Below are 72,089 nucleotides of genomic sequence, written 5' to 3'. Positions count from 1 at the left end.
GAGGATAGATAAAGTGCAGCATAAGTGTCACATGTTGCAGTGCAGCAGTCCAGCCCTGCACAGCACACTACTTTATTTCTGTCACACCTGCATTACATTAATGGACGTGAACCCCACGAATCAATAGAAAACAACAGTGATTTCCTTTACTTTTCTCTACCTCAGTGGGAAACAGTTTGGTTCCAAATATTTGAATCTCACCTGCAGAGACAAACACGAGGAACCCCACAGACAGGAAACAGCAGAGAGATGCAGACATTTCCTTGTTAGTGCTGATGATCCGACACTTGGATGGTTGTAAATGTCCCAAGGTGGTGGTATTTACTGTAAATGACTGAACCACAGTGTAAAAACTGACTAATTAATTAGGTACTGAAAGTTATTTACCGTGAAAACAACCACTTCTTTCGCATTAGCGATTGGCGCTTTCAGTGCATTGTCTTTGAAAAGGAAGTACGAAATCTGAACTATCGAATCACAACGCTAGAACAGCCTCTCGTGGCTGATGTCTACCTCCAATCAAACTTCCATCCACCAGCATGCACTAGTGCAATGCGCAGTAGTGAACCTGTGGGACTACCATTTTTGCTTGTACTACCGCTGTTTGCGTCTGTGTCTGGGCCGTCGGAGTCGTGCACCGCCTCCTTCTGTGAACGTGTCGCCGCGGTGTGCATAATGTGCCTACAAAATGCAGGCACAGCGCTGTACTGTTAATGACATCCGAATGAGTTTCCCGTTCTACGGAGCAAACAAAGCCTGTTTTATTGTTTCATTTTTCTGGCCTTCTCACTTACTGCTGCTTAAACTTGGTGAACGTCTCATTTCCGAGGTAAACGGAACTTGATGCCATAGATGTAGTGATCCAGTGAGAAATTCAAGCCATTTATAGGAATATAAAAAGTTATTAAATGCAGTACTGCGCAACAATGTAAAGCATCCTTTCAGAAGAGTGAAGATTATCAGTAACATTTACTCAAGTAAAATTCACTAAAGTTCAACTTAAATATACTTTAATTCTGCTTAACATTCATAGTTAACATATAAAGAGATCAATGGATGCAAACTAAGAAAACAAAACAGTGAACGCTTATCAGGAACCATTTTTGTCATACTTGTGATAAGTATGACAAAAATAAAATGACAGCTAGAACATTTTTTTTATATCAACGTTTTCTTCCCTTCCTGTGCACAATTCCACAAAATGACATTACGTTTACTTCCTTTTTCTGCGCTGGCAGTGATAAACACAAGCAGAGAACGTGTTTGTGTTCATGAGGGGAAATGAAAGAAGAACAGAGTTGGATTCCGGGGATTTCAAACCATATAAAGAGAAGAGACGCTGACGGTGCTTCAGCGCCCACTGGTGGATATTAGAGGCTCAAAGACAAAAAGAAAACAAATGAGTATAAAGAATTGATACAGAGGGTTTTGAATAATTGTGTCTGGAATTTTTTAAAAACATATTATTGATATTTTTGATTTCGTTAATTTTTATTCATAGTAGATCTCAGGTTTCTTATGATCAGTCGGTGTTTGATCCCAGGGTGGACAACAAACCTGTTACAAACACCAACAGCTCAAGAACATGGCATTACAAAAGTGAGTTTTGGATTTCTAGCTGTTAGTTATATAGCAGTAGTTATATAAATGATGTGAATTCTATTATCATCAACACTATCTTTCTTTGCTAAAAAAATAAATAAATCTGTACATAGCTGTTGTATAATGGTTTATGCGCTTTGTGTTTCTGTAAATAAGTGTCTGTGTGTCTTTATTCTCCTCTGTTGTGCAAAGATTCAAAGACCTTACAAAGACAGATGTTGTATTTTATATTTTGTATTTAAGAATATTTCAGAAACAATGTTATTATATTTTTCTTCCACAACCTGTAACAGTGATCAGGACTGAGGTCAACCTGGAACCTTACAGTAGTGCAGAAACACACTGATGTCTGATTAAAATAATATGATTCATATTTTATATTAACAGTATCCTCCCACATATAACTACTAGAGGGAGGCGGATGCTTCCATATTTTGTTATAAAAGAAATAACATGGTGGGCATATTTGGGGTATGGGACATTCCACCTTAAAAGTTTCCCACCTTAAAAGCACAGTCTATAGTGAACTAATAAAGATGAGAGGATGAAAAAATCAGTTTCTCTGAAATAGTTGTGTTTTGCCTAACTGGATTAAAAATTACCTTAAATATGGAGAAACAGGTGTGAGGTGTCAGCTGTCAGGTAGGTGATGAGTGAAGAACAGAACAGAATCCATTTCCTCTTCAAACTGCTGTCAGACATTATCTACTGCACTCTGATCACATCACTCAGACCAGCTGCTTTCTACAAAGTCTCATCAACAACATCTTTAGAAACAAACATCAACAACCAGGAAGCAGCTTCACCTCTGATCACACACACTGTTGTAAAGGCTCACCTTTCAGCACATTCACTTCACCAGATGGACCTTGTTTCTTTTCCTCACCTTTGATTGGGTGTGGTGCTTGCTCTTAATTGCACTCACCTGTCACTTGTTATATAAGGACTGCACTCACCTACCCCTCACTCTTTCTTCACTCCCACATGGGGCGGCAGCTGAGGTGAGTTTCTGTTTGAGTCTCCTGAGTTTGTGTATTATTTGGAGTTACTTAAATCATACTTTGTCCTTTTTAGAGAGAGCAGTCCATGTGTGTCTGTCACACAGTGGAAAATTGTGTTTTTATATTTTGTTTTGAATCAGACTGTGTATTGCTACATAGTGATTTTATTTGCATGTTTTATTGTTATAGTGCTATTGCATGATTGTTTATCGATATTCTTATTGCATGATTTTATCCCCATATTTATACTGTGTTTTGTGTCGCTGTATAGTATTCTTTTTTTTGTTATTCCACTGTGGATTGGACAGACAATTGCGTGCACCTGTGAGGTTGGGGCGTGCCTATTGGCCGCCAAACGGACTTAAGAGAGATGGTGAGCGCAAAGGGAGAAGAGAGGAGAGACACACGGGGACAAAGCGGGGAGCAGGAAACCGAACGTGTGTAGACGGGCACATGTATAGGAGGACCGGCCTGCCTGTGAGGCGTCACGAGACTTCCGGCAAGCGGCCAGCATAACCCGGCGATTCAGAATAGCAACAGTGGGAGGCGACGTGTGAAATTCACAGTAGGGCAGAGGGGACGCCTCTGCCTGCATCCGTGAGTATCGCTTTCCCACTGTTGGGCGCTAGGTGTGGCTTTGCCGGGGAAGGGTAACAGTGGCTGTGCCGACAACGTTGCTGGCCCGTGTTTTATTGTTTCAGGGCCGGGCTACGAGGGAAGCCGTGTGCGGGTGCGGAGAGTGCTGGACCGCCGCGGTCACGCTGCCAGGTGGGGATAGGAGCCTCCTCCTGGCTTTTCGTTGGCGAGATCTCCCCATCCTGGAAGAGGAGCTCCCCTTCGGTCACTTTCAGTTAAGGAACATTTGCCCGAGTGCGTGTGGTTGGACACTGAGAATAGAGGACTTTGGGGGGGAAGTTTTTACCATATAAAAAGGACATTCATTTAGCCTTGACCTTTTTCTTTCTTATTGTATCTTCATCTCTGCTGGCAGGGCTTTTAGCGGGTTGTGAACATTTATTTTTCATTGTATAGTGGGGATTTTAACTCATCCTTGTGATTCTGACTGTTCTTTTAAAAAATAAATTGTGTGGTTAAAGCCGGCCCAGTGTCCGTACTCCGAGCGCTGATTCACTCTCTCCCCGCACGCTTGTGTATATATATAGACGTGGTGACGAAGATTTAGGTCACCAGTTTAGCGGCTACATAATTTTGGCGTTGTCGACAGGGAGCAGTGTTCTGCACCTGGAGTGCAGATATAGACATGATGATGCCAGTGTATCCGGGTGCCCCTTGGGTACCAAAATATAAGAGTTCTGAAGCAGATGTTTCATATGGAGACTGGAAAGAACAAATACAAGGTTTATTGAATGTTCAAGAAATAGCTGAGGCCCGAAAAGTAGAAATTTTAATTGGGGCTTTAGGCGGCGAGGCAAACCGTCAAGTAAGTGTGTTAGAAGAAAAAGATAGAGACCAGATTAGGAAAATATTCACATATCTAGATGCTTTATATGGTGACAATACCTCCCTAGCAGTTCTGAGGTCGCAGTTTTTTAGCTGTATACAAAAACCTAATGAGTCGGTAAAATCTTTTACCTTAAGGTTGAGGGAGTTGTACTGCAGGCTACAACAGCGCAACCCAAATCATGCACCTACTGAAAAGTGTTTACAGGAACAGATGCTGTTGGGCCTGTGGGAGGGCCCATTGTCGCAAACCCTGCGAGCCTACGTGCGTCACCATCCAGAAGAGGACTTTGCAACAGTCCATCAGGAGGCGTTGCTCCTAGAGGAGGAACAGTTGGGACACCAGGGATTGCAAACTACGTGCTTGGTAGTGGGTGAGTCCAGGTGTGTTAAGCCACCTTATGAACCCGACTGGAAAGAGACATTTAAAAAAGAAATTATGGAGGATGTCAAGGGTCAAATGCGAGATCTTGTTAAAGATGTTGTTAATGAGATTAAACCGCTCTTGCCACAGCAAAGCCCAGCCGGCTCAGCTTTTAATAAATCACGGTTTAAGCCAAAGCGTTCGGGGTATGCTAATAACTGGACCCGAGAGGGAGAACCCATTTGCCATCGTTGTAAACAAGCTGGGCATATTGCCAGATTCTGTCCAAGCACCCTAGACCAGCAACCACCTTTAAACTAATAAACCCCACTGCAGAGGCCCAGGCGGTGGGGACAAGGGACATTTCAAACAATCAGGGGGCCAGTACAGCTTTTGTGGGAGAATGTCCACTTATTGAGGTGTGTATGGGAGGAGTTAAAATGACTGGATTATTAGACACAGGCTCTCAGGTTACACTGGTGCAACAGCAGGTAATGGATCTCCATTTCCCTGAAGTGAATAAAACTGACACACCCCTGTTGTTCGCCTTAAAGGCTGCCAATGGACTTGAGATGCCATACTCAGGCTATGCAGTTATGGATTTTGAGGTAGAAGGAGTGGAGATACCAGGAAAAGGGGTTGTGGTTGTGAGAAATGACTGTTCCAGGCACCCTTTAATTATTGGGATGAATGTTATTAGTGCATGCTGGAATGATGTTTTTGCCAAAGGCAAGTCTGCTTTTCACCCTCAAAAGCTGAAGTCCCGCAGAGCATGGAAAGAGGCGTTTGCTGTCTGTCAACAGACTGCTACCACCAAGACTGATGGCTTTCTAGGCTATGTTCGACCTGCTAGCCGCAGAGGAGTCAAGGTGCCCCCGAACTGTGAAGTAATGGTCTGGGGCCGGACGTGTAAAGGTAAGGGTGGGACAGAACATTTGGCACTAGTGGAAGCATTACCTGATGCTGGACCCTGGGGGGTAGCCCGAACCCTGTCAGTAGTCAAAGGAGGGAGGCTCCCCATCCGGGTCTGTAACCCTAATCCATATGAAGTGACTATAGGGCGCTACCAAAAATGGGACAGTTGTATCAGGTGGAGGAGTCGGATGTGGAGGGGACAGTGATCTTAGCCTGACAGTGGGATCCGATGGTGTGATCGAGGTGGGCGTGGTTGAAGCAGCTGGGCCCGAAGAGCCTGTGATCCCTGAAGAGGAGGTGAGTCAACTGATTAACGGCATAGACTTGACCTCCCAGCAGAAGGCCGAGCTCCAGACCCTGCTGCAGAGGTGGCGAAAGGTGTTTGCTGTGAATGAAGAGGATTACGGAAGAACGGTTTGGTCCAACACCAGATCCACACAGGTGATGCACCACCCATTAAACAAAAATATAAGCCCTTACCACCACTGATGTACAAGGAGATTAAGATACTCCTAGCAGATATGCTGAAAAAAGGTGTCATTTGGGAGAGCAGCAGTCCCTGGGCAGCCCCCATTGTGTTGGTGAGGAGAAAGGATGGCAGTTGGCGATTTTGTGTAGACTACAGAAAATTAAACGCAGTAACTCATAAAGATGCGTTCCCACTCCCGAATTGAAGAGACTTTAACATGTCTGACTAGAGCTGAGTGGTTTTCCACACTGGATCTTGCCAGTGGATACTGGCAGGTGGAAATGGATCCTAAGGATCGGGAGAAAACTGCATTTACCACTCCGTTGGGGTTGTTTGAGTTTGATCGCATGCCTTTTGGACTCTGTAATGCCCCTGCCACCTTCCAGCGCCTGATGCAGCGGTGTCTAAGTAGTCACCTCTCTGACTCTGTTTTGGTATATCTGGATGATATAATAATCTACTCACCTGACTTCACTACTCACCTACAGCAGTTGGAGAACGTCCTGCAGAAGCTGTGGCAACATGGACTGAAGCTGAGGCTGGACAAATGTAAGCTGTTTCACCGTCAGGTGAAGTTCCTGGGGCATCTTGTCGACCAACAAGGGTTAAGACCGGACCCTGAGAAAATCCAAGCAGTTCAGAACTGGCCTGTTCCCTCTACCACCCGTCAGGTCAGAGCCTTCCTGGGCCTGGCAGTTTACTACAGGCAGTTCGTCCCAGGGTTTGCTAGGCTGGCTAGACCTGTAAATGCTCTGCTTGTGGGAATTTCTAGCAGGTCGAGCATGCAGGTCCAGTGGTCTGCTGAATGTCAGGAAGCCTTTGACAGTTTGAAACGTGCTCTTACCGGGCCTCCTCTTCTGGCTTATGCGGATTTCCTGGAGCCCTTTGTACTTTATACGGATGCCAGCAATCAAGGCCTAGGTGCTGTGTTAGCTCAGGTGCAAGATGGCAAGGAACGGGTGATTGCATATGCCAGCAGGAGCCTACACCCTACCGAGCGAAATGACAAAAACTATAGTTCCTTCAAATTGGAACTTTTAGCCCTGAAATGGGCCATTACTGAGAAGTTCAAAGATTACTTGACAGGTGCCAAGTTTGTCGTGTATACTGACAACAATCCCGTGGCCCACCTGCAGAATGCTAGACTTGGGGCAACAGAGCAACGCTGGGTGGCGCAGCTGGCATCCTTTGACTTCGAGGTTAAGTACAGGGCCGGAAAAGAGAATGCTGATGCTCTCTCTAGGTTTCCCACAGACTGCCAAACAGCCTATATAAACACAACGAGTGTGCCATGTCAGGATCCACAGGGGCTGGTGCCACAGATGAATGACTGGAAGGAGGCGCAGGAAAAGGACATGGATCTGCGCATCCTGAGGGAGTATGTGGAACGGGGAGTCCCCCCGGATGCACCAACGAGGAGATCCCTGCCTAGCCCTATAGAGAAGTTATTACACCAATGGAGAAGGCTGCAGGTTTGTGAGGGTACGCTGTGCAGAGAGGTAAGGGACTCTAACACTAACGAAATGTACCTGCAGATCCTATGTCCTGCAGAGAGACACAAGGAGGTGTGGGAGAAGTATCATGAGGCAGCGGCGCATGCAGGAGTGGAAAAGACATTGTCCAGGATACGTCGCTTCTTTTATTGGCCCAGCATGGAAGAGGAGGTACGCAAATTCCAGCTAGGGTGCGCTGCGTGTAGCCTGCGAGATAGAAATAGGCCTAGAGCCCCTTTGCGCCCCATTATTGTGTCCTATCCCCTTGAGATTGTGGCCTTGGACTTTCTTACATTGGGGAGGCCCACAGACAGGTACCAGAATATTCTGGTGATGACTGATCTTTTCACACGGTACGCCTGGGCAGTTCCTACCAAAGATCAGACTGCTCAGACTGCGGTGCATGCTCTTTGGGCTCACGTGATTCAGACCTTCGGTTGCCCGACCAGGCTACACTCAGATAGAGGTGGTAGTTTTGAGTCTGCCCTGATGTACCAGCTGTGTAAGTGTTATGGCATTACGAAAAGCAAGACCACCCCATACCATCCGGCTGGAAATGGTGGGGTTGAGAGGATGAACCAGACATTGCTGCACACACTGCGTTCCCTAGAGGCAGAGAGACAACAGAGGTGGCCAGAATATCTCCCAGAGCTCTTACAAGCATACAATAATACTGTCCATAGTGCCACAGGGTATGCGCCGTCGTACCTGATGTTTGGGCGGCATTTGAGACAGCCGGTGGATTTAAACCTAGGTGTTGAGCGAGCATCCCCATGCCACGACCTGGGAGGGTGGGTTAAGGACATCACCAGAAATTATCTTTTGCCTATGAGATGGCTAGGAAGAAGATGAGGGCAGCAGCCACCCAAAACAAGAGGGCTTATGACCGAAGTGCACGGGCCCTGCCATTGGTGCCAGGCGAGCGAGTCTGGATAAGGGATAGGAACAGGCAGGGACAAGGCAAGTTGCACCCAGGTTGGAGCTCAGAGCCGTATGTGGTAGTGGAAGAAGTTGGCAATACAGGTGTAGTGTATAGGGTGCAGCCAGAGAAAGGGGGGAGGGAGAAAGTCCTCCATCGGAATGCACTAAAGTTGTGCATTACCCCTGCAGCAGACTATCACCCAGAGGGGCAGGGAGTCAGCCTTGAGGGAGAGACGCTAGTTGAGCCTCCATTTTATGGTTTTGTGCCCAGCGCTCCAGCCCAGCAGACGGGAGAGTTGTCCGAGGTGCGGCGCTCGACAAGGCCTAATTTTGGTTGGCCACCTGCCCGTTACAGGCCGCTTGAGTAGGGTGACAGGGACTGTCACAGGTAAAATGTGGGGGGATGTCATACAATGGAAAATTGTGTTTTTATATTTTGTTTTGAATCAGACTGTGTATTGCTACATAGTGATTTTATTTGCATGTTTTATTGTTATAGTGCATTGCATGATTGTTTATCGATATTCTTATTGCATGATTTTATCCCCATATTTATACTGTGTTTTGTGTCGCTGTATAGTATTCTTTTTTTTTATTCCACTGTGGATTGGACAGACAATTGCGTGCACCTGTGAGGTTGGGGCGTGCCCCCGAGGTGGCCTATTGGCCGCCAAACTGACTTAAGAGAGATGGTGAGCGCAAAGGGAGAAGAGAGGAGAGACACATGGGGACAAAGCGGGGAGCAGCAAACCGAACGTGTGTAGACGGGCACATGTATAGGAGGACCGGCCTGCCTGTGAGGCGTCACGAGACTTCCGGCGAGCGGCCAGAATAACCCGGCGATTCAGAATAGCAACAGTGGGAGGCGACGTGTGAAATTCACAGTAGGGCAGAGGGGACGCCTCTGCCTGCATCCGTGAGTATCGCTTTCCCACTGTTGGGCGCTAGGTGTGGCTTTGCCGGGGAAGAGTAACGGTGGCTGTGCCGACAACGTTGCTGGCCCGTGTTTTATTGTTTCAGGGCCGGGCTACGAGGGAAGCCGTGTGCGGGTGCGGAGAGTGCTGGACCGCACGGTCACGCGCTGCCAGGTGGGGATAGGAGCCTCCTCCCTGGCTTTTCGTTGGCGAGATCTCCCCATCCTGGAAGAGGAGCTCCCCTTCGGTCACTTTCAGTTAAGGAACATTTGCCCGAGTGCGTGTGGTTGGACACTGAGAATAGAGGACTTTGGGGGAAGTTTTATCATATAAAAAGGACATTCATTTAGCCTTGACCTTTTCTTTCTTATTGTATCTTCATCTCTGCCGGCAGGGCTTTTAGCGGGTTGTGAACATTTATTTTTCATTGTATAGTGGGGATTTTAACTCATCCTTGTGATTCTGACTGTTCTTTTAAAAAATAAATTGTGTGGTTAAAGCCGGCCCAGTGTCCGTACTCCGAGCGCTGATTCACTCTCTCCCCACACGCTTGTGTGTGTGTGTGTATATATATATATATATATATATATATATATATATATATATATATATATATATATATATATATATATATATATATATATATATATATATATATATATATATATATATATATATATATATATATATATATATATATATATATATATATATATATATATATATATATATATATATATATATATATATATATATATATATATATATATATATATATATATATATATATATATATATATATATATATATATATATATGGTGACGAAGATTTAGGTCACCAGTTTAGCGGCTACATGTCTTTCCTTTACTCATTATTCAATAAAAGGACAAAACCTGGAAATGACTGCTTAATCTCATTCTAATCGGATGAGCCCATGATGATGACTACTTAAACCCTGAACCTTCCTTCCTCCAAAACATGGTCCTCCGAGTGAGAGTAGTGTTATCATCATGGATTCACAGCAGCCATTGACTGAAGGTTTGAGACGTTCCAGTCGTGATAGTCGACCTCCTACCCACCTGCAGTATGACGTTCAGTACCCTGGAGGTATAAGTGCTAGATGTGATACAGGGAGTCAAACAGAATGCCAGCATAGTGACACAGACACACATGGGCTGCAGGATCCTGACCGGGAGTCAGAAAGCCAACCAGAGGCATGCCCTGCTCCTTTACCCACCAATCAAGATGAGGTGATGAGGGAACTCCTGATGACGATGAGGGAGATTAGGCAACTCATGATTCAATTATCTCCTTCCCATTCTCGCAGTTCCTCCAGATCTTCAATTCGCACTGTCTCATCTGATGAAAGCAAATCCTCTGTATGCGTTTACAAGCCATTCCCCAAACGCATCAGCAACATGAGCAGTCCCCAGTGATTAATCCAACAACATGTCAGTCACCCTCTCAGCCCCCACAGGTTAGCCGTCACTCTGGTGCAGTTCCGGCTGCTAGCCCTCCTGTCCCTAATTCAACAATATTAGATGCTGCAGTTCCTTCAAGTGGTTTGTCTTGACCAGTTTTTCCTACACCAGATGAGACTCCTTTTAATTTCATGGCCACACCACTGCAAGGTCCCCACCAGATTTCCTGTGTTCAACCTGCTGTTCCTCTAGATGAAGACCCCGCTCAACCTCTCATTTGCATTCCAGAACCAAGGCAGCACCCTCCTGTAAAGCAGCAACCAGCTACATCTGATGTTTTGAGTGCATAAAAACCTTCGGTACCCATTACTGCTAGTTCTAGTCACCCTGTTAGCACTAGAACACATGTGTATAAGCTTGAGGGTCCTTCTTTCCCAGACCTTACCAGTGAAGATGAAATCCAGTATAGGCTGTTACGAATGGCCCTTACTAACCTGCTTGACCCTCATGAGACAGAGCACTTTAAATATCATGTCCTTCTCGATCATCTGAAAGTAGACCAAGCTAAACGGTTAGCTCTTGCCTTTTCCTACGCTCCTGACCCATACACTCAAGCCATCAAAGCCCTTGATGAGCGTTATGGGCAACCAAGACAGCTAGCATTGAAAGAGCTACGGAATATACTGGAGCTTCCTCCTATCAGAGCAGGTGATGGTCGGACTCTGGATAACTTTGCTCTTCGTGTGCAAGCTTTAGTTGGTTTGCTTAGCACTATGGGTGATCAAGGACAGACGGAACTAAATTGTGGCTCCCATGTCGATCGCCTACTTGAAAAGTTGCCTGCAGAGCATTCCAGTCGCTTCAAACGGCACATTTACAGGGAACAAGGAGATATGATGTATGACTTACCTTTGTTCTCGTCCTGGTTGCAAATGGAGTGCAAGTGTCAACCAAGAAAGGACAGTAGTCCTGTCTCATCCTTTAACCAGCCACGACCTACCCATAAGTACACCTCTCCACTCACAACAATATTACATGGGACAAATCCATCTGATCCTGTACAGGCAACACAACCCATCATAATGACTAAAGCAAGATGTGCATATTGCTGCTCACCTGAACACCACATTAGCAAGTGCCCTGAGTTCATTAACAAGACAAAGGATGAGAAAATAAACTGAATAAGGACAAACAAACGGTGTTGGCATTGTGCTAGGACTCATCAGACTGCAAAGTGTGATCTGAGGAAAGCATGTGTCTCCTGCATGGGACGACATCTACAGATCCTGTGTGAGGTGAATCAGAGACCTAGAACTGAAGTTAATCCTGTAGTGAGGACACTGTACTTTGATAAACCTAGTGACTGTCCCAGTGTACTATTAAAAGTTGTGAAAGTGCTCCTGTGAAATGGCAAAAGAACTCTTGAAACATATGCAGTACTTGACGAGGGCTCCCAACGCACCATGCTTCTGACATCTGCAGCTCAGCAACTCCACCTAACTGGGAAAGCTGAAAAATTATCACTCAGAACTGTCCATCAAGAAGTTGAAACCATTCAAGGTTCTTCTGTAAGTTTCCAGATTTCTCCCATCGCACATCCAGAGAAAACTTACACAATTAATAATGCCTTCGCTACAAGTCACTTAGCACTTTCAGACCACACCTACCCCGTATCATCTCTCCAACGAAGATACAAGCATCTTCAAGGTATCCCATTAACCTTTATTAACAAAGCAGCTTAGGGACTAGAAAGCGCTATACAAATACAGGCCATTTACCAATAAAATATTGGCTGTATTGGAAGTTTTTTTTTTTTTTTAGTTTTCATGTTGTTCAAAATTATTAAATGTCTCAAGACTTTTAGAATTCGGGTTGTATAAAGAACATTATTAAGACAACTACATTGCAGACTTGCATGAAACGATACTCTACAAGCTAATACAAAATCTTTATCCTAATACTGTGTCACAGAATACACAGAAGTCATGAAGGTGATTAAAACATTTTTTTTTCTTATAGTAAAGAAATTCTATGAAAACTGTGACGATGAAGAATTGCTGTAGTTCAGTCTCTGACAGACAGCACAGAAACACACTAACACAGTCTGAACAGGTTTGATGATAATCAGAGAAATTTAATATCAATCCAAACTCTGGACATGTTTGGTGTTCATCATCAAAGTTCAAGTGGAAAAAGTTCTGAGAGGTTTCAGACCTGTCATAGTTCAGCAGGAGGCTGATATCCTGTCTCTGTTATTCTCTAAAATCCAAAAGCAACAGCAAAAAGCAGACCTAAAACTGACAGGTCGACTTTCAGTCCAACAGATCCTCCTGTCTGACCTGCAGGTGAGAAACAGGTGTGAGGTGTCAGCTGTCAGGTAGGTGATGAGTGAAGAACAGAACAGAATCCATTTCCTCTTCAAACTGCTGTCAGACATTATCTACTGCACTCTGATCACATCACTCAGACCAGCTGCTTTCTACAAAGTCTCATCAACAACATCTTTAGAAACAAACATCAACAACCAGGAAGCAGCTTCACCTCTGATCACACACACACTCAACTCTACTCACTCACCTGGAGGATCAACAACACTCAGGGTGATGTTTGTGATGGACTGCAAGGAACGTGTTTCTTCCAGGAAGACATGACACTCGTATGTTCCAGTGTCAAGACTCGTCACATTCTTCAAAATCAAAGATACGTCTCCATCCTTCATCTGTCTGTCCTGCAGATCCACCCGGTTCACAAAAGATGGATGCTGGTTTTCTGGATCAATGTGTCTATTCCGAAATAAAAGGACATATTTTGGCTGCAGGTCAGGTCCGTGCCACTCTACAGTTATGATCTTTTTGTCGTTTGGAGCTCGACATGTCAGAGTGACGTTCTGTCCAGACTCAGCTGTGATGCTTTTTTGGTCTGAAAGAGGAAACAACACATAGTAGAGAGGTTAAAGGTCAATGTTCCCCTGAGTGTGTTTGTGAGTGCAAACATTTACAAACTTTAACATTGTGGATGAAAAAACAAAACAAAATGTGCAAAATGTTGTCATAAAAAACAGAAACAAAAAATAGTTTTCTAAGCTTTGGTAGCAACCTTTTCTGATTTCTTGTGCAGCATCATACAGTTTGTTCTTGTGTTTGTCCACATCTGCAAATCTCCACACAGGAGAGGAAGTGACCCTGCCTCCTGCTTTTCTCAGATCAACAGCAATTGCTTGGACTCTCAGAAGTAAGTGAAAGTGAGCTTTGTTACATTGTGGACTGCAGGCTCTACCTGTGAATCATGCAGTGAGTGACAGTCATGTGGAAGCTGTTGTTTTCAGACAGGACGGCGGCTGCTGTCCTCTCTCAGTTCTGCATATTCAGTTTCAAAGCCAACTAATTACGCAGATCCTTTTTTCAGAGACCCCTTTCACAGCAAAACGTTCTGACTGCAGGTCACCTATAGCCTGATTAACTTTAAACTACAGCTTTGACACCCAACTGCAAAGTGATTGATGTGGATGGCACTGTGCAGTGGGTAAATACTGATTGTTTTAAAAAAAAAAATGGGTCCAAACAGAGAAAGATGAGACAGCAGATTTCACAGAGACAATCTTTTATCAATCTGATCTTTATTTATATTGTATTTATTATTATTGGTATTTGTATTATTATTATTTTTTTATTTGTTATATTTTTATTTTTATTTAGAAAATTAATATTAGTATGAGGTATAAAGTTTGGAAATGTTTACACAATGTTTTACACATATTACACAGATTACGGACAACATAATAATGAACACTGATTGGCGTAAGAGATAAGGTGTTACTGATAAGGCTTTAAGACTCTGGGGACTGAGGGGAGGACCTTCTTCACTTCTAAAACCAAATAGTGGAGTTTTCTTTTTAATTGGGTTTTTTTTTCCCTAGATGGAGCTGAAAAGCTGAGAGAGAGAGAGAGAAATTAAAGAAACTAAAACTAAATGCAGCAAAATCAACAGTCAAATTAATGACATGTCAGTAACAACTAATATTAACTCCTTAAAGACGCACAGGAAGCTATGACTGTGAGGAGAAGCGTGGGAGGAGGAAGTGCAGAGGAGAAAGTAATGTGTTAAGAAAACTGATGGAGGAGCAATAAGAAAGGAAATAATTCAACTAAGACGATAGATAAAATGGAGCTATTAATGCTCGCATGTTACGGGGCAGCAGTTCACACCACTTTGAACTCCACACAGACTCTTATGCAGAGCCTTCAAACACAAACAGAATCAATATAAAACCACAGTGATATCCTTTACTTTTCTCTACCTCAGATGGAAACAGTTTAGTTTTTAACATTTGAATCTCACCTGCAGAGACAACCACGAGGAGCCCGATAGACAGGAAACAGCAGAGAGGTGCAGACATTTCCTTGTTAGTGCTGATGATCCAACACTTATATCATTATAAATGTCACAGGATGCTGTAAATGACTGAACCTGAGTATAACACCTGATTAATTAGGTAATTCCATTTTTGACCGTGAGAACAAACACTTCCACCGCTTACGATGTGAACTTGAGGTATGTGTTTGAAAAAAGGAAGTACGAAATCTGAAGTACCGAACCACAACACTAGTAGAATAGCCTTTCAGGCCTAATGGTTGGTGTTAGTGCACATTAATACTAATATGGTAACATTGCTGTTTGCTTCTTGATGCATTTTCAATCATGCAGGAAAGTAAATCTCCAAAAGTTGTCATGAGAATTTGCAAATTTGCAATTTGCTTGCATTAAGATTAAGGAACTGACCTCCCAGCCCATTGTTCCTTCAGTGGCTCCAGTCATTATGCAAATGTACTGTTTATAAGGTTTGGGGAAACCTGCAGTCAGCTGAGACTGAAGAAGTCACTTGGATGAGTGACGAAACGTTTCTCCCACAAAACGCTACGTCCAGATGAACAGAATCAATTTTTGGAGACTGCTGTTTGCTCATCACACGAATACCATATTTTCTCCAATAGTGACCGACTTTTTCAATTCATCTTTGAGTGTATAGAAAACTCTTTACCTACTTTACCAGTAAGTGAATTAAACATTTTCTAAAATGTCCTTGGGAAAAACATCCTTGATTGCCAGTCTACCCCCGGTCACCAGTCTGAAAGCAAAAGACAATTATACTTGTTGGAAAGGCAGTCGACTGTGCATGAGAGCTCCCTTGTGGCGAGATACCGCAGTTGTGCTTTTGGGCACAACACAAGCCCAGAACACAGAGGTTAAGCTAATACATAGCAAGAGGCACCTTGCAAACTGACTTGACAGTGGATTTCTTGGTAGATTGCCCTGGAAAGAACAGTCTTGAGCTTTTTATGTCATTTAGGGAAGTATGAAACATGAAACTGTTGTACTGAACAAAGTTTATAGCTAATTTCCAACCATTGTCCCTTGTTCCCTGGTTACATTCACAATACACAAAGTTAAAATGTACATTTTCATGAAACCAAAAATACAACATGAATACAACTGCAATTAATAAACAATCTGAAAAAAGTTGAATTAAAATGACTACAATTCTGATTTACCTTTAACCAACCATTAACCTTCAATGTAAAGGAACTAATATCTGTAATTGATGTGATTTCAGCTGAAAGTGTGTTCCACAGATGGCAGGCCTATATGGAAAATACTGATTGTCCAAATTTAGATCCGCAATACGATATTTTGTATTTGCTATTCACCATACTCCCAGTATTGCGATTACTATGTTTTCTTTGGATGTATCTATTAAGACACTATGTACAAATGCAATGTTTATTAATATGTTCATTATGTGGCTGGTTCATTTTGCTAAGGCTAGCTGTTATGATACACACTTCTGAGCTGTAGGCTAAAACAGGTTTGGTCTTCTGTGATGTATCATTATACATTATTATGTGTTTTTATAACCCTATTCTCTGCATTAAGCTGACAATGGATGGCTCCAAAATATCATATTTTGTTTTTATATAATCTTTTCACACACGACATACTTAGAAAATAAGCTTCAGGAGCTTTGAATGAGTCCCAGAAGGAGAAACAATACATAAAATAATGCTTTGCAAAAATAAAAATAAAAAGATTAAAAAAGGTTTACTCTCCTCTATGCCGAGCACACCTATAATGAAGCACAGTTATAAAATACTTGTAATTATTTTCTGAAGTCTAAAGTTAAATTGTTGAAAATTTGTTTTTGCTGTTGTTGTTATTGTTGTTGTCTGAACAGCCGACAAACAAGAACATTTTGACTTCATAAGAAGCTGGTATCAGATTTATTTACTTTTTTTTGCTGCTGGCGGTTTCTGTGTGACACAGGAAATAAAGACATGAAAACTCTTGACACACACTCAGCACTGAAGCATCTCTGTGCAGTTTACATTCATGTAATGTTGCCGCTGTTGTGGTTTGATACTTATTCTTTGTTTTCTGCAGTAAAATTTGATGTGTTTTGGTTAGCCACAACCAAAGCGGAAGAAGTCAAATTTTCCATCTGCGCCTTGGTGAAACCCACAGAACCACACAAGGAAAACAAAAGTTTAATAATTTGACTGAAACCAGATCACTACAATGGGAGGAAAAGCCAACAAGCTTAAATAACATTTATACAATAGTTAAGTTACTGAGAACACAAAACATATTAATAGTTAAAACATTAAATGTTCAATAACTAAATAAGTAACAAAATGACATAAAACATATACAAATATTTTTAATACATGGATGTCCTCTGGTCTGAGGTGCTGGAGGGACCAGTTAGAGACCAGCAGCTGGACGTCAGTGGTTGGACTGGTGGACTACTTCTGGGAAGAGTAGACGACTTCTTGCTCAGTTTTAAAGTCTGAACACAAACACACACAGTTCAAACAACAGGAAACATGATTACAGGCTTTGTCATTCAGTCAAGACCTCCAATCTCAACCTATCTGTGTCACACATTTCAGATTTTACTGGGAACCACCTCAGACAGAATTTAGAGAGCTTCTATACCGCCCACACTTTAGCTGCTTCTTGAAATTTACAAGAGTCAAATCTGAAACCCACAGAGCTGAATAATTTGCATCAACTAGATTCAGTGACATTAAAAGTCAAAGCTTTTGCTTCTTCCAGCTTCTCACAGAATATTTGTCAGACAGGCCGAGCAGTGACACGTATAAACAGGAACCATGAAATATTCATTCTGTTCACTACTGGGTGGGGGCTTTATCAACCAGAATTATTTTGCTATCCAGCTTTTTTTCATCTTCTTGCCTTACAGCTGAGATAAGCTCCCACATGACTAAACAGGTGCTAAGAAAATGGATGGAGTCACAGCCTTATGTGACTGTTAGGGCTTGCTCCTAGTTGTTGCTTGTACTACTGTTGATGGTGCAGCAGCAGGCCCGATGGCCAGTTAATCTGGTCAGTTAATTTGACCTATTTTGCTGCATTTATTTTTAGTTACTTCGTCTCTCTTAGCTTTTCAGCTCTAACTTTCCTTCACTTCTTCCACACTAAAATCTGTCTTCTGCATGAGCAGCAAAGGTAAGGGAGGACCCGAAGATGTTCAGTGATGTGATTGGGCAATACAGTGTCAGTAACGGAAATTTACAAATAGACTGCTGTCAGTGCATGTAGAGATGATGCACAATAGGCTTTCCATTGACCCATTGATCCAAAAGTGCATCTGCCCACCAGGAAAATGCCTGGTATGCCAGATTACCAGTCCAGCCCTGTTTCCATCTCTTTGCTGTGTTCACAGGGCAAGAGAGCATTAGTGCTGCCTCTGTGCTTATTCTATGCCTGATTTAGTACTTAAGGAAATATTAATCTGATCTTACTCCTCAGGCCGGTGTGGCTTTGAGCATACAGGGATATTCCAATATATGAAACATAATTTGCTGAAATGATGACAAGACATTTAATATCCTGAGTTTGAGTCATGATGTGGTTAGCATAGCTTAGCATGAAGACCAGAAATATGTCTCAATCCAAAGTTAATATAAACAGCAGCTGTACCTCCTTTCCTCTTTGCTGTGACGTCTATTTGTCCATAAGTTATGCCGTTAGTTCTCAAGGCTGAGTAGACTACAACTGTGTCAGTCGCTGTGGAAGAAAAATAGCTCAGGTAAAACAGCTGTGGCAAAACTTTTTTTTTTTTTACACATTTCATTATGCAGAGATTAGGTCTTAGTTTCTGCAACTTGCAGCAGGTTTTCACAGTTTTTTTCCATTTCTTTACACCTCTGGTGAGAAACAAGAATTGATTGCATAAAATTGGTAGGTGTTTGTCTGAAGTCAAAGGTGCACAACCACAGAGATGGCCCCCTTTTTCAGTGCAGTCTGACACACTTCACCACAGAGCACCAAGCAAACGTTTTCTCACAACATGAACATGACATTAGCCAAACCAGAATTCACTGTGGTGAAAAGTCTTCAGCTTCAGACTAGAATCAACAGGAAGTAGCTGCTTGTGGTTTGACATGCAGAACTTGTTTCATTGCATTAAATGATATTTGTTATCTGCATTCTTCCTTCATTTCTTTAGACACCTCATATCAACAACATATTCACCCTGTTAACCCTGTTAAATAAAAATAAAAGGGACGGCGTTGTCAGGTTTTCCTTCATCCCCCATTTGCAATCCAGCATCTAGGTTCCATACTACCGAACTGCCAGTTCTCTGGATCTATCATTGCAAGCAGCAGCAAACCCTTCTAGCACTGTGGTGTCAGGTTCTTGCTAAGTTCTGCGATTTGCAGACTGCAGCAACAAGCTTCTTACCCCTGAGTTGCCAGTTCTTGTTCATCCATCATGGCAAAAGCAGCAGAGAATCCTTCCAGCTAGTTTCTTCTATATCCATCATTCGTAATCACAGCAGCAGGCTTCTTCCACCAGGTTGCCAGTTTCTCTGCATCCATTATTGCAAAGCAGTAGTAAACCCATCTGGCACCGAGATGCCAGGTTCTCTCTTTATCCCTCACTCGCAAATGCAGCAGCAAGCTTCTATCAACGAGTTGCCAGTCTCTCTACATTTACATCACAAAAGCAGCAGTGATTCCTAGCACTGGGACAGTAGGCTTTGCAAAATGCAGCAGAGTGCTACTTCTTCCAATGCGTTGCCAGTTTCCCTTCCTTCGATCCCTCCTTCGCAAAATTCAGCATATCGTCCTTCCCTCATATCCAATAGCAGCAGCAAGCTTTTATATGAACGAGTCGACAGTTTCCCTTTCCCGTATCCCCCACTGGCAAAATGTAGCAGCTTGCTTTTGGCACCAGGGTGCCTGGTTGTTCTTTACCCCTCAGCAGCAAGTTTTCGAATATAGAATTGCCAGTTTTTCTGCATTTATCACAGCAAAAGCAGCAGTGAATCCTCCTACCGCTGGGATCCCAGCTTCTTCATCTAGCCCTCATATGCTAAGCAGCAGATGTTCCTTTCTGCACCAAAACGTCAGGTTCACTGTCTCTATTCCTCATTTGCACATGCAGAAAAAGCTCCATGCACAGAGATGCCAGGTTCCGTTCCTTAAGCAGCTCACTCTTCCAGTACTAGATTGGCAATTTCCACCGTCAAGCACTTTCGTCAAAAAAGAAAAAAAAAATCCTCTCCCCAGGATGCCAGTTTCTCCATTATGTCCAGTCTTCCACAAGATGTAGCAGCAAACCGTTCCGGCACTGAGATGACAGTTTCTCTGCCATCTTTCTGGCCTTCACAAAGCATAGGCGAACCTTTGCGATGCCAGGTTCTGTCCTCTATTGCTACTTTTAAGACATCCAAACTGTGCCGTGTGGATAATTCTTCATGGTATCCCTTATCTTCTCATGTGCTTTCACCAGCATCATCTAGCGTCCACCCTCGATATAATCAATCGAGACCGCTCTCTAAGCCGACTCACGGTTCTGACTACATCTAAATGGCTTATCATCTCCAATGAAGTTCAGTGATCTTGCACTCTCTCTCTGACGATTTTGTTTTTTTTTTATTATAGTAGATTATTTTCCTCTAATCAGTCTTTCAATTCATCAACCCTTCCCAAGCAAGCTGCTGTCACTTCTGTTCATTTCAGAAATCAGCACAGTAGTTATCACTACCTTATCTGAAGTCATTAAGCAGCTAAGCACCCCCTCTCCATCTTCTCAAAGACAAGCTCACGCAAGCTTTATGAGCTGTCAACCCTTACCTGAAATCTCAAAATCCAGCATTCTCCTAAAGTCGAGCCACGTCGCTACCTGATCGAAGGTTCCCTTCATTCATCTATTAAGATTTCCGTTGTTCGCAATTTCCTTTGATCTCTTCTCCTGCCATTCCTTCCTCATTGTCCGAGCTGATCCACTTCACTCCACTCCATGGAGCGACGTTCGCTGTCCCTGCCCTTATATTTGTCCCGTTCTCCTTCTCTCACCCCAACCGGTCGCAGCAGATGGCTGCCCCTCCCTGAGCCTGGTTCTGCCGGAGATTTCTTCCTCTTAAAAGGAAGTTTTCCTCCATAGTGCTTGCTCATAAGGGGTCATACGATTGTTGGGTTTTTCCTCTAGACATCATTGTAGGGTCTTGAGGTGTCTATCACTGTGGTTTGGTGCTGTATAATTAAGTTGAATTGAAAATCAAATTATTACCACCGAGGTCTTCAACCTTCGTAACGCACAGTTATTACTGCTTTTAGGGGATGCCTTCTTTGGGGATCTGCCAGGCTCCGGAGCCATCACCAAGGGGTCTGGCAAGGCCTTCCCCAAATCGCAGCTCAATTCATGTCTAAGCATTCACCTTTCCCTACTAAAATGCTGTCAAACCTAAAATGAGGCGTGTGCCCAGGTAGTGAATTGTTGGTATGATGTTCCTTTTCTGAAATGCTGTTTTAATTTTATGCCAGATATAAGGGGACACACACCTTCCAAAAAATGTAACTTTTGTGTCGTCAGTCTACAGAATATTCCCAAAAGTCTTGGAGATCATCAAGATGTTTTCTGGCGAAACTGAAATGAGCCTTTATGTTCCTTTTGCTCAGCAGTGGTTTTTATCTTTGCACCCTGCCATCCAGTCCATGAACAGTCTTGAACGTTGACCTTAACTGAGACAAGTGAGGATGGCAGATTTTTTGATCTTAGGTAGAAATGAAGCCCATATAATTCTTTAGGAAATCATGTAACAAAACATAAACAAAGACCTGTTTCTGTCAAATGAAATGACTGCCTCATTTTTGTGATTTGAGCTGTGGAAAAAACCCCCAAAGAATTAGTTTATTGTGTGAACTGGATCTGAGATGATTCTGAGGGTCACCACAAGCTTGACCTTCCAATGATGAAATTCACCTTTGTAGAACAATTACTGAGATAATAGTTAGTTGTAATATCACCATAAGCTTGCTGTACACTGAAAAAAACAGTATATGTCACCACATCAAAATGTGTCATTGAACAGGGCTTTGTGTAATCTGCCTTTGGGTGAAACAATTGGCCTTGACAGATTTGAGTCATTCAATTTTTATGCAGGGGCATGTAAGTTTGGATTCAGTTATTTATTTGTATTTTGTAAATTTTAAAAGATTTAAACAGAAAACTAGAAATCAGGAAGAGGGCAAACACTTTTTCACACCACTGTATTTACAAAAAATACACTTGTACACAAAACTAACAAACTTGAATCCACCAAAAACACAAGTTACCTTGGATTTGTTTCACTGGTTGTTGTTGACAATTTGATGTTTTGATGTCACTATACATGATGTCATCTTCTGCAGGTTCATCCTGATCAACTGAAACGATCCAAGTTTAACAAAAAAAATAATTAAAACTAATGTGAAAAGTCCAAATTAACTTTAAGATGAAAAAGGATTTTTAAATTTTTTGTTTGTAATATTGCAACTGATTTCTGTGACTAATAGAAATCAGTCATCTAAATACAAAAACATTTAATGATAATAACTAAAGCAGTACTGAAAGATCAGGAAGTCTGAGTCTCACCTTCAGGTTTCCTGTGAACACATCGTCTCACCAGCAGAACCAGTAACACCAGTAGAACCACAACACAGACTGATCCAACACATGACAACACAGAAAGAAGATGAGAGGTGGATGTAGGTGGAGGTGTGGATGTAGGTGGAGGTGTGGTGGTGTGTTTGTCTAAAATAAAGCAAACACAGTGATTAAGTTGTCGTCACATTGTGAATGTTGAAAGCTGCAGAAACACAGACAGGTGAGTGTGTCACCTGTGACAGTGATCCAGCTGGATGGAGACTCTCCATGACCGCTGATGTCACACTTGTAGAGGCCTTCATCAGACCTGGAAACATGCTGGATGGTCATGTGACCTGTAGGCTGCTTCCTGATGAGGGAGCCATCTTTATAGAAAGCAGCTGGGAGGTTGGAGGGAGTGGTCTTTGTTTTACAGAGCAGAGTGACGTCATCTCCCTCCATCACAGGGAGGACAGGACTCTGCAGGATCACTGATCCACCTCAACACAGAGACAAACTACAGCATTTCATCCATTTACACACAGCTTCATCAACACTAACTCCACACACTCAGCTTACCAGTGACTGTCAGGTTAACCATGTTACTGATGGGACCCTCTCTGGACTCACACCAGTAAACTCCACTGTCCAGTGGGAAAACATTAATGTTACAGGAAGAACCAGCATGTTCTCCCCACCCATTTCCACACTGAGTCATCTGTCTTGCGGTTGTGTTTCTCCTTAGAGTCCATCCAGCAGAGCTGTCATCGTCCTCACAGCTCAGAGACACAAAGTCATATTGAAAGAACTGAGAGCTGCTGGGACTCACAGTCAGACGAGCTGCGAGGGTTAAAATGAAAAACTGATGATCTGTTAGACTTTATATTCTGAAACATGAACCCAATCAGGTCATATCAGTGAGCATTTATCAGGTTTAAACTGTGACAGAAGAAGGTTACTGACCTTGGTTTGTTGTGCAGCTCAGCAGTGAGATCAGAACTAAACAGAAATGACACTCAGGTTGATGTGATGAAAACATAAATAATAACTCCACACAAACAGCTTCAACCACCGCATGTCTGGATCACATCAGAAGGTTTTGTATTCTCTTTTTATTAACAATTTTCATCTCATCCAAATCTTTCTGGACAAATGTATTGTGTCAATGTGACAATGTGTGCTCTGCTGCAGAAGAGGGGTGGTTCAGTGGGCTTGAGGGGGAGTGCCAGGCAGGCAGGGCAGCTGCAAGCATTTTCATAACTACATTCTCCCCATTCAGTGACACTGGGTCCTTGAAAAAACACAAAAGTTGGAGACAGCTGGAAAGCTGTCAGGACACAGGAATTGTAAACACACACAATTGTAAATAAACAAACATCACTAACACACTGATTGTCTCATTTTTGTCCTTTTTGGGGTTGCAGGTTAAAGAGTTATTTTTTGGAGTGTTCAACAAAGTCTAGAGTCTAGTTGACATTCAAATTTATTGGATTTATAACAACTTCCACTCCATCCATCCTCTTATCTTTACCAGGGTTGCAGGGAGGCTGGGACCTATCCAAGATGTGATAGTGCAAGAGATGGGGTACACCCTGGACAGGTTGCCAGACTATCGCAGGGCTAACAGACAACCATTTACGCTCGCATTCACATATATGTGTGTGAGTGTATGTGTGAGTAAACTATATACATGGTGTATGCGTAGAAACATTGAAACAGAAACACTGGGGCTGTGTACAATTTGTTATATAATATATTAAATAATTGAATAATGGTGGAGGGTCAATGGTAATTTCACGAGACCAAAATATTACACAATGACCAAAGACCAAAAGTATTTTACATACCAAAAATATTGCACAGAACCTGGAAAGACTGAGATATTTCACATGTGATGGCCAGCAATGTAGTATCGTCAGAGCAGCGTCAGAGTGGTTGTATTGGAGAAGTCTGTTTCACACTCTTAGTTTGCATTAAGAGGTTTACTTTGCAGGTTAAACCACAATAAATAACAATAGCATAAACGTGGTGTATGTATGGTCGTCTATCTGTTGTAATCCCAGTGATTTTCCTGTGGTTTGTAATTGTTGCTCTGAGACCAAATATTTATCATTTTAGAGAAATTATACAAAGGGAAGAAAGCAGTCCTACACATTTATTTAATAGGCACATTGAAGGACGTAGCCTGGCCAAAATGACTCCAAGATTCTTTACACTGTTACTGGTGGCCAAGTCAATAATGCCATCCACTTCAATACCATTATTTCTTTACTGTGTATGACTGTGGATACTGTAACTCCTGTGAAATAAGAAATCCTTAAATCAGAAATACTTTCTCCCTGGTACAACTGTCAAACACAGACCATAAAGCAGACAATTCATATGAGGGAGAGGAAATTGCATCTCAGTAATCTAGAAGATCATAATTTAGCCTCGAAAAATACTTTGTTGCTCCGGAAAGCTAGAACATCATAATGTTCATCACTGATTAAAGAAGATAAGAACAAGCCTAGGTTTCTCTTCAGCACTGCAGCCAGGCTGACAAAAAGTCAGAGCACTGTTGAGCCAACCATCCCTTTAACGTTAACTAACGACCTCATTATTTTCTTCACAAATAAAAGTTTAACCATTCAAAAAAATGTACTCACAACTATCGCACAGACAAAATATTATGTACAGCTACTTTCAGTCCTATTTATAATTGATATTTTTCTCTTTCATGCTATTGACTTTTTTGATTTAACTTCAGTAATTACTTTCTCCAAACCATCAGCGTGTCTTTTAGATTATTCATACAACATAGGTCATCACAGTAGAGAAACAGCTTTAGTGAAAAAGTTATCTTCATAAAAAATATATTTGGAATTCCAGACATAACATGTAAATAATGTTGTGTCTGGAATTGTTTTCTCTAATCGTTAAACTTTTAGTTGTGAAGAAATTCACTAAGTCATTACTAGTTAACTTTAAAGGAATGCTTGGTTCTAGAGACCTATGACTTTTTGTCAGCCTGGTTACAGTAAACGGGTTTACCTAGGGTTGTTCTCGTTTTCTATTATTTCTATTATTTATTATATTATTTACTCTTTCTATAAAACTATGAATAATAAGATGTTCTAACTTTACAGAGGGTTTAAAAAATATGTATAGGGTTTGGGTTATATATAACAACTTTTCCAGGCTAAATGATGATCTTTTAATTAGTGAGACCATTTTCTCTCCAGCTTACAGTTTATTTGTTTTAAAGAGTGCATTTGAGAGTCATACAAACCAGTCAAGTACTTTCTGATTTGAGGCTTTTTTGAGAGGAGAAAATATAGAGAGATATAAAATATCCAGAGTTGTATATTGTAACTGTCTTGCACTGTCTTGGCACAAGTCATTGAAAAACATAAGAGTGGGTGAAACATGTCCTTATACTAAGTCAGCTCACTTTGAGAAAGAGATCTACTGTGATGAAATCTTTTCAGCTTTTCACTGCCTGCTGTGTTTCCTCGACTCCTGAGCAAAGATAAAGAGTCAGTTCAGACCTGCAGTTGGTCCTCGTGGTGTTTTGAACTTGAATTCAGCCTGATTTGTTTTTCATGTCTTCTCCTCCATCATCAGTTATCAGGAGAGCAGACAGTCAAAGTACAAGAATTCAAACAAACACAGAGATTCTACTTACAGAGCAGACACAGCACAGATGTTTCCTTCATCGTCCTTCTCACTCATTTCAGCTTTTTTTCATTTCTCTCACTGACACCAAGTAAAGCCCACCCTCTTCCTTTGAGTAGGAGCTGTTCTATTGGTTTTTAATGTGGTGGGTAATAGCCTATCATGTGTAAATTATACTTTTAAAATATAACAATTAAAAAAACTGTCTAGTCCACCGTGAATGTAAATGAAAAGGTAAAATAAATAAATGTTCAAACTTATCTAATAAGACATTCATCAGTTCACACAGAAAAAAAAAATATAATTAAAAAAATTCAAATACCCTCTGCTCTCAGTGATCTGTAGTTTGGTTGATGAACAAATCCATGTCCATGTAGTTACGTCCCCCTCAGTGAGAGAGGCAGATATGAGCTGAAACACAGGAATCAAACCAGGGACGCTGCTGTTATGGAGCTGAACTGGAACCATTCAGACACTGAGGCCCTCTGAACACATTTTAATTACAGCTGTGCAGAGACACACTGATGACTGACTGGAACACTATGATTCACATTTACATTAACACCATCCTCACACGTGGTTTATATATGGCCACTAGAGGGAGATACTTTACTTTAAATCAGGGGTGTCCAAATCCAGGGCCGGTGTCCTGCAGGTTTTAAATGTGTCCTTGATCCAATACAGCTGATTTAAATGGTTAAATGACCTCCTCAACATGTCTTGAAGTTCTTCAGAGGCTGGTAATGAACTACTCATTTGATTCAGGTGTGCTGACCCAGGGTGAGATCTAAAACCTGCAGGACACTGGCCCTTGAGGCCTGGATTTGGACACCCCTAGAACACCCAATAGTGTTCAGTGAACACTAATAGACAAATCAGTGATTATCTATACTCACATTATACCAGTGCTATGTTTGTGCTGCCACTTGTTTAATTCAGTATCTGTAAGTATAACGTAACAGCTGATCTCTACAAACACAGAGGACACTGAATTAATGAATACTTAACAGAAACAAGTAATAAACAGAGACAAAAACAGAAACATGACCTTTAAGACAGCAGAAAAGCTGATGTCATCAAACAGTTGATAAACAATCTGAAATTAGTATTGGGACAGAAAACAGGAGGAGTGTTGGATTTGGGGGATTTTAGCACGCTTGTAGTGAAGCAGTGACACTGAAGGTGCTGCAACACCCCCTGCTGCATCATAGAGGCTGTGCATGATTACAGAGACAAATTAAAAAATGAATGTAAATTTATGCAGAACTTTGTGAGGTATTTTTCTGATAATTTTTTAAATCTTAGATTTCCTATGTTCATTTTTTTCTGACAATCAACAGCTGAGCTGAAACCTGCACCTACAGGAGGTCAGATTACAGTGACCTCCACTATCTACATCAGCAAGAAGGATTTTTGTCATTATTTTTATTGTTATCGATATTATTTTTTCCCGTATTTTTCCCTTATCATATAAAAGAGTCAGATCTGAGCTGCTGTTGTATATATACATGATATACACGGTGGGCCATTTATATGGATACACTGTAATAACATGGGAATGGTTGGTGATATTAAAGTCCTGTTTGTAGCACATTAGTATATGTGAGGGGGCAAACTCCTCAAGATGGGTGGTGACCATGGTGGCCATTTAGAAGTCGGCCATCTTGGATACAACTTTTGTTTTTTCAATAGGAAGAGGGCCATGTGACACATCAAAATTATTGGTAATGTCACAAGAAAAACAATGGTGTGCTTGGTTTCAACATAACTTTATTCTTTCATAACTGGAATGTCTGAGCTCACTGACTCTACTATTTAAAAAAAACAATAGAGCGATCATTCTCTCCTTATCCCTCCTGTCTAAACTTTTATTAGCTTTACTTTTTTAAAATTTCAGACACTCTGGTTCCTGCAAAGTTCTTCCAAGTTCCAAGTTCTTCCTATGAGATGCTCCCAGCTAAGATGTCCATGTGTCACACCCAGATGATCTTATAACTTCTAGTTTCTGAAGACAACATGTGAGTAAACTGCACCAAATTCTAACCCCTGTTGGTTTGATGATGAACCAGGGTTTGTTTTAGAGTTTAAACTGGTGTAATTTCTAAAGCACTGAATTGAATAGTAGTATTAGTATTCAATTATGAATAAATAAAATATAACATTGCTGACATAAACAGCTTTACAATCCTCAAACAAAGAGCTGTAAAACATCTGTCACAGACCAGGTTAACCTACTGTCTGACAAGCACACAAATACCAAATTTGAGGTTATAATAATTTAAAAAATACGTACAGATATTTAAATTTACAAAATCTAAAAACGATTATAGCGGTTAATTTTCTTATTTCTCTTACAACTAAATAATTAATTAATGTGAATCTATTTTTTATTTCATCACAGCTACTGTTCAGTTTCCGGGTTAGTTCACGCTATAGAGACTCAGCACTTCATACACACTGAATGTTTCTTCTGTTGTGGTTTGATGCTTATTCTTTGTTTTCTGCAGTGAAATGGGGCGAGAATTGGTTAGCCACAACCAAACCGGAAGAAGTCAAATTTTCCATCTGCAACTTGGTGAAACCCACAGAACCACACAAGGAAAACAAATGTGAACAAAAGTTTATTAATCTGACATAACCATGTCAGCAAGGGCCAGCAAACATAAATAATATATATACAACCGAAAAGTTACTGAGAACATAAAACATGATTTGCATGAAAATACACGCTTAAACTCAAGTTGAAATTTAAGAATGATTTTTTAATCATATGTGTCTAAATTAACAAGAAAAAGATGTCAAACATATAAAAATATTTTGAACATGTGCATGTTGTCTGGTCTGAGGTGCTGGGGGGACCAGTTAGAGACCAGCAGCTGGACGTCAGTGGTTGGACTGGTGGACTACTTCAGTAAAGAGTAGACGACGTCTGGCTCTGGTTTAAAGTCTGAACACAAACACACACAGTTCAAACATCATGAAATATGATTACAAGCTTTGCAGTTCAACTAAAACTTTAATCTCCACCTCTCTGCGTCACACAGTTCAGATTTTACTGAGAAACACCTCAGACACAAATCACAGAGCTTCTGTACCGCCCACACTATAGCCGCTTTCTGAAATTCACACCAGTCAAATCTGCAACCCACACAGCTGAAACGTTTGCATCAAATACATTCAGTGATGTTATAGTCAAATCTTTTGCTTCTTCCAGCTTCTCACAGAATATTTTTCAGACAAACACCAATCCATAAAAACAGGAACCATGAAATATTGTTTCTGTTCACTACTGGATGTTGTTTTGATAAACTTGGGTACATATTTAGTTGTTGTCTTATCTGTGAATTGTGGCTTTGCTGCAAGATTTAGCCACATTTCATACCTAGAAAAGACAGCCTGTGATAGACTGGATACCTCTCCAGGGTATACCTCATACAACCCATTTTGGGTAAGCTCCAGCTCCCCACGTGACTAATTTAGATAAGCAGCTAAGAAAATGGGTAGATTGATGGGTCTAGCAAAATATTTCAGGAAAACATTGGACCCATTAGTTGTTTTGGTCTACCGGCACAGAAACAGCATTCACTCTCTGTCTATGTGGGACGTTCACTGGGTGAGAGAGCAGTGAGGTTTTAGAGAGTAAAGGTGAGCAGTAGTGCACAGTGGTTGTGTAGCAGGGAAGTGAGGCGTGGGTGTGTAAATTTTGACCCAGTAAATTTTAAACTGAAAAAAAACTAGGACCTAAAATTTAACCTCAGCTACTGTGAGCTACAGATTTTGAGATGTTATCTATGGTGACAAAAAAACGCTTCTACTGGATCAAAAGCTGCAGATAGATTTAAAAGAACATGGACATGCATTTATTGTAGGCAGTTAGTGTGTGTTAAATTGTCATGACATGGAAATGCAGTAGTTAGTAAGCACATAGTGTATGTGGCATGCTACAGCTAATGCTCCAAAGGAAATATATGGATTGAGATACAGCCAAACTTAAAGCCAATAACAGTGTAATTCATGCTATGATTGAATGGGAAACTGTCTGCTTTCACTGTACAGGACAGGATAATAGATACACAATCTCCAAACTCGTCTTATTGCTTATTATGCTTATTTCCAGAGCAGCTTTGCAAGACTCAAAGTTAAACGTAAGGACCATCCATCACGTTCTGTTTGGAGTTCCATGTTTTTCTTGCTTCCCAGGGTAAAGATGATCATGAGAAAGACAGTGGATCAGCCCAAAACCACACAGGAGTAGCTTGTTAATGATCTGAAGGTAGTTAGGACCACAGTCATCAAGAACAACACTGGTAACACACTACACCAGGATGTATTTAACTCTTTCACAATCCACATGGTTCCCCTTCTCAAAACGGCCAATGTTTAGGCAGTCTTAAGTTTACCAGTAAACGCTGGAATTTTTCAAAGAAGAAGAAACCAAAATCAACTTTCAGGCATTAACTCAAGTTGCTGTGTTTGCAGGAAGAGAAATGCTGAGTATGATCCAAAGAACACCATGGAGGTGGTAGCATTATGATTTGGGCCTGTGTTTCTGCTAAGGATACAGAACAACTTCAATGGATGCTACCCTCTAGAGCAGGGGTCCCCAATCTCAGTCCACGAGGGCCGGTGTCCCTGCAGGTTTTAGATCTCACCCTGGGTCAACACACCTGAATCACATGATTAGCTCATTACCAGGCCTCTGGAGAACTTCAAGACATGTTGAGAAGGTAATTTATCCATTTAAATCAGCTGTGATGGATCAAGGACACATCTAAAACCTGCAGGGACACCGGCCCTCGTGGACTGAGATTGGGGACCCCTGCTCTAGAGTAACATCTTGGAAGCGAAGAGAACCTAGGAAGAGAACCTCTATGTATGTCCGATCTTCAACCAGAACACTGAAGATTGGTCAGGCATCAGTTTTCCAGCGTTTCAGTTACCCAAAACAAACAAGAAAGGCAAAAAAAAGCATTGCTAAAGAAGAAGCATGTTAAGGTCATGTAAAGGCCTAGCTCAGTCCTATTAAAAATCTGAGGAGGGAGCTGATGTTTTGAGGTGAAGCCAAGAAAACTAAAGGATTTAGAGGGTTTCAGTAAAGATGAGTGGGTCAAAATCCCTCCTGAAATGTGTGCAAACCTGGTGACTTATAACAAGTAATTGCCCCTGCCAACAAGGATTTCTCCACCAAGTGCTAAATCACGTTTTGATTAGGATCTAATACTTATTTCCTTCAATGACATGCAAATCCATTTATAACTTTAATAATATTAATTTGTCTATTCTTTTATTATTTTTGGTTGCCATGTATGGAAGAATGTGATAGAAAGAGGAACTTCTCTGTGTGTTTTTAGCTTTTAAGTTGATCATTTACTGTAACTGATGTCATATTCTTGTCTGACGCATGAAGGGGCGGAACCCTGATATATTAAAAGCATTCTGAAGTGTATTTTTGGGCGAAGATCTACGCTGATGTGTTGCAGTGTACATCTTCCCACGCGTGTGTTCAATAAAATTATTGTTTGACTGAACTCTTCTGGGCCAATGTTGGTTTGTTCTTATCCTCAATATTTAGAATTCGGGACAATATTATGTCTCTCTCCGTTACAATGAAAACATAAAAAAAAACATAGACTTTATTTAGTTGTAAGTGCACAAACTTACAAATTTAACAGTGAATCAAATAAATATTTTCCCCACTGTAAATTCTATTTTATACTTTAAATGAATAGTAACAAACATTTTTATTTCTCAAATGATGATAAAACTGTTTGATATCCTGAGCTTGAGAAATGATTTGGTTAGCTTAGCTTAGCTTAGCATGAAGACCAGAACATAAATAGTACCTCTTTTCCTTTTTGGTGTAACAGCTATTTGTCCATAATTGATGTCTTCAGGTCTCACTGCCGAATAGACTACAGCTGTGTCAGTCTCTGCAGGAAAAAAACCCACACAGATAAACAAAATTATATTTAAGGTACAATAGTATTTTTATATAGTTTGATCATGCAGAGATTAAGTTATATCTTCTGCAACTAGCTTCGGGTTTTCACAGTTTTTTTCTTCTTTACACCTCTGCTGAGAAACAAGAATTGATTGCATTGAACTTGTAGGTGTTTGTGTGAAAAACAAGGTGCAGAACCACAGAGATTACACCTTCATCTCAATGCAGTCTGACACACTTCACCACAGAGCACCAAACAAACAAGTTCTCACAGCATCAACACTGCCATTGGACAAACCAGAACTCACTGTGGTGAAAAGTCCCTTCAGCTTCAGGCTAGAATCAACAACAGGAAGTAGGTGCTGCGGTTAAACATGCAGAACTTGCTTCATTGCATTAAAGGACATTTGGTCTCTTCATTTTGTTTCTTCAGACATGCTAACAACACGCTCGCGATGGTAACAACTTGTTTGTGCCTAAACAAGCCAGCAAGCACATCTGGGCATTTTGCTCACATGTTCAGTTATGCCCCAAAAAGTTGATTCTGTTCATCGGGGCGTAGCATTTTCAGTGGGAGAAGCATTTTGCCACTCATCCAAGTGACTTCTTCAGTCTCAGCTGACTGCAGGTTTCACCAACCTTATAAACAGTACATTTGCATAATGACTTAACCTAGCCCACTGAATGAACAATGGGCTGTGAGGTCAATTCCTTGATCATGACTGAAGAAGTTGGATGAGTGATGAAATGTTTCTCCCACTGAAAACGCTACGTCCAGATGAGCAGAATCAACCTTTTGGGATTTACTTAACTGGATGATTGAGTATGCATCAAGACATCTTCAGTTATGGCACTGCCAAAAGTTAAAACCCACCTTACATCTGATCCATTTAAGGTGGACCTGAGCATATGCTATTAACTTAACACCAATGTGGCACTAAGAAAATAGTCTGATATCTGAACCCACAATGCTGAGATAGTTTATTCCTCATTTTCATGAATTTATTTTTGGTGGTCTCAGAGCTGACAGTCTTTGTTGACATGGGTTTTTTGTGATGACCTATTTTCTTTATTGATTTATACAGCACTCTTCACAGGATAAAAACCACAAAGTGCTTCACAATAATATAAAATAGATAAACATAAAACAGCACAATCAAACATACAGCACAAATCTAGTTAAAAGCTAGTCTAAATAAATGAGTATTAAGATGATGTTTAAAAGAATAAATACAATCCAGGCAACGTAATGATGGAGGGAGAGAATTCCACAACCTGGGGGCCAGCGCTCTAAAAGATCTATCACCTCTGGTCTTAAAAGGTGTTCATAGAACTACCAAAGCCTTTGATTACATGATCTCAGGCTGCAAGAGTGAGTGTTAGGTTCTAAAAGATCAGAAATATAGACAGGAGAGTCACGATTCAAAGCTTTAAAAGTCAGTATTAAGATTTTAAATTCTAAAATGGGAAGTCAGTGTAATGAGCGTAAAACTGGTGTAATGTGCTCTCTTTTTCGTGTCTTTGTTAAAAGCCTTGCCACAGCATTCATGACTAACAGGAGATAGTCAAGATTCTTTTTGCTCAAACAAAGAAAAAGACTGCTACAGTAATCTAAGCGAGAAGAAATAAAAGCATGAATGATCATTTCTAACTCAGATTTAGACAAAAACGTTTGCAGTTTGGAGATATTTCTTAGCTGAAAAAGGCTAATTAACTGTCGAGAGTGTTGCTCTAGAGACATGGCAGAATCAAAAACAATACCAACATATCTGAGGCTCGGGTGAACAGATGAGCAAAGAGAACCAAGATGCTGTTTGATTGATATCCGGCTGTCAGGGGCAATAATTGATGTTTCTGACTTCTCAGAGTTCAACTGCAAGTATTTGTCTCCAAGCCACTGTTCAATGGAAGCTAAACATTTAATTAAAGACGACAGTTTATGGACTTCCATCGGCTTAAAAGAGCAGTAGAGCTGAATATCATCAGCATAGAAGTGGTAAGACACATCAGGGAACTGCCTAATTATAAGTCCTAGGGGTAATAGTCCCAGATCTGAATCCTGTGGGACCCCCACATGTCAGGTTCTCAGAGTGTGACATAAACTGATTTGCAAAAACACTGAAAGATCTGTTGGAAAGGTAGGACTGAAACCACTTCAAAGCCAGACCGGATACACCGACTATGTCCTGGAGCCTGTTAATCAGGATGGTATGGTCAACAGTATCAAAGGCAGATGTTAAGTCTAGCAAAACCATGACTGAGGATGCTCCAGAGTCAGTCAAACAGACGGTATTGAAGAACCAATGCTCATACGGATATCATTAACTTTATCCACAAAGACGTTTAGAAAGTAATCACTCTCAGATATAGAGGACATGGGTACTGGGTGGACCACGGGTAAAACAATAGAATTTATGGTTTCGAACAGTACTTTGGAATTTCTCTTGTTTGATGAGATCAACCAAGAAACGTATCCTGATTAGACTGAATTTATGGTTTCGTGCACGGAAACCTAACGTTCCCTAAGGTGGAGCCTGTGAACTTCAAGTTTAGTTGATTTCCACAATCGTTCTGTTTTCCTACAGATTCTTTTGACTTTCTTATGTCATTTGTTTATCCACAGATGAGCTCTTTTTGGGCAGCAATGACAGTTTTCAAAGGTGACCACACAGGATACAGCCTGGACAGAGTGCCAGGGCAACTTGTTACCTTGTGGGAACAATTTATCTTCTGTGTGCAAAAATAATTAGCTGGCTAATTATAATTTCTAAACTCCAGGTAACTAACCAAATCACAAAAATGATTATAGGACTCAATATTCCCATTGGCTGTTTGCTAATTAGTAACTGTTAGCTTGCTACTTTACATTGTGAGTATAATTAACAGACCTGCTAACCGTTACTGCATGAGCATTCTCATGTTAGCCTATAGCTTAACTTCTGTCCACAAAAGAGAACCATGATGGAGACAAGGAAGAACAGCTGTACCTCTCGGCTTTGTTCTGTTTTTCTTCTCTTTGATGATGATTTGTCCATAACTGACGTCTGTAGTTTTCACTGCTGAGTAAACTGCAGCTGGATCAGTCTCTACATAATAAAATACGCACAGAGGACATCAGTGCAGGCAGAACAGCTGAAAGCAGAGCATTTAAATACAAATACTACTGTAGAAATCTTCACTAAAAAAAAACTTATTCATTTTCAATTCAAACAACAGAAGTTAAAAGTCACCTTTACTTTAACAACCTGACTGCACATTGATAGAAAAACTGTATCTGGTCAGGTTGCCACAAAAACAACAAAATATAAAAAAAATTCTTGTTCTGTTTTTAAATTCAACGCCTAAATCTAACATCATCTAAGGTTACATGACACTTTTTGTTAAACTTCTTTTTCATCTCATACAGGATGCTGGATGACTGCAGAGCTGTTAGCTTCAGTTAACCACAGACCACAAGTACACAGTCCAGCACACACAACAACAGACTCTGAGTCTTTTAGATTTAGACAAATAAATGTGAATATTTATTACGGTCAATAATTTCAGTGAAATTGTAATAAAGTAATTTCAAATTTCAAATCAGTAAAATGTTTGTTTTCTTGTCACAGCTATACACATTTTTCTGACCATCTCTCACATGCTTCATAAAGCTTAGGTCATATATATATATAAATCAGTGTTAATCACAGTCAGAAACAATCAGCAAACTAACACCAAATGAAACTCTTGGAGAGGTAAAGGTCAGAGAACATGTCATGGGGTTTTGAATTTTGTGAGTTTGATATTTATTGTAGCTTTGTAAAGTAAATTATGTTCTTTAAGTCTTTTAGTATTTATACTTTTGAGTATAATATTATTTTCTAGTTAATCTGAATTTTTGATATCTAAATAGTGTTAGTTCCATTTCATGTCCACTGTTTCTTAGCGTATCTATGTTTGTTTACTGTTGATCTGTGTCTAGTGTGAATCTAGTTTGGTGGTTTTAGTGTCAGTTTCCTGTTTTATTTGCAAACCTTTTGTCTTGTGTGTGTTGTGTTCAGTTTGTTTCTCCCTGTCAGATTACTTAGATTCAGTTCACCTGTGTCTCATTTTGCTCCCAGGTGTGTCCTCTGTGTCCTGATCTTTCTTCCGTGTATTTATATACTGTCTTCCCTCTAGTCATTGACATATTACACTGTTACCATCATTCTATTACTGTCATACTGTTTCCCTTTCTCCATGTCCTAGTGAGTTTTTTTTTTCTTTAAGTAGTTTTCCATTTATGTTTCATAAATTTAATAAAGGCTGTGTAACCACTTACATCTCCGGGGAAGTTATTTTGAAGCTCCTGTCTATGCAAATACAAAGAGAATACAGACAGAACTTTATTTTCAATAAGACACATAAACTGCATGTCTAAAATCCCCAGTTGTGGAATTTGCTACAAAAAAGGTCTATACTCTACAGTATACTACAGCAAAGTCAAATTAGATGATATCACACCCTCAATTCCAGAAGAATAAAGAAGAAATGCCAGGACTGCAGTTCCTCTAATGTCCACAGCAAAATACTGTTTTGGTTTTTGTTTCTTTCGATTTATCTTTTTATAACAATTGAAAAGAGTCTGTGTGTGTATTTGAACTTCTGAAATTATTTGTGATTTTTACTTATTTGATTTTTTATAATTTTAATTACAGCTATTAAAATGTTATTTTGCACTAAAGTCTGCATTATTAGACCTATAGCTGTAAGATGGCTGCTGTGCATCACCTCAGCTAATTAGTCATTCAACTAGAAATCTGAATGATATTTATAGAGTTAGAGCCTTTTGGAACATTATTAATGGAGTTATCTGACCAGTAATATGGCTGCTGTTGATCCAACAAAGTTGTGTTACAGTTTTGATGAAAATTCTAGGATTTTATTTGCATGCTAGTATTCAGATCTAATAAAAACACATTTCAAGCAATTAATCAAAAAAAATATATTACCTCTGTTTTGCTTGGTTGGCTGTTTACAATGTGATATTTTAACATCACTGTATGTGATAGCATCTTCTGCATCTTCTTTTTGTTCAGCTGAAATGATCCATATTTATCAGCAAAATAATTAATATGAATTCTGTAATTGAATTTTAAATCTAAGAAAAAAATAAATGGATTTCGAAATTTGTAACAAATTGGACTCAATTTTAGTCTAAATACAAAAAAAAAAAAAAAAATCATAACTGCCTAGATCATTCCCTAAAACTAAAACACACATGTAAAATCCAGACGTCCAAGTCTCACCTTCAGGTTTCCTGTGAACACATCGTCTCAATAGGAGAACCAGTAACACCAGTAGAACCACAACACAAACTGATCCAACACATGACAACACAGAGAGAGAGAGTGACGGAGGAAGAGTGATAGCGGTGGAACCAGGAGGAGGTGTGGATGTAGGTGGAGGTGTGGTGGTGTTTCTCTCTAAAACAAAGCAAACACAGTCATTAAGTTGTCGTCACATTGTGAATGTTGAAAGCTGCAGAAACACAGACAGGTGAGTGTGTCACCTGTGACAGTGATCCAGCTGGATGGAGACTCTCCATGACCGCTGATGTCACACTTGTAGAGGCCTTCATCAGACCTGGAAACATGCTGGATGGTCATGTGACCTGTAGGCTGCTTCCTGATGAGGGAGCCATCTTTATAGAAAGCAGCTGGGAGGTTGGAGGGAGTGGTCTTTGTTTTACAGAGCAGAGTGACGTCATCTCCCTCCATCACAGGGAGGACAGGACTCTGCAGGATCACTGATCCACCTCAACACAGAGACAAACTACAGCATTTCATCCATTTACACACAGCTTCATCAACACTAACTCCACACACTCAGCTTACCAGTGACTGTCAGGTTAACCATGTTACTGATGGGACCCTCTCTGGACTCACACCAGTAAACCCCACTGTCAGAATGGAAAATGTAGGTCATGTTACAGGAAGAACCAGCTGGTGTTCCCCACCCATCTCTGCACTGAGTCCTCTGTTGTTTGCTTGTGTTTCTCCTCAGAGTCCATCCAGCAGAGCTGTCGTCCTCCTCACAGCTCAGAGACACAAAGTCTCCTTCAAAGAACTGAGAGCTGCTGGGACTCACAGTCAGACGAGCTGTGAGGGTTAAAATGAGAAACTGATGATCTGTTTACTTTTTTCAAAACCAACACAGTGATCTAAAAAGATGTTTTGCTTAATCCGTAATCCTTTCATTTCCTCAGTTTTCTACGTGAGCTCCATTTTGAAACATGAACCCAAGCAGGTCATATCAGTGATGGGAATAACGGCGTTACTTTTTTTCAGTAACGAGTAATCTAACTAATTACTATTCCTATCGTTACAACTCTGTTACCGTTACTAACAAGAAAATGCGGTCGCGTTACTTTTTTTCAACAAACAGACGGTTGAAGCTGTGTTCAGCTTACCGCATCTTATATCAGCTGCAGGAAGTAGCTGTAAGTAATCTTAAAGCTACAGCTTTAAGCAGCTGCGCGCTCCCGCGGACGGTAATCACGATCACTGTCTAGCGTGTCAAACTCAAATACACAGTGGGCCAAAATTCAAAACTGGAACAAAGTCGCAGGCTGACATTAATATTTATTGAAAAAAAAATTCTTCCTCCATATAAAAAGAATGAATCTTTTCTTATGGACTCAAACAAGTTTTGCTGAAAAAACTGAATATGGAGCAAGCAAAGCTTAATATTAAACGATATATATATTAGCTGTATAATACCAGTAGGCCAGCTCTAATAGTAATTTGGTATGGCTTCGCGGGCCAAATGTAATTAGGCTAGAGTTTGACACCTATAGTCTAGCACAACACCTGGAGCTAAGGGGGCAAAACAATTGCATGAGTCAGGCTGTGATGTTCTCCTTTATAGTGGACAGAAATGATTTTTTTGGAGTGGCACAAATAATTTTTGTGGCATCTTATTGAAGAACAGCTGATTGTTCTGTAAATAGTTTGAAATGGTTATTTTAAAAAAGGGTAAAAGGTAAATGGATGCAAATAACTTTGTTGTTCGCAAAACTTGTGCATAGAAGTTTAAAACTGACAATTTATATTTGCATTTAAAGTTATGAAATATGATTTAATAAACATGTTTGTGGTTGTTACAGTAAAAAATATAACTTTTTCTACTCTGATTTTATGTTTTTTGTCTGACTTTATATCAATTGTGTTAATACAGTTTGTCAAAACGAAAACATGACTGTAAATTCAGGCACGTGAGGTTGTGCTGAAAACAATGATACCAAACAAGGCAAAGTGAATGGTTTTGAAAGGTAAAATGTGGAGGGAAAATCAAGAGTAGTAAAAAATGGCTAATTATACCCTGGACCACAGAGGGTTAAAGAATTTTTTTAAAGTAACGCAATAGTTACTTTTCAAGTAATTAATTACTTTTAGAATCTTGTAACTCAGTTACTTTTTTGAAGAAGTAAATACTAACTATAACTAATTACCTTTTCAAAGTAACTTGCCCAACACTGGTGAGCATTTATCAGGTTTAAACTGTGACAGAAGAAGGTTACTGACCTTGGTTTGTTGTGCAGCTCAGCAGTGAGATCAGAACTAAAGAGAAATGACACTCAGGTTGATTTGAGGTGAACATAAAGAACAACTCCACACAAACAGCTGACGAACACACAAACTCGTCTCTCTCTTCGATATAAGAGAGTTCTATGTGATGGCAGCTACATTGTAGCCACAGCCACCCTGGGGCGCACTGACAGAGGCGAGGCTGCCGGACACTGACGCCACCGGGCCCTCTGACCACCACCAGTAGGCAAGGGGTGAAGTGTCTTGCCCAAGGACACAACGACCGAGACTGTCCGAGCTGGGGTTCGAACCGGCAACCTTCCGATTACAAGGCGAACTCTTAACTCTTGAGCCACGATCGCCCCTTTTTTCTTAATGTGCCCATTAAGAAAAAAAGAAAGGCCAAAAATGCTGGTAGATTAACAGGTATTCAAACAATCTGAACTTCTCATCCTACTCTATCCCAGTTTCAAGTTTTAATCCCAAAAGCAGCACTTAAACTGATCATTGTGATCATGTGCACTCATTATACTGTAAATGTATACAAAATATTCATAAATTTTATGTGATGTGTCCACTGTGCAGCTGTGTTGATATAATGAGTGAATGATTTGATCTTTTCACTGCCTGCTGTGTTTCCTCGACTCCTGAGCAAAGATAAAGAGTCAGTTCAGACCTGCAGTTGGTCCTCGTGGTGTTTTGAACTTGAATTCAGCCTGATTTGTTTTTCATGTCTTCTCCTCCATCATCAGTTATCAGGAGAGCAGACAGTCAAAGTACAAGAATTCAAACAAACACAGAGATTCTACTTACAGAGCAGACACAGCACAGATGTTTCCTTCATCGTCCTTCTCACTCATTTCAGCTTTTTTTCATTTCTCTCACTGACACCAAGTAAAGCCCGCCCTCTTCCTCTGAGCACCAGCTTTCTATTGGTTAAGATACAGACTAAAATTCTTCATTGTCTAAATATACAAGTCAAATGTTTTAAAAAGATTTTCAATAAAGAGAGGTCACTTGGATCTGAACATGACTTATTGAGATAGAGAAATTAAAGTATTGTGTGATTAGACTCAGATGATCCATCATGGCAGACGAGAATCACAGCAGTGTCATGATTTAGGACAGGACGCCCTGGAGTCTAAACGCTCATGGTGGTGAAGATGAAGACTGAGGCTTGAATCGATCTCGCGCTGAGGTGTCTGAGGTGGATGTGGAGAGAAGGTGGTTTGCACGAAAGAGAGTCTGACACGGAGAATGACAGAGGGCACAGATTTAAACTACACAAAGCTGAGGCTGATTGGCTTAAAGAAGGCGGGCAAGAAGCTGATTGGACTACAGTAATAATGTCAGTATTGGGATTGACAGCAGGAAAGTGGCAGTTATGTAAAGAACAGAAATGCAGCCGAACACTTATGAAAAGAGGCAAATGAGTGACTACAAATTATCCTTATTGAACACATTCATCCTTAATGAAATTACACATAAGCTTCATATGTAGACACATTCCAGACTTTTCCTCCCTAAAAAAACTTTGAAATAACGAATTCATCAGTTCACCCACATGAAAACAAAAATATGAAAAAAATTATATGTTAAGATTACATCCATGTAGTTACGTCCCCCCTCAGTGAGAGAGGCAGATATGAGCTGAAACACAGGAATCAAACCAGGGACGCTGCTGTTATGGAGCTGAACTGGAACCATTCAGACACTGAGGCCCTCTGAACACATTTTAATTACAGCTGTGCAGAGACACACTGATGACTGACTGGAACACTATGATTCACATTTTACATTAACACCATCCTCACACATGGTTTATATATGGCCACTAGAGGGAGATGCTGGACTTTAAACACTAACATGGATACAAGCAGATCATCAGTGATTCAATAGTTTTCATTAAAAAAAACAAAAATCAAAGAAACAATGTTCTCTGACAACTTTTGAGATTGTGAGTGTTAAAGAGTCTGCCTGGCCTTCTGGATGTTTCCTGTTTTACTTTTAATATGAAATATAGAAAGCACATTTCCAGAGTACAGTGAACATATTTAATAATCACATTCAGGAGTAAAATGTACTTTCTATTTGCAGTCCGTCCTCTTATGATCAACACAACACCAGTAACGTTAATATTAACTCAACGTTTCGCCTCAACAGTTTCTGGTGTTTGTTGTCTTTCAGTGTCAAGTCATTACATTTTTAATATATTAAAAATGTAATAATTAAACTTGAGAGACCAGTTGCTGTGAGCTAACTAATTAAATATCATAACTAACTAACTACTATTGTTGCTTTTTTTCAATCACGATAATCTCATTAGTAACAACTGTGTCATAAGGCTTTGCATATCAAACTCACCACTTTCTGTAAAAGTACAGTAAAAATTCAGAGCAGAGAAGGTGACAGTATACACTGAGGCAGAGCAGTGTGGACAGTGTGATAATCTCTTACTGTTATACTTTTATAAGGTCAAAGGTCAAACCTAAAAAAATGTATGTTGTGGTAAAATCACATCTAGTTTACATTAAAGTGTTAGATGAATGGTGACATCGCTTAAATTTATCCACGGTAGCTTCCAAGCAGATTTAGTGAACGATCCTCTATGTTATTTCTTTTGTAACAGGGGTGGGGAACTCCAGGCCTCAAGGGCCTGTTTCCTGCAGTTTTTAGATCTCACCCTGGGTCAACACACCTGAATCAAATGAGTAATTCCTTACCAGGCCTCTGGAGAACTTCAGGACATGTTGAGGAACTAATTTAGCCATTTAAATCAGCTGTGTTGGTTCGAGGACACATCTAAAACCTGCAGGGACACCGGCCCTCGTGGACTGAGATTGCCCACCCCTGGTCTAATCTCATCTCTCACTCTGCTTCACTTAATCAGACTCAGGATTGTTGGAGTGTTATTCTTGGTAACATCCCTTCTTCCTGCCAGATCAGTATTTATTTAATTTATGTGGTTTGATTCCAGCTCAGATAAAACCTGCAGTTCAACAGGTCAGAAAATATTTCACAGCAACATAAACAGTAAAGACTAAAACACTCAGTATTAATGTTTGCAAAGCTTTATTAACAGGAAACAAACAAACAAACAAAAAACATAAAACGTAAAATAAATAACAATATGTGCCCAATGCATGACATGTTTAAACTGCTGTGACAGGCTGAAGTGTCTCCTTCATGGAAGGCAAAGTAAAGTAGATCAGAGAGGAAACGCCTAATTCTGCAGCTACTTGGAAAATATTTCTCTCTTTGGTTTCATACCACCATCTACTGATGCCATATTTATGCCAATCTTACAGGAATAAACTTGGGTTTGTGCACTAACAAGACAACTCCCAAAAGCTATAAGCTGGTGTGGAGTGTGTCCTTATAAAACGGAGGAAACTGGACAAAAGAAGAGTCATGTCCTTAAGAAACAGGAAGAAATCTAACAAAGACCTGACACAGAATGTAAGAAATACATCTGGTCCTTCAGTTGATTCATCTACTGTTTACTGAAGCTTCATCAGAAATGGTCTCAGGGGAAGACTGAAGGCTTTTAAGAGACAAATTTAAAGGAAACAGGCAGAAAAGTCTGAGTATGAGCCTCTATCTGTAAGACATGATGGAGGCTCTGTCATGGTTCAGGCTGCACTTCAGCCTTTTCATAAATGATGGAATTATGATCGATGAAAAGTACCAGATTTTGGTCCACTATGCAGTACCAGACAGAATCAGATTGGCAACTGTTTCTTTTTTCAGCATGACAATGATTCCAAACTCACTGACCATGTAGTAAAAGCATAACGGGAGAGAAAAACACACAGTGGAAAACTATGAGTCATGGATCAGCCTCCCCAGTACCCAGACCTCTACATTATTGATGTAGTGTGGGATCATCTTGACAGAGAACGGAACAAAAGGAAGAAACATCCAAAGAAGAGCTTTGGATATCCTGGAGAACTATTTCTGAAGACTGCTTAAAGAAATTAGCTGACTAAGCGAGTTCAGTGTGTACGGAAGAATAAAGGCAGTTATGCTAAATATTGACTATCAGCTTATTAGAACTGTACAAACTCTGGTTTTACCTTATCTATTGTACTACAATGCATATATGCTTGTTGTAATAAACAGTTGCGAGTACTACTGCTACTGCACTTAAAGACACGAGAGTGGGTTTAGGATGTTGTGCAGTACTGTTCTGCTACTACTGCTAAAAATAATAATTATCTACAATTTTACAAAACATGCTCGTAGGTAGAATTAAACATGTGACAACACATTAAAATGTAAAAATGCCCACAACATGTAACAAATAAACACATTCTAATAGGCAGCATCTTGTCTTATTAACTTACTGAATACAAATGAGTTTATCCTTGCTAGGTGTCATCACTTGGAGTGTAATCTCAGAGATCTTTAAAAATATAGGAGTTTTTAAAATCGTTGATAGTCTCAGGCTGACAGTTCAGCTATGTCTTCTTCTTGAGTTGTTTATTTCTTTGGATTTTGGACTTTCTTCCTAATATTTTGCCTTCACTGTCATTTAAAAAGCTCTGAGACATTTCACACATGCTGCAGTTCATATGTACGAACCCTGACTCTGTTGTTTTTTACGGTTTTTGTAGATCACAAAACCAACAACAGCAACAACAAGAGCAGCAACACCAATAACAACAGCCACCACAGCAGGAACAATTAGACCAACTTTCAGTCCAACAGATCCATCCTCTGTGCCTCCTCCTGTCTGACCTGCAGGTGAGAAACAGGTGTGAGGTGTCAGCTGTCAGGTAGGTGATGAGTGAAGAACAGAACAGAATCCATTTCCTCTTCAAACTGCTGTCAGACATTATCTACTGCACTCTGATCACATCACTCAGACCAGCTGCTTTCTACAAAGTCTCATCAACAACATCTTTAGAAACAAACATCAACAACCAGGAAGCAGCTTCACCTCTGATCACACACACACTCAACTCTACTCACTCACCTGGAGGAACAACACTCAGGTAGATGCTGCTGATGGGGTCGGTCTTCAGATGAGCTCTCTTCCTGCGTTGTCTTTCTCTCATAAAGATGCGACACTCATATGTTCCATTATCAGCAGTCGTCACATTGTTCAGAATCAAAGACACGTCTCCATCCTTCATCTGTCTGTCCTGCAGATCCACCCGGTTCTTAAAAGATGGATGCTGGTTTTCTGGATCCAACTTCTTATTTCTGTACAAAAGCACATATTCTGTCTCCAGGTCAGCTCTGCTCCACTCTACAACTATGATGTTGTTGCTGTTTGGAGCTCGACATGTCAGAGTGACGTTCTGTCCAGATGCAGCTGTGATGATTTTCTGATCTGAAAGTGGAAACAACACAGAGCAGAGAGGTTAAAGGTCAAAGTACAACTGCTCACTTTTACAGCAGCCAAGCAGAGTGATGATGCAAACAAGACTGAAAGTACTAAGCTCTCACGTACACACAGGTTTGACAATCAGAATTTATTCAGGTACCATTCCTTATTTTGGTGCTGTGATGTGAGTGTGGCTTGTTGCAGCAGCAAATGTGCAGTTTTATTTACTCTTGCTGTCTTATTAACAATTAACTTAATTTAATAAATTAATATGCATGATGCTTGTTTTTACTAAACTGCATTGTTTATATGCTACATCTGACCTGTTACCACTTGGAGGATAAAGGGGAGACACATGAGCTCAGTGAAAACAGGAGAAAATAAGAGTTTGTGGAAAATATTTTAAAAGACTTCAGATGGTTAAAGCAATGCTGTTTGTAACATTATCTACAGTAAATAATGAGCTCGTTATGAATAGAATGATCTGTCTTGTTAAAACACTTATACAGTGAAACGTGCTGATAATAAGTGACCATAATGTGTGAGAGAAAGCAGCCTCTCATTATAAGACACTGAGTCTCTGCATGCTGCCTTTATGGAGCTACAGCTGTTTGTATACACTGAACAAAAAGCTTTGTAGCTGTATACTGACTCCTGACACTACAACACATCACACTGACACACACATTTACTTCTTTGTCTCTGTGCTGGAAACTGCACCGCTGACCAAGCGGGTAAATCCACAGACACCACCAGACCTCGTGATGCCATCATAAACAATCAGACAATATGACTGTCTGATTCAATATGAAACTAATTTTTTGGGAAGTAACATGTAAACCAGACTGATGTTTATTCCTCTTTATCTCAGAGGGAAACACTGTTTGGTTTATAAACCTCACCTGCAGAGACAAACACGAAGACACCGACAATCAGCAAAGTCGAGCAGAGCGACGCAGTTACAGCAGACATTTCCGTGTTTTTGTTTCTGCTGATCTGACTCTTAGTTTTTTCTAAAAGTCTGAGTCTGATGATATTTTCAGTTAATACAAAACTAGAGTTTTAAAACTGACTACATGAGGTTAACTTTGAGGTTCAAATAAAGCTGAAACATTAGTTTTTCAGCCACAGGTTCAAACGCCACACTTTCGATCTCTCGTAAGGAAGTCGCGTTAGAGTGACGTCTGTTGGACGCGCTGTACGATGACCATGAATAAGTGCGTCATAACTAAAGCGGTGAAATCTAAAGCAGGTCTGAGTGTTTAACAGGTTCAGTTCTTGAATGATCTCCACAGAACAACACAAACATAACCTCTCTCATCATCAATCATCAGCTACATACTAAAGACCATCATCAGCCAAAGGACTTCAAAATGACGCCACTGTATAAAAATGTATATTGTACTATGGAGGAGGCAGCATTTAGCTGTAGCCTCCATAAAACCACAGAGAACTTTGTCCACCACCTGCAGCTGATGCAGCACTTCCTGTAAATCACATGACTGTAATCAGAGTACAGAGGAGTAACTGAGTAGACTTCCTCTTATTTCTTCTTGATATTGTGTCAGATAAAGTCTGAAAGCTTTTGATTCTTCAGATGATAAAACATTGAATTCATTTCAATGTGTTTGCTTTGTGTTTCATGATCTGCTTCAGATGCTTCATTAACAATCTGTTAATGTTAATCCACTGAAGCTCACAGACTTCAGTCAACCCATCAGATTATCTAAAAGACTGAAATATGTCATTTTAAACACTTACTCTTGTTCTGAAGGATCTCTGAAACCCTCAAACTTCTGATCATCAGGATGGAAAAATTAAAGTTATCCACTCAAATGTAAAAAAAAAAATAGTGCAATTGGTATAAACTTATACTTTCTGCTTCTAACCAGGTTCGATTAATGTTAGTGGATCCTTCTTTATTCCACACAAGCTGTGATGGCATCAGCCACACAGGGGTAAATCAGTTCATTTTCCACTCTATTAGTTTGCTTTGCAGTTTTCTTCATTAACCTAATTCATTAATCATTTGGTTAAACCTAACACTGGTATTATGAGGCGCACGCATAGTAACATTGTGTGGTTTTTCTAAAAAGTTTTGTTATATTAATTATGTTTCTCTCTTGAGTTACCTGGGTTTGGGCGGTGGCTGTTTCCTGTCTGGGCAAAAGGCGTGGCTGAGGACTCTGAGAACAAAATGCCTGCTCAGCAGGACCAACCATAAGCTTACCAGGAGCAGGGGTGTTTTAGGTTTAGTTAGGTTATTCTGTGCTCGGTTAATATTAGTGTGTGTTTTTGTTTCCCCCCCTATTGTGTGTAAATGGTTTGGCCAAATCATTATAAAAGCTAACCTCATGTGTCTTTGTAATTAGGTCAGTTTGTGAGTTAAGTTGTGTCTCACTTTGTTTTGTTTGAGTTTCTGGAAAACACTTTTTTGTAGAGTTATATTTAGTTGACCTCTTTTATGGGCCTGCTAAGTATGTTTTTGAATTTTGTTAATTTTGGACTTTTTGCGGGTTAAAATAAAGAAAACCCTTTTTTTGAACATACTTTTTTGCCTGTGTCCTCTATGCTTTGGCTGCTTGGTCCCTCACAATTGGTGGCAGCAGTGGGATTTGCCAGTTGAGGACACAGTTTTTGTTTTTTATTTCTTTGAGGTTTTTTTCACCCCCAGAAAAAAGGAAAATGCATCAGGGAGGAAAAGTGGAAAAGAAGAAAGGAGTAACTGTTCAGAAGGAAGCTGATGCTGAAGAAGAAGTTGGAGTCTCTGAAATGGTGGAGAGCACTGAGGTTGAAGAAAGGGAGCCATCTCTGTCGGATCTGATGTCAATATTGCAAGCTCATATGGGTCAACAGGAGGCTCGGGAAGCAAGGCAAGAAGAGGTAACTGCACGACAAGAACAAAAATTCAAAGCATTGCAACATCAGTTCCAGCTTTTACAGTTAGAGGTGCAGTCCCGGACATCACCAGTACCTGAGCTACCATTACCTACCACAGAGTCATCAGAGTCAAGGGAGCTACCTAACATTTCTAGTTCTCCTCAAGCTCAAGCTGAATCCAGTCAGTCATTATCAGGTCAGTTTTCATTGCATGAACCCAGATTGGAAAAGTTGACTGATAGTGACGATATTGAGCATTTTTTGACCACATTTGAACGCATTGCCTTAGCATATCGTTGGGAAAAAACAGACTGGGTTTTTCGTTTAATACCACTGCTAACGGGCAAGGCAAGAGGGGCATACGTTCATATGGATATTGATGACTCTCTCAGCTATGACAAAGTTAAAGCTGCAATTTTGTCCAAGTATGATGTTAACCCTGAGACCTACAGGCAGCGATTCCGTTCACTGGAAGTCAGGCATGATGAGAACCCTAAGGAGTTATATGCCCGACTTAAAGATCTGTACGGAAAATGAATTCAGCCAAAAGGTAAAACGAACCAAGAAATTGGTGAAATAATCATCCTTGAACAATATTTGAGAATGTTGTCCCCTGAGCTACAGGTTTGGATTCGAGAGCACAATCCGTCTTCTGCAGCGAAGGCAGCTGAGCTGGCAGAAGTGTTTGTAGCTGCCAGGAGGAAAGGACAACCTTGGACTTGTAATGCAAATAAGGAAGGCCCCAAATCAGACCGGATGTACCATCAGAGGCCAGTGTCAGCTGATAAAACTCCTGTGGGTGAGAACCAGTTTGCTGGCAGACCATTAAAAAATTCAAAAAAGATCTTTTGTTACCTCTGTGGGTTAGAGGGCCACACAAAGCCAATGTGCCCAAAAACTTCAGCTAAGATGGTTCAAATGTGTTTCATGCCACGTCCACATGCTGAACGTGGGCTCCAGTGTGACCAGACTGTTAAAATGATACAAATTGAAGCTAATGGAACAACTTTAACAGCTCTACTTGATTCTGGCAGTTCTCGTACACTGATACACAGAGATTTTGCCCCCCCTAATATTGTCCGTGTTAGTGATACCATCCCCATTTGTTGTGTGCATGGAGATGAGAAGATGTACTCAACAGCTGACATGTACATTAAGGTGAATGGACAGACTTACCTTTTAAATGTTGAGGTGGTTGATAACCTGCCTTATTCAGCTATTCTGGGGTGAGATTTTCCAGTGCTTTTTGATTTATTGGAGTCAGACCAGAATCATCAATGCAATGTGGCTGTTACTAGAGCCCAAGCTCAAAAATCAAGTGAAACCTCAGAAGTTTTCAGTGCGTTGCCATTTTTTAATGAGGAATGGGAAGCTGTACCTGGGAAGCCTCGGAAAAGTCGCAGACAGAGGAGACAGGAGAAGTTCCAGCATACTATAGTACACCCAGAAATGCATACTGATCCAGACTTATCTTTGGGATTTCAGATTCCTGGCAATATAATAGAATTGCAAAAAACTGATCCTAGTTTAGCTTCCTGTTTCCAGCGAGCGGTAGACAAGGACCAAGTAGAGGAGGTAGGCATTAACAAAAGTGACTATGTCTTGCAAAATGGCATACTTAACCATCAGGTTTGCTCACTTCTGAAGCTAGTGGTTCCCCAAGAAGTTAGAGAAACGGTGCTTAATTTGGGACACTCTATTCCCTGGGCTGGCCACCTGGGTAAGCACAAAACCACAGCTCGCATTAAACAACATTTTTTTTCTGGCCTGGCCTCCATAGAGATGTAGCCTACTTCTGTAAAAGCTGTCCTCAGTGCCAAATGACATCCTCCAAAGTCCCTTCCAAAGCTCCACTCCAACCACTGCCTATTATTGGTATCCCATTTGAGCGCCTCAGAATGGATATTGTTGGACCCGTTGAGAAGAGTAAGTCAGGGAATCACTATATGCTTGTAATCACTGATTATGCAACTAAATATCCAGAGGTCTTCCCACTGAAATCCATCAAGGCAAAATCAGTAGCCTTCTGTCTTGTACAGCTCTTCGCAAGAGTAGGGTTCCCACAGGAAATACTGACTGATCAGGGGAGTAACTTTATGTCCAACTTATTAAAACAGGTGTACAAGCTGCTGGGCATTAGAAGCCTGAGGACCACCCCATACCATCCTCAGACCGATGGTCTAACAGAACGGTTCAATCAGACTCTGAAGCAAATGCTCCGAAAGGTGGTGGATGAGAATGGTGCTGATTGGGATCAGTGGCTTCCTTATCTTCTCTTTGCCTACAGGGAAGTACCACAAGCCTCCACTGGCTTCTCTCCGTTCGAACTTTTGTATGGGTATGAGGTACAAGGACCTTTAGCCCTGTTAAGAAACATCTGGGAGGGAGGCAAGGAAAAGATGGACTCTGTTAATGTTGTTTCCTATGTTCTGCAGATGAGGGAGCGACTGTAGAAAATGAGTGAGCTTGCTCAGTCAAATATGACCAAAATCCAGCAGAAGCAGAAGTTTTGGTATGACCGAGCAGCTCGTCAGAGGTCTTTTAGTCCTGGACAAAAGGTGTTGGTGCTCCTCCCTACTGACAACAACAAGCTATTGGCTAAGTGGCAAGGGCCCTTTGAGGTTCAGAAGAAATTGGGGTCCACTACTTACCAGGTGTTCATCCCTGGAAAGCCACGCTCCAGCAGGGTTCTGCACATAAATCTTTTGAAGGAATGGGTGCAACGCCCTGAAAGGACAGAAGTGATGCTCATAAGGGGTGTGCCAGAGGAAGAAGAGGTTGGTGAGCAATACTTACCTTCTGCTGATGCAGCAGACTTTGACCTTAGTCATCTGCCGGATGATAAACGGCTTCAGGTGAGAGCTGCATGCAACCCTGAAGTGTTTAAAGTGAATCCTGGCCGAACAGATATTGTTGAGCATGACATTGTCATTAAAGAGGGTGTCTCTGTAAAGCGTTTGAGCTACAGGATCCCTGAACGTCTGCTGACATCCCTGAAGAAGGAAATTGACCTCATGTTGTCCTTGGGGATCATCGAGCCATCAAAGAGTGAGTGGTGTAACCCGGTGGTCCTGGTGCCAAAGAAGGATGAAAGCATGAGGTTCTGTATAGACTTCAGGTACCTAAACTCAATATCACTGTTTGACTCATACCCCACGCCACGCATTGATGATTTGCTGGAACAGCTGGGGAAGGCAAAGTACTTGACCACACCTGACCTGTGCAAGGGATATTGGCAGGTGCCACTCACGGAGCGATCAAAGAAGTTAACTGCCTTTCGAACACCTTGGGGTCTCTTCCAATTTACAGTGATGCCATTCGGGCTGCATGGGGCTCCAGCAACCTTTCAGAGATTAATGGACCAGGTACTATGTGGTCTGTCAGATTTTGCATCTGCATATCTTGATGATATTGTCATCTACAGCACCACATGGGAGGAACACTTGGAACATCTGTATGCTGTCTTTGACCGTCTTGGCGCTGCTGGGTTGACAGTGAACCCCTCAAAGTGTGTTTTTGCCTCTGCTGAGACTGAGTACCTGGGTCATGTGATCGGGAATGGGGTGATCAAGCCTCAGGTCAGTAAGATCCAAGCCATTGAGTCTTGCCCTCTCCCACAGACAAGGAAGCAACTAAGATCCTTTTTGGGCATGGCAGGTTTTTATCGTCGGTTTATACCACGATTCTCCACCAGGGCAGCTCCACTAACGGACTTGACAGGCACCAGGTGTCCTAATCAGATTAACTGGACAGAGGAGGCTATAGCAGCTTTCAAGAACATCAGTCATTCACTGAGTAGTGAACCAGTTTTGTACAGTCCAGACTTTAATGAGCCCTTTTTCCTTCAAACTGATGCATCTCATAGGGGTCTGGGAGCAGTGCTACTTCAAGGTTTGGAAGGAGAACGTCACCCTGTTGCTTACATCAGCCGAAAGCTGTTCCCAAGAGAGGTTCGGTATTCAACAGTGGAAAAGGAGGCCCTTGCCATCAAGTGGGCCCTTGATTCCTTCAGGTACTACCTTCTTGGAAGAGAATTCACCCTGGAGACAGATCACAGTGCACTTCAGTGGATGGAAAAGATGAAAGATAAGAACGGAAGGATTACAAGATGGTACCTTGCGCTGCAACCTTTTCAGTTGTCATCAAGCACATTCCTGGGAAGAACAACGTTACCGCCGACTTCCCCTCTTGCTGTACCAGCGAGAGTTTTGAAGAGGGGGTGTGTGTGATGGCATCAGCCACACAGGGGTAAATCAGTTCATTTTCCACTTTATTAGTTTGCTTTGCAGTTTTCTTCATTAACCTAATTCATTAATCATTTGGTTAAACCTAACACTGGTATTATGAGGCGCGCGCATAGTAACATTGTGTGGTTTTTCTAAAAAGTTTTGTTATATTAATTATGTTTCTCTCTTGAGTTACCTGGGTTTGGGCGGTGGCTGTTTCCTGTCTGGGCAAAAGGCGTGGCTGAGGACTCTGGGAACAAAATGCCTGCTCAGCAGGACCAACCATAAGCTTACCAGGAGCAGGGGTGTTTTAGGTTTAGTTAGGTTATTCTGTGCTCGGTTAATATTAGTGTGTGTTTTTGTTTCTCCCCCCCCTATTGTGTGTAAATGGTTTGGCCAAATCATTATAAAAGCTAAACTCATGTGTCTTTGTAATTAGGTCAGTTTGAGTTAAGTTGTGTCTCACTTTGTTTTGTTTGAGTTTCTGGAAAACACTTTTTTGTAGAGTTATATTTAGTTGACCTCTTTTATGGGCCTGCTAAGTATGTTTTTGAATTTTGTTAATTTTGGACTTTTTGCGGGTTAAAATAAAAACCCTTTTTTTTGAACATACTTTTTTGCCTGTGTCCTCTATGCTTTGGCTGCTTGGTCCCTCACACAAGCAATAAGTCAAAAAAGAAAAAGATGTGTTTTTAAAAATCAAAATTTAAAATGTAACAATTTATTAGTCTGCACATAAAGTGACCTCAGCCACAGATCAACTCACACATCCGTGTGACAAAACACATCCATCACCTGTGTGTCACATCTCCACCTCTAAGAACACACACTTGACAAACAGTTACCACACATACAAAGTAATAAAGAAGTTACTGTCACAGGTAGTAAACTTGTTTCAATTAAACAGGTAGATGTGCAGAGACAACTTCCCACTTCACTCTGTTTATGAATTTAGATAAGCTCAGTCTAATGAATAAAAGTAAAAGGCCATGACTTTCTCTACAACAAATTTGAAAACAAATACAGTTAGAACAATTTGCTGTCAATACTTCAAATACTTTATATAAATAAACCTGATCTAAGGTATTATTTCAAACTATACCTCAAATTTAAGGATAAATCAGGCTGATCTTGTACTCAAGACACAAAAAAGAAAATCTCTGAGCTCCTCCTGAACCCTTCAAAATCAGCCGATTTGTGTGTAATCACTTATTTACTAGCTGGGACCACGTTCTCATTTAAGGTTTGACAGCATTTCTAGTAGATAATGACAGATGGACTGAACATGAACTGAGGCTGGAGTTTAGGGAAGGCCTCAGAGGAGACTGGGTGCAGCTCCCAAGTCAGGCAGAAGTAAAGTGAAGCTTTAATCATGGTTCAGATGGATTAACATTAACAATCTGTGAATCCACTGAAGCTCTCAGAATTTAGTCAACCTGTCAGAATACTGGAAACACTGAGGGACATCATTTTAAACACTTACTGTTGTTCTGAAGGATCCCTGAAACCCTCAAACACTCTTCTGATTATCAGGATGAAAAAATTTAAATTATCCATAGGGAGATTTTTTTAAAAAGGGAAAGTTAATAAAAACTAACAAAAAAAAAAGAAAATATAAAATACAGCAAGTTGAAAGCTCAAAGTCTGTGGTTAAAGTGACCTCCTTAGCAAACAGCCACAGATCAAACTAACCCGTACATCCGTGTGTCATCCTGTTTGACACCAACATCTCCACCTCTAAGTAAACATGTGAGGAAATGTTGCCACATATACAAAGTAACAGGAAGAGAATATGTTTCAATTAAACAGGTAGATGTGCAGAGACAACTTCCCAACACTGTTTATGAATTTAGATCAGCTCAGTCTTTCCTCCGTAAAAATACGTTCCGATGGAGCAGCCTTTCAACGCCTCTCTCTGTCTCAAAGTTGACCCAGACAACAAAGTAAAGCTAGTTTTCGGCTACCAGCCCAACACGAACTATAAAGTCTTGTACAAAGACTTTATAAAGCTGCAAATTTGTTGAAAAGTAAAAGAAGGAAACCACAGAAGCACATTTTTCTGTTTCCAAATACTGAAAATATGATCCGTTTGCTCAGAAACATTTTAAAAAATCTATAAAATCAGCTTTGTGGTTGTGGAAACGTGACTCACATGAAGAGTGTCACACTTCCCTAATCAAGCTCTCTCTTTGAAATGGTTTAAAAATCATTGATTTAATGATTTTATCAATCACTGGATCATCAGCAGATCCGTATGTGTGTGTGTGTGTGTGTGTGTGTGTGTGTGTCAGCATCCTGGTCAAACTGGTTGAGTAGTGTGTGTTTATAGTTGTTACAGATTGACCCCGTGAATCAATGTCATGACCTGTGGTGTGTATAGTAAAGTACATTTATTAACACTAAAAACAAACCTGACTTTTGTCTCCTTGTTGTTTTGTGTTCATGAATGTGTGACTGTGAAGTGATTTCATATCAAAGCTTCTTATTAGAGCGAACATAGCTGTGGTCAGCTCAGCCTGTCTTATCAATCCAAACAGTTTGAAACATCTTATTATAAAACTTTATTCAATTATTTGGTCCTAAACACTGTTTATGTATTATCATTATGTAATGTAGCTCTGAGATGCAGCAGACACTATTTAGCAGTTTTTGTTGAATAACAAATAAGATAACACAAAAGTACATTTACTCAAGTATAGTTTATAAGTAAAACTGAAAAGTACCTTTATGCTTTCATTAATTTATATTAATATCATCAGTTAGTTAATAATTTATCATGTGGAAAATAAATTATTAACTAACAGACAGAAAATTCATTAGAAACTACATTTGTCTTTAAGTCCATTATTCTTTTGAAAAAACAAAGAAATAGATTTCATACCTCGAGCTTCTTTGAATGTATATTCTTGCTTCTCTCCCTGTGTATTCGTCCACTAAGATCGTATCAGAGACAGAAATCTGACGTGAAAGTCACACATGATGAATCAGCAGCAGACAGAGATGTTCCTCTTGGTTTGACTAAGAGGAACCATTATATGTTCACTTCCTTTCTCTGGGCTGGAAGTGAGCTATCATCTCATGTTTGTGGTCATCAAACAGTCAGTAAACAATAAAGCAGAATGTTTGTGGGATTCAGTGGATTTTCACACACTTGTAGTGAAGACTGTAGAAAGAAGTGACTATGAGGATGTTGCAGCACCCCCTCCTGGATGCTAGAGGTTGTGCATGACTGTTCATAATCATACATGCAAACATCGATAACCATTTAACAGCAAATAACATTCACACAGATCTTTTATTCAGGTTGGTGTTGAGATTTAAACTTCTCAAACACATGTTGTTTGTAAGATGCGATCATTGAAGGACACAGGCATAGTGAGATGCTACTGCCACTATGAGGTGAAACTGGGGAATTTCAGTGGATTCTCAACTAAGTAGGGGACAAATCTTGACATTGAAACAAAAAATACAATTTAAATAACAATTGAAAGCTGAGAGAAAAATTAAAAATTATTTCTGTAACACCACACAGCTGACTGATATTATGACAAATTATTCAATCTCATTTGTCTTAGTGATGTTGAGCAGCTTTTAAAAACATGCTACAGCTCATGTTAAATGCCGTGTGAATCTCTACATGACTTTTAAACCTGCTGGCAAAAAGCACACACATCTCCAAAATGTTTGATACTCAGCTGATATACTTTGTGTACCATTAATATGCAGACTGGTTTTGTATCAGCTCCACAGAATTACACTTTTTGGCTAAAAACGGTGAAACTGTAATATGTTGAAAAAATTCATTGCATTTATTTATTTTTAACTATGTGGTGTGGAGAGAAAAACAGATGTTTGACTTTAAATATGGGCCACCTTAAATAATCTCTTTTTACCTCCCCAACAGCACCTTTTGCATATCACAATGTTGATTATTCAAATAAGTTAACACTTTGAGTCTAGCTACAGTTAACATTTAATATAAATTCTAAAACTGAATATATTGCTTAGATTGTAAATTGCATTGATAGGCCACGTAAAACCAGAGTTGTTATAAAATATAGATCATGTTTACTGTGGAAGCTAATGGTGGAAACTGTCTGTTTCTAAGAACAGTGGAAAAAAACCCTCCAAGCGATGATGTCCATTTGTGACACTCAAATGAACGTCTTCTAACTTCTGTTTTCTTAAGACAACATGTGAGTAAAATGCACCCGTGTTGGTTTGATGTTTAACTAGAGTATTTTTAGAAGTTAAACTGGTGTCATTTATAAAGCAGCTGCTGGGTTGCAACACCCAGTTTTACCAGTAGGTGTAAGCAGATTTGACATGTGTAACATTGCTGCTTCAAGCTTGAAAGCAGCTTAACTCAAAAGGTGGGACTCTGTGCTGGTTCACAAGATATGAACCTGTCATATGTTCATGCGTTTGTAGTTTATCAGACACTGACACTCAGCTCTCTGTTTTCATTTCAAACTACTGGATTTGACGCATTGAATGAAAGGATAATAAATAAAATATAACAATTTTACATAATAATAACCTGATCTAAGGTATTATTTCAAACTATACCACAAATTTAAGGATAAATCAGGCTGATCTTGTACTCAAGACACAAAAAAGAAAATCTCTGAGCTCCTCCTGAACCCTTCAAAATCAGCCGATTTGTGTGTAATCACTTATTTACTAGCTGGGACCACGTTCTCATTTAAGGTTTGACAGCATTTCTAGTAGATAATGACAGATGGACTGAATATGAACTGAGGCTGGAGTTTAGGGAAGGCCTCAGAGGAGACTGGCTGCAGCTCCCAAGTCAGGCAGAAGTAAAGTGAAGCTTTAATCATGGTTCAGATGGATTAACATTAACAATCTGTGAATCCACTGAAGCTCTCAGAATTTAGTCAACCTGTCAGAATACTGGAAACACTGAGGGACATCATTTTAAACACTTACTGTTGTTCTGAAGGATCCCTGAAACCCTCAAACACTCTTCTGATTATCAGGATGAAAAAATTTAAATTATCCATAGGGAGATTTTTTTAAAAAGGGAAAGTTAATAAAAACTAACAAAAAAAAAAAAGAAAATATAAAATACAGCAAGTTGAAAGCTCAAAGTCTGTGGTTAAAGTGACCTCCTTAGCAAACAGCCACAGATCAAACTAACCCGTACATCCGTGTGTCATCCTGTTTTACACCAACATCTCCACCTCTAAGTAAACATGTGAGGAAATGTTGCCACATATACAAAGTAACAGGAAGAGAAGTTATTTCAGTTAAACAGGTAGATGTGCAGAGACGACTTCCCAACACTGTTTATGAATTTAGATCAGCTCACTCTAATGAATACAAGTTAAAGGTTTTGATTTTCTCTGTAACATGTTTGGACACAAATAAACGGGAGCTGGAAGCAAATATAATAATAACCACAGCAGCCAAGAAGAGTGCCTGATGAGCCAAGTTGTAAGTAAGCTATTAAGACTCAACTGTAGACTGTGTTTGTGTTTCCCTCCAAACAATAAGTTCCGCTGGAGCAGCCTTCTAAATCCTCTTTCTATCTCTCACTAGCAAAGTTGACCCAGACAACAAACTAAAGCTATTTTTCGGCTACGAGCCGACACGAACCCCACCGTAATAGCCAGAGGTCCCATTACGGTTCGGAGCCGCGGACCTTAAGTAACAGTAATAAATCACAGCAATAGTACATTCACGTAGTTGTAAACAGCACGATAATATATTAAGTAATCCAAAGTATTCAGAATACGTTACTCTCATTGAGTAACGTAACGGAATACGTTACAGAATACATTTTGGGGCATGTATTCAGTATTCTGTAATGGAATACATTTTAAAAGTAACCTTCCCAACACTGTATATAAATAAACCTGATGTAAGATTTTATTCTAAAATCTGCCTTTAGCTAAAAGGTGAAAAGCAGACATCATAAGTAAAGTTGATCACATACTCAATAATAATGGACTGAATTTATATAGCGCTTTTCGAGACCCTCAAAGCGCTTTGCAATCCCACCATTCATTCACACACTGGTGGAGGCAAGCTACGGTTGTAGCCACAGCTGCCCTGGGGCAGACTGACAGAAGCGAGGCTGCCATATCGCACCATCGGCCCCTCTGGCCAACACCAGTAGGCGGTAGGTGAAGTGTCTTGCCCAAGGACACAACGACCATGTTGGGGCTCGAACCGGCAACCTACAAGACGAACTGCCAACTCTTGAGCCACAATCGCCTACTCAAAGCAGCAATAAAACCATTGTGTTTTTACCTTCATCTGAACAAAGTCCCTCCTGATCTCTTCAGAATCAGTTCATTTGTTTGTACAAAAACTTAATAAAGCTACGAATTTGTTGAAAAGTAAAAGAAGGAAACTACAGAAGCATATTTTTCTGTTTCCAAATACTGAAAATATGATCAGTTTGCTCAGAAATGTTTTAAAGGATCTATAAAATCAGCTTTGTGGTTATGGAAACGTGACTCACATGAAGAGTATCACACTTTGCTAATCAAGCTCTCTCTTTGAAATGGTTTAAAAATCATTAATTTAATGATTTTATAAATCACTGGATCATCAGCAGATCCGTGTTTGTGGAACAGAGTTGTGTGTGTGTGTGTTTGTGTCAACATCCTGGTCAAACTGGTTGAGTAGTGTGTGTTTGTAGTTGTTACAGATTGACCCTGTGAATCAATGACATGACCTGTGGTGTGTATAGTAAAGTATATTTATTAACACTAAAAACAAACCTGACTTTTGTCTCCTTGTTTTGTGTTCATGAAATGTGTGACTGTGAAGTGATTTCATATCAAAGCTTTTTATTAGAGCAAACATAGCTGTGGTCAGCTCAGCCTGTCTTATCAATCCAAACAGTTTGAAACATCTTATTATAAAACTTTATTCAATTATTTGGTCCTAAACACTGTTTATGTATTATCATTATCAATCAATCAATCAATATACTTTATTGATCCCGAGGGAAATTAGGGTTACAGCAGGCAGCACGCTAATGGCGCATGCGCACTTACAAAGGAACCTTCTGACCAACTTTACGCAAACATGACATTGGGGAGACATGCCAGAAGGTAGGCTGATAGGAAAAAAACAACGAAAATATGTAACATGAGGAGAGAGGAGGAGAAAAAAAACTCCACTCAGACTGAGCTCCTAGTGGGAGATCAGTTTGATAACAGAAAAAACACCTCAGCACAAAAAGCACATGACTATCAATACACCATAGAAACACAAGACAAGCAACAGGGGCGGGTAAAGGGTAAGACAGAGCCGGTGTAGATAGCGCTTCCGGTCCTGCAGCATGTCTACGCTGGTCCAGTCGACTGCCATCTTCCCCGGAAGGGCACAAGCATTGAAGGCGTTTGGAAGGGGAGGGGGGATCAGTGTGTGCATATCAGTGTATGTGTATTTGTGTGTGTGTGTCCAGAGTTCAGCTGAGACAGTGTCCTTCGCCCTGCCAGGCTAAGTAAACAGTCTTCCAGCCAACTCAGGTGGCCTTGCATGGGATGGGGAGGAACAGACTCAACACAGTCGTTATCAGGGAGATTTTGTTCGGCTCTAGCCTTGAGCCCGCAGCTGGCACCGAAGGGGTATCCGCATTGTGATGGTGATTTTTCTTTTGAGAATTTCAAGCTGTTTTTAGCAGTCCGACACTGGTCTCTCAATCTCCCTTTTTATAGCTTCGAGTTTCTCCATGATGTTATTAGCCATCGATCCCGTGATCTTGTCACTGTGTTGCTCACAGAGCAGATTCTGAGACCTCACGACCGCAGCCAACTGGTCCGAGATGTAATCCAACTTCCTCCCTGAGTTGTTGTTTTGGGTGGATTCTTTCCTGATGTAATCCAACATACGCTCAGAGCTGTTAGTTTGAGCATTCACTGCGGTCGTAAGCGCCTCCAAGCTCTTAACCATGCTGCATTCAGTGAGCCCTTTCTGAGAACTCGCACCTCGTCCAATCGTTTCAATTCCAGCGGGCAGCCTTGTGGGTGTTTGAACAGCCGGTTCCGCTCTCTTAATTCTACGATAAGCCAGGGCCAAGCCAGCTCCGATCAGCAAGAACCCTGTTATCATGGTTCCGAATAGGTAGATATCTTCAGCAGTCAGGCTCACCCAAGCCCAGACTTCTCGTTGAGAAGGGGTGTCAATTGCATTCAGGGACCAGTTGATCAAATCCATAATTCCTCTTTTAGGTTTTAGAGAACAGACTGTGAGAGAGTGTTCCAGGGAAAAGTAATACAAAAAACACGAGACTAGACAAGGACACAAGAAGCTAAGCAGGGAAGCTAAAGGAGAGGAGAGGAGGAGGAAGTAAAAAGATATCTTCGGCGTCCTCGATCGACAGTCCCGCCAGGCACACGACCCTTCATTTCTGCCACCCGTCCATCGTGTATCCGGCAGGGAAAGTCCCTCCAGGGCACTCAGGCTCTCCCGAGCCGGGGCTTCTCGTTGAGAAAATGGTGTCAATAGCATTCAGAGACCAGTTGATCAAATCCATGATTCTCTTTTAGGTTTTAGACACAGACTGTGAGAGGGTGTTCCAGGGAAAGTAATAAAACTCAGACAAGACAAGGACACAAGAAGATAAGCAGGGAAGATAAGGGCAGGAGAGGAGAAAAGTGCGACCGCCTTCGCTGAGAGCCAAAGAAGAATACTGTATGTAATGTAGCTCTGAGATGCAGCAGACACTATTTAGCAGTTTTTGTTGAATAACAAATAAGATAACACAAAAGTACATTTACTCAAGTATAGTTTATATGTAAAACTGAAAAGTACCTTTATGCTTTCATTAATTTATATTAATATCATCAGTTAGTTAATAATTTATCATGTGGAAAATAAATTATTAACTAACAGACAGAAAATTCATTAGAAACTACATTTGTCTTTAAGTCCATTATTCTTTTGAAAAAACAAAGAAATAGATTTCATACCTCGAGCTTCTTTGAATGTATATTCTTGCTTCTCTCCCTTTGTATTCGTCCACTAAGATCATATCAGGGAAAGAGACATGACGTGAAAGACACACATGATGAATCAGCAGCAGACAGAGATGTTCCTCTTGGTTTGACTAAGAGGAACCATTATATGTTCACTTCCTTTCTCTGGGCTGGAAGTGAGCTATCATCTCATGTTTGTGGTCATCAAACAGTCAGTAAACAATAAAGCAGAATGTTTGTGGGATTCAGTGGATTTTCACACACTTGTAGTGAAGACTGTAGAAATAATTGACTATGAGGGGGTTGCAGCACCCCCTCCTGGATGCTAGAGGTTGTGCATGACTGTTCGTAATCATACATGCAAACATCGATAACCATTTAACAGCAAATATCATTCACACAGATCTTTTATTCTCGTTGGTGTTGAGATTTAAACTTCTCAAACACATGTTGTTTGTAAGGCAAAATGTTACTGTCACTATGAGGTGAAACTGGGGAATTTCAGTGGATAATTCTCATGCAAACTAAGTAGGGAACAAATCTTGACATTGAAACACAACTTAAATAACAATTGAAAGCTGAGAGAAAAATGAATTTTTTTTTCCTGTAACACCACACAGCTGACTGATATTATGACAAATTATTAAATCTCAATTTGTCTTAGTGATGTTGAGCAGCTTTTAAAAACATGCTACAGCTCATGTTAAATGCCGTGTGAATCTCTACATGACTTTTCAAACCTGCTGGCAAAAAGCACACACATCTCCAAAATGTTTGATACTCAGCTGATATACTTTGTGTACCATTAATATGCAGACTGGTTTTGTATCAGCTCCACAGAATTACACTTTTTGGCTAAAAACGGTGAAACTGTAATATGTTGAAAAAATTCATTGCATTTATTTATTTTTAACTATGTGGTGTGGAGAGAAAAACAGATGTTTGACTTTAAATATGGGCCACCTTAAATAATCTCTTTTTACCTCCCCAACAGCACCTTTTGCATATCACAATGTTGATTATTCAAATAAGTTAACACTTTGAGTCTAGCTACAGTTAACATTTAATATAAATTCTAAAACTGAATATATTGCTTAGATTGTAAATTGCATTGATAGGCCACGTAAAACCAGAGTTGTTATAAAATATAGATCATGTTTACTGTGGAAGCTAATGGTGGAAACTGTCTGTTTCTAAGAACAGTGGAAAAAAACCCTCCAAGCGATGATGTCCATTTGTGACACTCAAATGAACGTCTTCTAACTTCTGTTTTCTTAAGACAACATGTGAGTAAAATGCACCCGTGTTGGTTTGATGTTTAACTAGAGTATTTTTAGAAGTTAAACTGGTGTCATTTATAAAGCAGCTGCTGGGTTGCAACACCCAGTTTTACCAGTAGGTGTAAGCAGATTTGACATGTGTTACATTGCTGCTTCAAGCTTGAAAGCAGTTTAACTCAAAAGGTGGGACTCTGTGCTGGTTCACAAGATATGAACCTGTCATATGTTCATGCGTTTGTTTATCAGACACTGACACTCAGCTCTCTGTTTTCAGTTCAAACTACTGGATTTGACGCATTGAATGAAAGGATAATAAATAAAATATAACAATTTTACATGAATGTTGCTGGTCTGTTTCTAGGTGAGCTCACCTTACACACACTCAGCACAAAAACATTTCTTTGCCATTTATATTCACTGAATTTTGCTTCTGTTGTGGTTTGATGCTCATTCTTTTTTTTCTGCAGTAAAATGACGCATGCTTCAGTTAGCCACCACCAAACCGGAAGAAGTCAAATTTTCCATCTGCACCTCAGTGAAACCAACAGAACCACACGAGGAAAAGAAATGAAAACAAAACTGTATCTGGCATAATCTGGCATAACCATGGCAGAAAAAGTCAGTAAGATATGTGTTTTTAATTTATTTATTTTTCAAATCAGTTTTATTTATACAGCACTTTTAAAAACAACAACTTTACAAAAGAATAATCAGATAAAATTTAAAAGGAAAGTAAAATCAAGGATAAGAAAATAATAAGAATAAAATAATGACAGACTCATACCGACTTAAAAGCCAAGGAGTAAAAATGGGTCTTTAGACAAGTTTTAAAAGTATCCAGGGTTGGAGAGGTCCTGATATGTAAAGGCAGTTTATTCCACAGTTTCGGAGCAGTCACAGCAAAAGCCCGATCTCCTCTGTGTTTTAACCTAGACCTGGGGACAGCTAGAAGCATTTGGTCCGCAGACCTCAAAGATCTCACCAGAGTATCCCAGTTTAGAAGATCAGAAAGATAAATAGGAGCTAGTCCATGCAATGTTTTAAAAACCAGCGTCAAGATCTTAAAATCAATTCAGAAACTTACTGGCAGCCAGTATAGTGAGGCAAGTATAGGGGATATGTGCTCTCGCTTGCGCGTGTCAGTCAGAAGCCTTGACACAGCATTTTTATTTTAATAATATGAGTCTAAATAAGTGAGAAAACAAATAAAATATGTTAAAAAATATTTTGAACATGTGGATGTCCCCTGGTCTGAGGTGCTGGGGGACCAGTTAGAGACCAGCAGCTGGACGTCAGTGGTTGGACTGGTGGACTACTTCAGTGAAGAGTAGACGACGTCTGGCTCTGGTTTAAAGTCTGAACACAAACACACACAGTTCAAACAACAGGAAACATGATTACAAGCTTTGTAGTTCAATCAAGGCTTTAATCTCCACCTCTCTGTGTCACACAGCACAGGCTTTACTGGGAACCAGCTCAGACAAAACTTACAGGGCTTCTGTACCGCCCACCCTGTCTTAAAATATACAAAATGTCAAACCTGGAACCCACAGAGCTGAAACATTTGCATCAACTATATTCAGCGGCACTAAAAGTCAAATATTTTGCTGTTTTCTAGCTTCTCACAGAAAAAACATAAAAACAGAAACTGTAAAATATTGATTCTGTTCATTACTGGGTGGAGATTTCATAAACTAGGATTTGTTTGCTGGATACATATTTAGTTGCTGTCGTGTGATTTTGCTGCAAGATTTAGCCACATTTCATACTCAGAAAAAACAGCCTGTGACAGACTGAATATCTTTCAAAGGTATACCTCACCTCTTCGACTGACAACTGGGTGAACATCCCCACGTGGCAAAACTAAATAAGCAGCTAAGAAAATGGACATGTTCATGAGTCTAGCAAAACATTTACGGAAAATATTTTACTAATTAGTAAGAATGTTTTCCTCTGCTGGCAAATAAGCAGTACTCTCTCTCTCTCTCTCTCTCTCTCTCCCCCTATGTGACATGGTCACTGGGTGAGAGAGCAGTGAGGTTTCAGAGAGTAAAGGTGAGCAGTAGTGCACAGTGGTTGTGTAGCAGTGAACTGAGGCGTGGGTGTGTAAATTCTGACCCAGTAAATTGTAAACAGAAAAAAACTGTTTTAAAATTGAACTTTGTGGTACACCACAGGTACTGTGAGCTGCATATGATGAGACGGTATCTATGGTGACCAAAAAAAGCTTCTACTGAGTCAAAAGCTGCAGATAGATTCAAAAGAACATCCAGACACAGCAACATCAGCAGATTTATTGCAGCCAGTTAGTGTGTGTTAAATTGTCATAATGTGGAAATGCAGTAGTTAGTATTGCATAGTGCATGGGGCTTGCTACAGCTAATGCTCTGAAGGAAGTATATGGATTAAGAACTATTGCTATTGGTTTGTTTGGCTATAATTTATGCCACAACTGAAATGAAACTGTCTGCTTCCACTCTACAGGACAGGATAATAGATACACAATCTCCATATTTAATATAAAACACTTCTGCTTATTCCCAGAGAAGCTTTGCAAAACTCAAAGTTAAATATAAGGAACATCAATCGCCCTGTTTGGAGGTCCATGCACAATCTTGCTTCATGTGGTAAATATGATCATGAGAAAAGATGGTGGATCAGCCCACACAGGAGTAGCTTGTTAATGATCTGAAGGCAGTTGGTACCACAGTCACCAAGAACAACATTGGTAACATGCTATGTCATAATTTGTTGACCTTTTCAGCACCCAAAAGGTTCCCCTGTTCAAAAAGTCCTATGTACAGGCTGTCTCAAGTTTACCAGTGAACACTGACATGATTCAAAGAAGGCTTGGGAGATAGAGCTGCAGTCAGATGAAACCTAAATTAATTTGGAAGCTCAACCCAGCGTTACCTCGATCCACTGTTTGGAGGAAGAAAAATGTTGAGTATGTCCAAAGAACACCATCCCCACAGTCAAGTATGGAGGTGGTAGCATTTTGATTTTTGCCTGTGTTTCTACTAGGGGTACAGGACAACTTCACCTCATTAAGGGCCCAATGGATGGTTCCATGTACAGGAAAAACTTGGAAGAGAACCTATTTTCCTCCATCGGAACATTGATGATGGGTCATGGATGGGTCTTGTAGTATGCCAATGACCCAAAACATTCAACAACGGAAACAAAGCGGAAGCACATTAAAGCTGAGCCAGTCTCCTGACCTCAGTCCTACAAAATATCTATTGACGTTTGAGGTGAAGCCAAGAAACCTAAAGGATTTAGAGAGTTTCAGTAAAGATGAGTGGGCCAAAATCCCTCCTGAAATGTGGTGACCAACTAAAAGAAATGTCTTAGTATTATCCTTAACAGCAAGGACTTCTCCACCAAGTACTACAGTCATGGCCTACAGGGCCTGTGTCCTGCAGGTTTTAGAGGTGTCCTTGATCCAACACAGCTGATTCAATTGGCTAAATTACCATCCATCTGCTTCCAATTATCCTTTCCAGGGTCGTGGGAGGCGCTGGAGCCTGTCCCGGTCATAGCTGTCATAGGGCGAGAGGTGGGGTACACCCTGGACAGGTCGCCAGTCTGTTGCAGGACTTGCATAGAGACACAGACAACCATTCACACTCACTCACAGATTCACACCAATGGGCAATTCAGATAGACCAATTAACCTATGTCTTTGGACTGTGGGAGGAAGCCAGAACCCAGGGAGAACCCACGCAAACACGGGGGAGAACATGCAAACTCCACACAGCTGGAATTGAAGCTGGAATTGAACTCAGGACCTTCTTGCTGTGCGGCAACAGTGCTAACCACTGTGCCACCATGCTGCCTGGCTAATTTACCTCCTCAACATTTCTTGAAGTTCTCCAGAGGCCTGGTAATGATATCTAAAACCTGCAGGACACCGGCCCTAGAGGCCTGGAGTTGGCCACCCCTTTAGTACTAAATCAAGTTTTAATTGGGGTCTAATACTTATTCCCTCAATGATATCAATTTATAACTTTAATTAATGTCTTTTATTTATTTATTTGGTTAATATTCTGTCTTTCTCCATTAAAATGAAAACATAAAAAACATTTCTTTGTAAATAAGCAAAATTACAAATTTAACAGAGAATCAAATAAATATTTAGAATGTTATTGACCCTTCACCTCTAAGTGTATAAACTCCCCTTACCCCAGTTTTTATACTTATTTATTTTCTTGCTCTTGCTGTATCTTTTGTTGTTGTTCTTTTGCACTGAATGTAACTGGAACCTCGTTGTCTCGTCTCTCTATATACTGTACTGTGAATAGCAGAGATGACAATAAAGTTTGACTTTATGTACGTTCTTTTTTATACTTTAAATCAATATTGCATTTTGATGACGATAAGTGTTTAATGTCCTAAGCTTGAGAAACGATGTGGTTAGCTTAGCTTAGCATGCGGACCAGTAACACTTGTCTCTGTCCAAAGTTGAACATAAAGAGCAGCTGTACCTCTTTTCCTCTTTGGTGTAACAGCTATTTGCCCATAGCTGATTTCTTCAGTTCTCACTGCTGAGTAGATTACAGCTGGATCACACTCTGAAGGAAAAACACACACAAATTATACTTTAATTCCAACATTATTTTTTTATTTTAATTATGAAGAGATTAAGTTATATCTTCTGCAACTAGCAGCAGGTTTTCACAGTTTTTTTCTTCTTTACACCTCTGCTGAGAAACAAGAATTAATTGCATTGGACTTGTAGGTGTTTGAGTAAAGACGAAGGTGAACGACCACAGAGATTACACCTTCGTATCAGTGCAGTCTGACACACTTCACCACAGAGCACCAAACAAACAAGTTCTCACAGCATGAACACTCACATGGACAAACCAGAACACACAGTGGTGAGAAGACCCTTCAGCATTACGCTACAATCAACAACAGGAAATAACAGCTGTGGTTAAAGATGCAGAACTTGTTTCATTGCATTAAAGGACATTTGGTCTCTTTAGTCTCTTTCTTCAGACATTTTATTAATTTAATTCCAACAACATTTTCACCCTGCTAACAACTTATGTTTGTGCCTAAGCAAGACAGCAGACACATCTGGGCATTTTGCTCACATGTTGAGTTATGGCACGGCCAAAAGTTACAACCAACCTCACTTCTGATTGAGTTAAGGTGGACCAGCGTGAACACCATTAAGTTAAAACCAAATGCGGCGCTAAGAAAACAGTCTTATATCATCATATAGCATATATCAAGTGAAAGCTGCAGAGAGCCATGTCAGTGCTTCTTCCTGGTCTTGACTTTGGATAGAGATAGGTTGGGTGCTTTAGTCAAGTTTTTTATTAGCTGCATTGTATCAACTCTGTTTCTTTACTTTTGTCACACCAGCACATCAATAAAAACACAACATTTCAAAGTGTTTCTGACAAGAATAACATAAGAGGTGCACAAGACACAAATACTGAATGACTTGTTTACATGTGAAAACCAGCTTTCCTGTTCATGAATGAATCCTGGCAATGGAAAATTGAACTTTTCCATGTGAATGAAGAGTTCTTCTGCAGTGTACATATATTCTTATTCCCCATTCATCAGGGTGTGGAAGGTGTGAATACCGAAAATACATTGTTCACATTTTAGTTTGTCATCACAGGATGCTTTAAATTCTGTGAAGTAACTGTTAATTCATATTCTTAGTTGGATGGCTAATGCATTTTTATCATTTTTAAACTTATAGACCTCCAAGTCCAACAGGATTGCTTTCATGCTAGTTCACACATTTTTAACCTTCCGTGATTTTTTTTTTTTTTTTTTGTTTATTTATTAGAGCTACTGGCCATTACTGCATTAGCCTTTTCATGTTAGCCTACAGCTTAACTTAAAGCCTCAACTTCTGTCCAAGAAGAGAATCATGATGGAGACAAGGAAGAGCAGCTTACCTCTCGGCTTTGATCTGTTTTTCTTCTCTTTGATGATGATTTGTTCATAAATGACGTCTTCAGTTCTCACTGCTGAGTAGACAAATTAGTTGGATCAGTCTCTACACAGTAAAACACACACAGGACATCAGTGCAGGCAGAAAAAAACTTTCAAGCAACACAAATTAAAAATCAAAATTACGTTTACAACCTCACTGCTCATCGATAGAATGGCTGTATGTGGTCATCATGTGAGGCCATAAAAACTAAAAATATTAACAATTTAAGTAATTTAACTTCATCCAGTTATTAATAATTTCTTGTTCTGTTTTTAAATTCAACACCTAAATATCACACCATCTAAGGTGACGTGACACCTTTTTGTTCAACTTTTTTTTTTTTTTATCTCATACAGGATGCTGGACTGCAGAGCTGTTAGCTTCAGTTAACCACAGACCACAAGTACACAATCCACCACACAGAAAGACAGTCAATACACAACAACAAACTTTTCTTTGTCCAATAAAAAAAATCAGATAAAAATAAAAAAGTTTAAAAAATATAATATTTGTTTCTTGTTCACAATAGCACACATTTTTACACTTCTGACCACCTCTCACATGCGTCATAAAGTTCTCATCCCTTATATAATTTAATAATTATTTTCATGTTATTTATTGCCCTTGATTGGCTGTACCCCCTAAGCCTGTATCTCTGCAGTTCATCACATAGACCCCTGCTGTTTGAGTGTTTCACTGCATTCATGTGTACCTGTCTCATTTCTAATCTTTGTGTATCTTTTTTAATCATGCAGTTAGATGCCTCCTTAACGCCTTGCCCTTTTAAGGCTTCTGCCAAAGAGCCTAAGCATGATAAGAAGGTGTTTAAAGTATTAAAATAGGTAGTATAAGAGAATTTAGAGGGGGTCTCAAGTATTCATGGATTCCAGCTGTTCACAGTTTCCAGTTTAATTTGCTAATCTTTAGTCTCAGTTAGATTCTATTCACCTGTGTCTCGTTTTGTTCCCAGGTGTTTCCTCTGTGTCCTGATTTTCCTTCCTTCTATTTATATTGCTCTCTTCCCGCTTGTTGCATATCACACTGTTATTGTCATTCTGTTACTTCTGTACTGTTTCTGTCCCTGTTTGTGTTTCTGTTCTACATCTCCTAGTGTCTCCTAGACACAAAGAGTTTTAATTACCTTGTTCTTTTGACTTTCCCATTTGTGTTTTGCCAACTCATCAGTTCAATAAAGGGCTCGCCTGTTGCTCAACTCCACTTGACTCTCTGTGTTTGCATTTTGAGTCCTTGTTCACTACACTCTAACACAAGCAAGTCGAACCACTCTGCAGATATGTGTTACGTTCTACGGAAGGTATTTTGAAGTTGCTTTCTATATGAATACAGAGAGACATAAATTTAGTGCATGTACAACATCTCCATTTCAGGACTTCACAATAGGTCTATTTTATATATACTATTGTTAGGTTTATATTGATTGTCATTTATGCTTAGAAATATTTACTCATATATGCTTAGAGTTTTATAATCGATTACATAATAATGGAGGTTTGATCCGTAGTAGTCTGTGGAGACTCTGGCCGTTTATCAATGCCCAAATGCACGATGCGATGCGTACGCGCGCTCTCGGTGAGTACGCACCACCGAAAACGCACGGAGATGCGTACCTGCCGAGAACGCGAGCACGGACTCGTCGGCCGTTTCTCAATTCTCAAATGCGAGCACGGACTCGTGATTTGTACAGTCGGAACACCTGCGTGCGTGATGATGTCACAGGTCCGGAGTTTTACTGCCGTCCCCTCTTAATTTAACTGTGAGTAACATGTTATGAAGCTTAACTTTAATCACAGCCAAACCGGTTTACTCAGGAACAAATAAAACACTGAAATAAACCAAACATTAACATTTAGAAGTGATCTAAGTGACTTGTATATCATTTTTAACCTCAGTAGTGAAACCTCTATTAATAAAAATAGTGTACATGTACATACGTGTACATACCTTAATAAAAACAAGCAGGTGAGATGTTAGAACGCTTTTATTTCTATTCTAGTGGACACTCAATACTATAGACAGCTGCTGGGGTTTCTTTAACCTGAGTAGTGAGAAGTCCGGCGGCGGGGGCCTGAAAACGATGTGCCGGGAGTCCGCTGTTGAGTTTTGGACGAAATGCATTCTGGGATACATAGCTGTCCCAAGTCTACACCGATGCATGCTCGATAAAATGGGCGGATCGAGAACACATCCGGGACTTTTTCGCGTTCTCGGCGTGATGCGTGCCAATTGGAACAGTACTTGGTCTCCGACTGATGACGTATCACGAGTACACGAGAACGCAAGTACGCACAAGTACGCATATTGATAAACGCCCTCTGTGTGCCTTCCAGAGCACTCTGGCATGCACACACACCTCCTAGGGTCATGAGAGAGGTTGTATCTTCTCTTACTGATATATGGTATAGCAAACACACGTACATCTGTTTTAGTATAAGTGCCTTTTGTTCAGATGAACTGCTGGACTTCCAGACCAGCAGGTTTAGGGGAGTCTTCACGGGGTCACATCTTGAAACCACACACACACACATACATACATACATACCAGGGGTGCAACAATACTCGTATCGATATTGAACCGTTCGATACAGTGCTTTCGGTTCGGTACGCATATGTATCGAACAATACAAAATTTTTTATTTATTTTATCAACTTTTCTTCTGACGATGCTGTCTGTGTTGAGCGCTCAGTGGATCTGCGTTCGACTACTCTGCCTAGGCTGCACTGTCGAGTGCAGATCCACTGAGCGCAGCGCAAGCTAGCAAGACAGAAGCTAAGCTCGTTGCAACATGGCAACTGCCTCAACGCTAGCCGAAATTGAGCCTCCCCCACCCTCATTCAGATCTGGCGTTTGGAACTATTTTGGTTTTCATGTGAAGTATAACCCTGATGGTAAGCGCGTCATGGACAAAAGTAAAACAGTATGTTGGATGTGCCACGCAATGATCAATTGGTGGGAACTAGTGCGTTAGCGCAGTTAGCTTGATAACGTGTTGACGCCGTCCAGCCCCACGCACGGCGCGATCCGCGGTAACTCGTTAATAGAGATTTGTGGCGTTATGGCGTTAATGTCATTTTAACAAAATTAACTCTGACAGCACTTGTGGGAACACAACGAATATGACTGCACATTTACGCCGACATCATCGTAGTGCAAAGACAAGTGGAAGCAGACAAAAACAACAAGCACGTATGCTACAAACTTTACCCGAGTCATTTAGACAGCCGTCAGCACATGATTCTTCTTATGGGACCTCATATGTTTAATATGCTGCTGAGAGTATGGCCCAGAAGAAGCGTATAGTATAGCTTTTATTTTGGAAAGAGCCATTTCTCTGTAATAAACTGTCTTTTCCAAAGGTGAGTGATTTCTCGATCAGATAGATTTATTTTATTTTTTAATTATTTTGTTGTTTCAGCAACATTACATTTAAAAACTGTACTTTTGAGTTAAAATATATATTTATAATTTTAATAAATGACAAATTAAAAAGACATAAACATTTTTTTGTATCAAAAAAATATCGAACCATGACACCAAAGTATCGAACCGAACCGAACCATGAATTTTGTGTATCGTTACACCCCTAATACATACATACATACACGACACACAGATGATGTATTCTTTGTCCACATGTATATCTGAACCTATGCATATTCATGTAACCTCAATAAAAGAGCAGTGTTACGAGGGAGCAGACAAGAGCAACTGAGGTCAGGCGAAGGAACGGCGCTCGTCCAGTTCTCTCCCTCGTGCACGAGCAACATAAAGAACTTTGCCTACTTGTGTCTT

The 72,089-nt window shown here is 40.3% G+C and overlaps 3 protein-coding genes and 3 long non-coding RNA genes across 6 annotated transcripts in view; all 6 read right to left on the bottom strand.

Annotated features, from left to right (window-relative positions):
- Positions 1-647, bottom strand: part of LOC120437532 (programmed cell death 1 ligand 1-like) — a 5,096-nt gene extending 4,449 nt beyond the window's left edge. The window contains exon 1 of the mRNA XM_039608107.1: positions 202-647. Coding sequence (XP_039464041.1) covers positions 202-259 — 58 coding nt within the window. The 5' untranslated portion in view covers positions 260-647. The remainder of the gene's footprint in view (positions 1-201) is intronic.
- Positions 648-12,322: 11,675 nt separating this feature from the next.
- On the bottom strand, positions 12,323-15,112 carry LOC120437533 (selection and upkeep of intraepithelial T-cells protein 7-like). Its single transcript, XM_039608108.1, has 3 exons — positions 14,901-15,112; positions 13,140-13,481; positions 12,323-12,901 (listed from the first exon to the last, which is right to left on the bottom strand). The coding sequence occupies exons 1-3, from the start codon at positions 14,956-14,958 to the stop codon at positions 12,822-12,824; spliced, it is 480 nt and encodes a 159-aa protein (XP_039464042.1). The 5' UTR covers positions 14,959-15,112; the 3' UTR covers positions 12,323-12,821.
- Positions 15,113-16,974: 1,862 nt separating this feature from the next.
- Positions 16,975-22,644, bottom strand: LOC120437541. The gene is made up of 4 exons (XR_005611214.1): positions 22,503-22,644; positions 22,205-22,294; positions 18,561-18,647; positions 16,975-17,403 (listed from the first exon to the last, which is right to left on the bottom strand). It is a non-coding gene; the product is annotated as an uncharacterized LOC120437541 (long non-coding RNA).
- Positions 22,645-29,079: 6,435 nt separating this feature from the next.
- On the bottom strand, positions 29,080-37,680 carry LOC116336138. The gene is made up of 6 exons (XR_004200688.2): positions 37,622-37,680; positions 37,359-37,535; positions 37,062-37,148; positions 35,079-35,177; positions 31,994-32,080; positions 29,080-29,097 (listed from the first exon to the last, which is right to left on the bottom strand). It is a non-coding gene; the product is annotated as an uncharacterized LOC116336138 (long non-coding RNA).
- A 5,013-nt stretch (positions 37,681-42,693) lies between these two features.
- On the bottom strand, positions 42,694-46,172 carry LOC116336133 (cell surface A33 antigen-like). Its single transcript, XM_039608088.1, has 3 exons — positions 45,873-46,172; positions 44,617-44,976; positions 42,694-44,378 (listed from the first exon to the last, which is right to left on the bottom strand). The coding sequence occupies exons 1-3, from the start codon at positions 45,940-45,942 to the stop codon at positions 44,209-44,211; spliced, it is 600 nt and encodes a 199-aa protein (XP_039464022.1). The 5' UTR covers positions 45,943-46,172; the 3' UTR covers positions 42,694-44,208.
- A 16,825-nt stretch (positions 46,173-62,997) lies between these two features.
- LOC120437498 overlaps positions 62,998-72,089 on the bottom strand; it is a 10,500-nt gene continuing 1,408 nt past the window's right edge. Inside the window, exons 3-5 of the long non-coding RNA XR_005611176.1 lie at positions 68,241-68,312; positions 66,801-66,887; positions 62,998-63,669 (exon numbers count right to left, since the gene is read on the bottom strand). This is a non-coding gene — a long non-coding RNA (uncharacterized LOC120437498). The remainder of the gene's footprint in view (positions 63,670-66,800; positions 66,888-68,240; positions 68,313-72,089) is intronic.

This window comes from Oreochromis aureus, linkage group 3 (genome assembly GCF_013358895.1).
Source record: "Oreochromis aureus strain Israel breed Guangdong linkage group 3, ZZ_aureus, whole genome shotgun sequence".
NCBI lineage: Eukaryota > Metazoa > Chordata > Actinopteri > Cichliformes > Cichlidae > Oreochromis > Oreochromis aureus.
Note: the sequence above shows the minus strand (reverse complement) of the source record. Positions and strands in the feature narration are given on the sequence as shown.

Coding starts and splice junctions, on each gene's coding strand:
- LOC120437533 (XM_039608108.1), bottom strand. CDS start 14,958: ATGTCTGCACCTCTCTGCTGTTTCCTGTCTATCGGGCTCCTCGTGGTT. Junction 13,482..14,900: donor CCTCGTGGTTGTCTCTGCAG/GTGAGATTCAAA, acceptor TTCCTCTTTCAG/ACCAAAAAAGCATCACAGCT. Junction 12,902..13,139: donor GAGTGTTGTTGATCCTCCAG/GTGAGTGAGTAG, acceptor TCTCACCTGCAG/GTCAGACAGGAGGATCTGTT.
- LOC116336133 (XM_039608088.1), bottom strand. CDS start 45,942: ATGTCTGCTGTAACTGCGTCGCTCTGCTCGACTTTGCTGATTGTCGGT. Junction 44,977..45,872: donor CTTCGTGTTTGTCTCTGCAG/GTGAGGTTTATA, acceptor TTCCACTTTCAG/ATCAGAAAATCATCACAGCT. Junction 44,379..44,616: donor CCTGAGTGTTGTTCCTCCAG/GTGAGTGAGTAG, acceptor TCTCACCTGCAG/GTCAGACAGGAGGAGGCACA.